At 42.4% G+C, this 72,089-nt stretch overlaps 6 protein-coding genes across 8 annotated transcripts; 5 read left to right on the top strand and 1 right to left on the bottom strand.

The window, feature by feature from the left end:
- Positions 1-10,604: 10,604 nt before the first annotated feature.
- On the top strand, positions 10,605-10,949 carry LOC134210533 (uncharacterized). Its single transcript, XM_062686577.1, has one exon. The coding sequence runs from the start codon at positions 10,605-10,607 to the stop codon at positions 10,947-10,949; it is 345 nt and encodes a 114-aa protein (XP_062542561.1).
- Positions 10,950-16,705: 5,756 nt separating this feature from the next.
- Positions 16,706-17,899, top strand: LOC134210532 (uncharacterized). The gene has a single exon (XM_062686576.1). The coding sequence runs from the start codon at positions 16,706-16,708 to the stop codon at positions 17,897-17,899; it is 1,194 nt and encodes a 397-aa protein (XP_062542560.1).
- A 13,587-nt stretch (positions 17,900-31,486) lies between these two features.
- LOC134210531 (uncharacterized) lies at positions 31,487-32,389 on the top strand. The gene has a single exon (XM_062686575.1). The coding sequence runs from the start codon at positions 31,487-31,489 to the stop codon at positions 32,387-32,389; it is 903 nt and encodes a 300-aa protein (XP_062542559.1).
- An 82-nt stretch (positions 32,390-32,471) lies between these two features.
- On the top strand, positions 32,472-32,858 carry LOC134210530 (uncharacterized). The gene has a single exon (XM_062686574.1). The coding sequence runs from the start codon at positions 32,472-32,474 to the stop codon at positions 32,856-32,858; it is 387 nt and encodes a 128-aa protein (XP_062542558.1).
- A 266-nt stretch (positions 32,859-33,124) lies between these two features.
- Positions 33,125-34,663, top strand: LOC134210529 (uncharacterized). Its single transcript, XM_062686573.1, has one exon. The coding sequence runs from the start codon at positions 33,125-33,127 to the stop codon at positions 34,661-34,663; it is 1,539 nt and encodes a 512-aa protein (XP_062542557.1).
- A 914-nt stretch (positions 34,664-35,577) lies between these two features.
- On the bottom strand, positions 35,578-67,893 carry LOC134218361 (uncharacterized). Of its 3 annotated transcripts, XR_009981321.1 has the most exons (4): positions 36,535-36,637; positions 36,407-36,472; positions 36,279-36,341; positions 35,578-36,176 (listed from the first exon to the last, which is right to left on the bottom strand). XR_009981321.1 is itself a non-coding variant. In XM_062697302.1 (2 exons), the coding sequence occupies exons 1-2, from the start codon at positions 67,806-67,808 to the stop codon at positions 35,765-35,767; spliced, it is 438 nt and encodes a 145-aa protein (XP_062553286.1). In that variant the 5' UTR covers positions 67,809-67,893; the 3' UTR covers positions 35,578-35,764. The 3 variants fall into 3 exon arrangements, 1 of the variants encoding a protein (XP_062553286.1); XR_009981320.1 differs by having other exon boundaries at positions 36,407-36,586; XM_062697302.1 differs by lacking the exons at positions 36,279-36,341; positions 36,407-36,472; positions 36,535-36,637 and adding an exon at positions 67,783-67,893.
- Positions 67,894-72,089: the final 4,196 nt, after the last annotated feature.

Raw genomic sequence — 72,089 nt, 5'->3', positions numbered from 1 at the left:
TTCCTGTACAGTCAGGCAGAGTACAATGTTTTGGTCGTAACTGGTCGCAACTAAAGAAGCTAATAATGGAATATAATATTTTTTTGAAGATATAAACCCTTCTTAATATTACTCTTAATTTAAAAACAAACTATATTTAGTGACTAAATTAGACAATGTATCGTAAAAATAGATTTGCTTGGGGTTCTATAAAGCCATCTTTCATTGGTTTAATTTCAGATGAAAATACACTGAAAATAATTCCGACAAGAAAAATTTTGTTAGAAAAACTTTTTTCCTTAAAGTGCCCAGCTTGCGATGTATGGACGGTTGGTAGGAACATAATCACCTATCTTGAGACAAAATTTCATTTAAATAAAAAGGCGTTTTTCGCAAATCGACTTTAAAATTCTTAAACTGATTTTTTTCAGTGTAGGGCTCAATTTGGATTGTTTCCGATATTTTCACTAGAAAGTTTGACTGATTTTGCGATGGTCACCCATACAACACTTTTTTGTGGGATGCGTCGTTTTTCTATTATATCGATTTGAAAATATTAGCAAAAAAATTTCAGCTCTTTTCAAAGGATAGTCCAGATTAAATTTGGAAAAACATTTTTGTTTTCATTTCGGATCATCTGGTGATTTTTCATTTCTCATTTTTCATTTCTTACTTCTTACTTTTCACTCTTCACTTCGCACTTCTCACGTCTCACTTTTCACTTCTCACTGCTCACATCGGCCCATAGGGGAAAGAAATAGCAGAAATGACGCTTAACTTTTAAAAAGAACATATGTCACCTTTTATTCATGAATTAATTTGTGTACTGCAATCAAAAGCTATCATATTGGTCTGTTGATCGCAATATTAAAATTCATTCATGAAAATATGTTTCTTAGGTCATTTGAAAAATAAACGAGAATTTTCAGTGTATACATGAAATCTTAAAATAGGTACTTTTTAACTCATTAATGGGTTTCTATGTTTCTTTGTGAAGTTTTTTCTTCCGTGTAAGCTGTGTATTCTATGCTGTCAGTGTGCCGGTTTCGAATAAATTGTGTCTTGGGAGAACATAACCTAGAAAATCGATAGCTTATTTGTTACGAAATAATGATGTCTCATAACTCTTTGAATATTTACTATTTTTTGAGAAGTGCCATCATTGAAACTCAATAGTGAACAAGAAGAAAACATTCCCCATCGAATGCAACTTGTTGTAGCAAAATCGATTCAGGTTTAGTACTAGAAAAATTGGCTAATGTTTCAATGTGCACACACATACGCACACACACACACACACACGGACACACACACGGACAGACAGACATTTGCTCAGTTTGTCGAGCTGAATCGAATGGTATATAATACTATGGGTCTACAAGCGCTCTATAAAAAGTACGTTTTGGGAGTGAAATGAAAGCCTTTCTGGTACAACTTTGTTGTACGAGAAAGGCAAAAAATCATTAGAATACAATTTTGGGTTAGACAAAAAGCACGGAAATTGATCTAGAGTGCGGTGCTGCAAATAGTTCATTGTGACATTTGCAACACCCGGGCAAAGCTGGGTTTCTTTAGCTAGTACTTATATAAACTATTGTAACAGTTTATGATTTCTATACATTTTGATGAAACATATAGTTTTGGAAAGCGGTAGAAACAGTTTCAAAACAAACTGACAAAAAGATACAACGGTGCTGGAAAGAAAAGATGTGTGTCATCTTGTCACTGTACGCGTACAGCGTGATACGAAAATCATTGTGCGGAAATCATATGTCTGTCGATAGTATTAACTGTTGGTTCGTACGCTCGTGGCCATGGTGGTGTTTGCGTTTGTTTTGTGTCATACATTGGAAGGGGAAAAGAGGGGTTTCATTGATGCTCCAACATGCTGTTTGGTTTGGGTGGTGTGTGGTATGATGGGTGGTGTGGAGTTATGGTGAAGGTTGGGTGATTTCAAGTAAAGGGCAAATTTGAATGTAGTTTTCGTTTTATACATCTCCTTATTTCTATATTATATTATGTATGTGGTTTTGTTAGTCTTCTATTTATATTTAGGAATCGTCTAAAAATGGCATCGGGCCTTGGCGATGGGGGGTGGGGGTGTCGTTGGTTGAATAATCTTAAATGTATTTGACGTCATATTTAAGTCGGCCTTGAGAATTATTGGCTTAATTTTCAAAATGTTCGTGTACATTTCACTCCGAAATCGAACCTTTTATAGAAGTCTTGGAGACCCATGATGTTATATACCAACCCGACCAGCTAGTCATAACAATTATATCAATATGTGTTACAAATAACAATTCATGAAATAATTTTGTTATAAATTCTCTGTCAAAAATGGATGAAAGAAAATTTCATAATCGTCATAAATTGATTATGACATAATGTATTATGCTTATTTTACAGAAAAACAAAATTGCCAACATTTTTGGTAGATAGGAATTGGAAAAAAACGAAATTACCACTTTCAGTATATCTTGATTTAATCGAGAAAGGCATCGTCACCGCTAGGTGGCTTAATTTGGGTTTTTCCCATATAATCGGGACTACGAGCATTGAGCAGCTACCATGCTATAGACCAGTGCAAGATGACGTAGGTTGACAGTTCACAGAGCTTGTTAACAGGGACATAGTCTCTGGAGCAGTTTCCGGAAAAACTGCTTTGCGATTAATTAAGAATATTGACGTCTTTCGTGATTAATTTATAGTAGGAATATAAGCATATCACTAGAATATTCGGATCAAAATGATTTTGAGGGAAATTTACGGATTTTTATTTCCCGCTGATCGATTTTAATTCTAACACCCTGTAAACAAGCTCTGTGAACTGTCAAATAAGTGAGGTTAAGTCAAGATCTTGCATTGGTCTATAATATAAATTACGTTTGCTCGATGGGTTAGAATCCTCGCTACGGCAATATCGATAACGCTAACGCAACCAGCAAAGCTTTTCAAAGCTGGAACGTGTTGAATGTGGAACGTGTTGAACACGAAAACTAATCGACGAACAACGCACGCGCTTTTAAGTCTAGAGCCGACTCGATGAAGATTATTGCCATTATACTTTATCGGATCATTCGCACCAACACAGTTGTAAGTTTCATCGTTGGAAACAGGGTTGCCACTACTTTTTAAGAAAAGTCTGGCATGATGCATTCTAAAAATCTGGCAAAATCTGGCGAAGAAATTTGTCTTTATATTGTTTTTTAAATTGAGTGATTCTAACTAAAAATATGATCTAAATATGTTTACACATATAAAAAATTTCACTGTTTGACCATATGTTTGCTTTTGCTCTGTGTTTATCAAAAATGATTCTTCTAAAAGAAGTTCTGCTTCCGCCTAATATATTCCTCGAAACAATTTTATATCCGTTATTATTGAAGTTTTTAACATTTCAAATATTTCAGGAAATTCAGATTGAATTGAATGAAATCTAAGCTCTGAATTTTCAAAAAAATCATAAATAAAATATAAATAATTATTGGTGTAACTTAAGTCTAGTCCAGTAACTTGACTTAATTCGAATCAGGGTTCGTTTGAAATTTGAATTTCTAAGTAATTCTAAATGACAACCTGTTCTGCAACCTATATATATATATATAACTGAATTTGGTTACATTTGAGTTGCAGCAACCACATCAGTCCGACTTGTGTTGCTAGGGAAGAAATGTGATAAGCCATGAAAATAGACTTTGTCTCCATATTATTGGGATTATTATTATTACAGAACGATGTAAGCATTTTCAGAACTCCAAACGTAAGAAATTATGCGACTCATATACTACCGATTCTTGTCACAAAAATCTGTCTGAAATTTAAAAAGTCTGGCATTGTGGATGGTTTCTCTTTTTCTCTTTTTGGTATCATAAAGTCTGGTACTGCCAGATATATCTGGCATAATGGCAACCCTGGTTGGAAACAGAAATCGCGCACGATACGACGCGATAACTGCTGGTTCGTACGCTCGTTCAATTAGGCTTTCTGCGAGCGTGTACGCACACGCACATTTCACTCAACTTTTTCTCAGTTTGTTTGCAACCACGAGCAGCTGTCACGGCACAATCAAATGGGATTGTTTGCTACCACGAACCGTGCGTTCGTGTTGGTGAGAAATGTTGTCAAGACCCTAAAATACACTGGCCATGGTGGTGTTTGCGTTTGTTTTGTGCAGGCTTGCCAAAACTCCTCACACTCGCTAGAGTCAAATAAAATCATCATCAGCAAAATGCTGCCTTCCCATCCTCACAATTGAGTGGAAGCGTAAAAAAGCAGAAGTACAAAAAAACAGAGTGAAGAAAAGCAAAATAAAAACACATGTGAGTGAGGCGTCGGGCGAAAGAGTTCTCATTGAGCCTCCGGAAGCGACGCTTTGTATGTGAAAAAATCTTGGAGGCTGTTTTGAGTGTGAGTGTAAGTGAGTGACGCATCACAAGAAAAAGATGAACAGATAGACTCGCTCTTGTTTTGCGACGCACAAGCTCGGGTTAAATGATGCACAGTGTTGTGAGTTTTGATGCTTATTTCTGCTCCTCAAAAAAACTCTTGCTCTTGCTCATTTTCTACTCGGCGAGGAGTTTTTGGCAAGCCTGGTTTTGTGTCATAGATTGGAAGGGAAAAAGAGGGGTTTTCATTGATGCTTCAACACATGCTGTTTGGTTGGGATGGTGTGGTGTTATGGTGTAGTTTGGGTGATTTCAAGGGCAAATTTGAATATAGCTTTCGTTTTATACATCTCCTTATTTCCATATTATATTATATTATGTGCGGTAAGACGCGCGGCTACAAAGCAAGACCATGCTGAGAGTGGCTGGGTTCGATTCCCGGTGCCGGTCTAGACAATTTTCGGATTGGAAATTGTCTCGACTTCCCTGGGCATAAAAGTATCATCGTGTTAGCCTCATGATATACGAATGCAAAAATGGTAACTTGGCTTAGAAAACCTCGCAGTTTATAACTGTGGAAGTGCTTAATGAACACTAAGCTGCGAGGCGGCTCTGTCCCAGTGTGGGGATGTAATGCCAATAAGAAGAAGATTATATTATGTATATATTATTACACGGATTTTTTTTTACACGGCCGTGCAAACAAAATCTCATGCAAAATTTTTGCAAAGTTGTTCCATTTTGCATGATTCGTCGAGAAATCAAAAAACTTTTTTTACACGAATTTTCAGGGAATAAATTTTTTTCGAATGCGCCTGCGAAACAAGCGACAAAAGAGAACCAACGACAAAGCTTTGTTTTTGTCGGAGATAATAATGACAAAGATCCGAAAAATTTTGTCAGCAACAAAAAAGAAGAGAATCTTGTTGCTAACTTTTCATCCCGTTATTTTGCATTATTTCTAGTGAAAATTTCGGTTTTATGTTATCATACACGCAAAAAAATGTTGCGGTCGAAACTACCATTCCGAGGGTTAATTTAAGAATACGCACCGACGATTTTCAGCAGACAACAAACCCGTTTGATTTTACCATGCGCGCAGTAAAAATCAACTGTAGTCCTGGTGGAATGTTGTTGCATGAACTGAATCAGTGGTGAATTTGTCCGAATGCGTGGTTAATGTAACTGAAAATTTGTGGTTGTTTTAAAAACATGGTGTATTCTACAAAATAGTAACCATTACCATGGAATTTTTCTCAGTGTAGTTTCTGCTTTTATGGAAATATTCGAGAATCTAACAATGATTACAAAATTAGCAGCGTATTGTTGGAGATATCAGAGCATGCAAGGCAAATGATTCTTGTCATATTGTGTTCGGGTTCTGATAAAGGTTTGTCGCTAGGTGCGTTTGTCAGTAACAAACTCTGTTGATGACAAAGAGTATATTGTTAGGCGTTGCTCGAATATTCACCCCTATTCTGCGTCTCGTATGAGGTTAGGCGTTTCGAATGAGGCGATAATTGTCGATTCCTCCCATTTGAATTACACGGTCGTCTCACGTGAGACGTGTCGGAATCGACAATTCTCGAGTCATTCAAGACGCAGAATAAGCACAATTGATTCCCTGCGGATTTTCGAATTTTGAACTGAAAACTTTTTTTACACGGATCGCATCCCCCGTGTAAAAAAAAGAATCGGGTGTAAGGTTTTATTTGTCCTCTATTTATATTTAGGAGTCGTTCAAAACTGGCATCCGTAGTCGTTCAAAAATGGCATCGTGGCCTTGACAAAGGGCGGGGGGGATGGCGGAGATGTTGTGTCGCCGGTGCTTTACGGATTTTTCGGATGTAGAAAACATACACTGTAGAACTGTGGTCTAGAACTAACTTTATTACTAATGCTAAGCCTTATATATATGAATGAATGTACAATACATTCTACCTGATTTTGACTCATTATGTTTTGGGTCCCTTTCTTATTATCTCTACTTTTGTTATCGCCGCCACTATCGGTGCGTCACTATTTTTTGTTACAATTTATGGGTTTCTTTCTTGGTCCTTCGTAGAAGATTAGTTTATGACATAATTGTCTTGGGTAGCAGAGAATTATCAACTATGCGCATATTGCAACTAACAATATGCCATGCGGTGCGCTGTATAACTTAACGAAAATGACAACTTGAGTTTGAAATGCAAATTGATTGATTCGCGTTCGTTACATTCCAGACCCCGTGAATCTACTAGATTTACAATAATAATTGTCGATAAGCGATTTATTACTTATTATGAAATGATATTAATATTGTCTTTTTACTTAGGACTAGACATTTGTGTTGATTTTTGGATACACATTTCCTCTATACAGGTTCATTTCTGTTTCTTCTGTTTCATTGTTTGGTTGTTGATTCTCTTCTGAACATCTATTATTTTTCCATTTTGTTTACCGTCTCCCTTCTAATGTTTTTATGCGACAAAAAATTAGTTAATGAGTCCCAGAATGATGCTATTAGTTTCCAACTGAAACCATAGATGTCATATAATATCTGACTATGTATGATTGTATCAACAATAAATTTTAAACCTCGAGCGAATAGGTAAATACCGATGAATGTTGACGTAGTGTTTCCCAACCATGTGCTCCAAGACAACACTTTGTTCCAGTACTTATGTATTGAACCATCAATTATTTTCTCAGATAATAAAGCTACAGATAACTACAGAAGATGCTACACGTCTTTCGCCTTGTTCATATATCATGTTCCTCATTTTGACCAAACTGTTGGAATCATAAACCCCACTCTCCATTAAGTTTGCAAATGGCGTGTATGACCAGCTGGTAACAATATCAGTTGATAGTTTACTTGGTGCAGTGGTTTCTCGTAATCTTCCATCTGTGGTATACCATCTGTTCCCAAATTTAAATTTGGCAGGAAGTAGAGGAGTACACTCTATTTCTGTTCCTAATGTCTGTAAAACGCGTGTAACTGGAGCTAAAAACATTGACACATTATTGTAAAGAACGGGAATTTCTTGATAACATTGCTCAGTAAATCTTGGTGTAATGTAAACAGGTTTACACTCCGAAACGTGCAAAACTTCGCCAGCGACTACTGCTGTGTAACCATTTCTCTTCGTTATGCTGCTGACGAATTCATTCAGGTTAAGCCTAGCCAGTGTAAACTTAGTTTCTAAAGAACTTTATCTAATTTACACATTTCAGCCATAACCATATTGTAAATATCATTTAAAGATTGACCAATGTAACTTTCTACGAGAGTAATTTTGGAATTAAAATAAGTAAACAAATCCAAATTTTTTCCACTGTTTGCTTTTCTTGTAAATGGAGATCTAATACTCTGTGTTTCAATTATTAAAATTCTAGGATGATGTATAATAGATTCATTCTTCTATGAGTCGCTTATGAAAGAACCATTGACTGAAGCATATTCGAGATATGGAATAGAAGTTCCTTGGGAAATTATTCGAAAGACATCAGAGTGGCCGAGAAAATATGTTTAGTATGGCATCATTGGATTCCACGAGTCAATATCAAAATAAAATTTCAATGAAGAATTAGAAATTTTGAGAGAAAGCAAAAATTGCAATTATGTATTTAAAAAAATCAAAAATAAAGAAATTAAAAAATATAGGGATATTTTGGAAAATTTCTAAACCTAGATAACCTAATACCTGATACACATTACAACATGATAACATCATAAAAATCTTCGAAATAATGAAAATTTATAATTTCCATGCTGGGTTTTAGTTTGATTTCGAATCAGTTGAAATTGTCCATCTTCAAAATTGATCGGATTAACCATATGTTTTAGTTACATAGGTTTTTTTTATTTTGTACTTGAAAAAAACCACGTGGTCAAAGGGGAGGGGTCTGCCAAATGACCACGATAGACCACATGGGGGGAGGGGGGGTTGAAAATCTTCAAAAATATGACCACGTGGTTTCTGGATGGCCCCCTACAAGCACCTTGTCGAATTCCTACAGCGTCGTATGCGGGTCCTCGAATCGATTTCCGTCAATCAGCACCATCATCCAGAGCCAGCGCAGCCCCCAGCCTCTTTCTCCAAAAGGTCATTCCCAATGAAAGTTTCTTCCCATGCTGCCGTCGAAAGTCCTTCCCTGAAATGCTATGCTTGCGATCAACGTCATCCGTTAATCCAAGTGCTACAAATTCGAAAAGTTGCCGATCTCCGAGAAAATGAGTCTCATTAATTCCAAACGCCTTTGCCTCAATTGCTTCCCGCAACGATCACCTCGCGCGAAACTGCAATTCCAAGGACAGTTGTAAAGTTTGTCAGAAACGTCATCATTCGCTCATCCACGCCGCCTATGTAGACCATTCCAACAGATCCAATGCTGCTACTCCGTCTTCGTCGAGCGCTTCCATATCTTCTGTGCAAACCAACGTAGCTACCACCGAATCAGTTCCTCTAGTATCAGCTTCCACGATAGCAGAACCCGAAAATCAAGTGTGCAGTGTGCCGATGCAAGGTTGTGGAAGAAACGTCTTCATGCTGACAGTAGTTCTGAAAGTCGTCGATTGTTATGGTCAGGAACATCTGGCATTGTTGGATTTGTTGGCATTGTTGGATTGTGCATCGCAGCCGAACATCATCTCCGAAAACATGGCGCAGATATTAGTGCTGTCCAATGAGCAGCTCGAAGTAGCTCGAAGTTGTTCCTGTCACGCTCATGCCCATTTGTTGACAAAAAAGAACGAGCAGGACGGGAACAACTTCGAGCTACTTCAACTGCTCATTGGACAACATTATTACGTTTGCCAAGAAGTAAGGTGAATGTTTTGATCCATGGGGTGGGTGAAAAACCGCAACAAGCTCGGAATTCGGTTCGAACTCAGATTCGCTCCCGAAAAGAAGAATTCGCCATCAACGTCGATTTTCTGGTCCTCAAAAGAGTCATTCCAAAACTTCCCACACACGATGTATCAGTTGACGATTGGAATTTGCCTCAAGATTTGTTCTATGCCGATCCAAACTTCAACAAAAGCGCCGGAATCGACATGATAATAGGCAACGAACATTTCTTCTCTTGCTTCAAGTCGGCTGCTAGGATCCACCTGTCTGATTCATTACCACTGCTAGTTGATAGCGCCTTCGGTTGTATAGTCTCTGGCGCCACCAACATTCCCAAAAACTCCCGTGAAGCTACAGCCTGTTCCATTACAGTGATGTCCTTGGTATCCCTCGAAGAAAGTCTGGAACGTTTTTGGGAAATAGAAGAGCTCCAACTAGGTTCTCCTACTCTTTGGACGAGAAGAAATGTGAGGAAATATACGCATCGACGGTCCACCGGAACTCCGAAGGCCGTTATGTCGTTCGCCTTCCAAGGAAAACCAACTTCCAAGAACTTGTAGGAGAATCATAAACAGCCGCACTACGGCGATTTGAGCTGCTCGAGCGTAGGCTCGACCGCGATTCCCACCTGAAAGAAGAGTACCATAAGTTCATGCAAGAATACTTGGACTTGAACCATATGCGGTTGGTCTCCGATGAAGAAGAAAGTTCGAGACAATGTTTCCTACCTCATCACCCTGTGCTGAAAGAGTCCAGTTCGACGACAAAAGTACGTGTCGTCTTCGACGCATCCGCCAAAACATCTACTGGCTACTCCCTAAATGAGGAACTTCTTGTCGGACCTGTAGTGCAGGACGATATCCACACCATATGCCGGTTCCGTACATTTCCAGTGGCTTTGGTAGCTGATGTGGCGAAAATGTATCGCCAGGTTTTACATCATTCCGACGACACCATTCCAGCAAATCCTTTTTCAGCTTCAATAAATCTGATCCTGTGCAAATGTATCGTCTTCTTACCGTAACCTACGGCATGGGGCCGTCTTCATTCCTAGCAACTCGTACCCTCTTGCAACTGGCTGATGATGAAGGAGAAGCATACCCGCTGGGAGAACCAGCACTCCGAAAAGGATTTTACGTCGACGATTTCTTCGGCAGAGCTCATTCCTCAAACGAAGCAATCCAGCTGAAAACCGAATTGGGAGAATTGATGGCAATATGCGGATTCTGTTTACGAAAATGGACCTTGAACAAGCTGGAAGTGCAACAAGATTCAGTCTACAATCAAGCTCGATAAGGATGAAACTGGGAGCCCGAAGCCGATGTGTTCCGTTTTGAGACAACGTTACGACCAACGCAAAGACCGATCAGGAATAGTGTCACCAATAGTGGTTCGAGCGAAAATGCTAATGCAGCTCCTGTGGTTGCAACCTTGCGGCTGGGACGATGAAGTATCCAGCACAATCGCCGACAAATGGGAAAACTACATCCAACAACTGCCAATGCTGAACGACTTCCGTGTGCCACGTTACGCTTTACTACCACATGCTGTGATTCAACTGCACACATTCTCCGATGCATCCGAGTCGGCTTATGGTGCATGCACGTACGCTCGGTCCACCGATTCCTATGGGCACATTGTTGTTAATCTCTTGGCATCGAAATCCCGCGTTGCGCCGTTGAAACGCATTACACTTCCACGACTGGAACTTTGTGCTGCTGATCTCGCAACGAAAACTCCACACTAAGATCGTCGACGCACTCCAAATCAAATATCCGCTTCCCTATTTTTGGTGCGATTCCACCGTAACTCTCCAATGGATTTGTGCGCCACCCAACACCTGTAAGACATTTGTTGCCAATCGTGTCTCCTCAATTCAATCTGCTTCCCAAGGAGCATTCTGGAACCATGTTGCTGGCAAGCAGAATCCGGCAAACCTAGTCTCCACGCGGCATGGACGTCAACGATTTCATCAATTGCGAGGAATGGAAACACGGACCGAATTGGCTTTCCCTACCAGTGTTGAGAATCTTTCTTTCCAAATAATACTCGGATTGTTCTCAGGTTTGAAGATAATTTATTGAGCTTTCAATACGTCAAGTGGTTTATATATCAAACATGGTTGTTATCGATACAATCATTCTAGTTTCATATTCTGTATAAAGCTTGTCTATGTAATCTACAGTGTCTATATTGTATACAACTAATTCTAACTTCTAAGTTCCATGCAGCGCGTAAAGCTTCTTGTTTGCCACAAGAAGCTCTTCGTACATTATTACATATTTACAATGTCTGATTGGATAAATACAAGTTCTTCCTCCCATAGTCGACATTGGATTGACAGTAGACATTTCGTTTGCCAGTAGTGAGATGTCAGAATGACATCTTGTTTATCAATGATGATAGAATGAATGGCAAATTGTTATTGTTTATGTTTCATAGTGCAATCAATCGGATCTGAAACATTTTTCTCAACACTTCCCACAATTTGCACATTCAACATACTAAACAGTTTTCTATGCGTGTTTTTAGGTAACCCTTTGTAAACGCGTCCGCTGGTTGGTCTACGCTTGGGATGAATTGCAGCTTGGTTTCCCTCCTTTGATAAGTTCCCGAATGAAAAGGTATTTGATGTCCAAGTGCTTCATTCGCTGGTGTGATCTCGGCTCCTCCATATACTGATGCACGGGATGCTGTCTTCCATGATGATGAATGGTGTTGTGATGATATTCAATTCATTGAGAAGTGATATTGTACCCTTCTTTTGCAGCAGCGCACAGTGCAATCAATTCCGCTATACTCGTTGATAAACTGATGGTTGTTTGCCGTTTCGTTGACCAAAAGATTCCCATATAATAGATATGCATATCTGATAATGATTTTCTATCATCTGGATCGTTTGCAAAATCTGCATCACCAAATCCTACTAATGGGGCTTATCTTATTTTTTGAGTATACAATTTTTGTGAGTCGTTCCCGTAGGTATCCCAATATTCGTTTAATCTAATGATCCATGCTTTGGAATTCGTATATTGCTCAAATACTGACTGCAGTACAAATATCTGGTCTTGATGTTATCGAAGGTATTGTAGGCATCCAAGCAATTCTCTGTAAGGCTGTTCGGTGTTTTCCTCAGACTTCGACCATTTGGTGTTGTAATCCAATAGTTAGCCACTGGTTTGCACTCAGCCATTCAAATCTTTTGAAGCTTCTCTATGTTTGTGGTTGAGAAATTTCTATCGTCTGATTTTCAAAATCAGTACGATTTCCATTCCCAGAAAATGCTTTCCTCCAACATATCTTTCATTTGGAATAACCTTCCTAACTTTTCCTTAACCCAGGATATATCTTCGTTTTCTTTCCAATTCAGAATGTATCTACATAAGATGATGTTTATTCCTTTGGATTTTGACTTGTATATACACAGTCATTTTCAATGGAATGAAACCAAATTTCGTATATCATCAAAGCGTTTATTCCATGATCGCTGGCTTGCTTCAAGCCGTATAAACACTTATGAAGTTGAACAATGTGACTTGATCATTTCCATTTCTTGGGAGTTTCATATGTTCCTCATCTAATTCTCCATTTAGAAATGCAGTCTTGACATCCATTTGATGTACATGCAAATTATGTTCGTTGGCCAGTGCTGGGGCTAACCGAACGCTCTCTGGTTAGCAACTGGTCATAGGTTTCAGCGAAATCAAACCCAGGACGCTGAGAACACCCTTTACACCAATCTACTTTATACCTTCCATCTTCTTTCATCAGAAAAACCCATTTCGATTGAATTGGTTTACACCTTTTGGTAGACAGTTAACAACTGTCCAAGTGTCATTTTGATGTAATGCGTCGAGTTCGTCTTGAATTGCCGTTTCCATTCTTCCAGTCTTCAGTTCTCTTTGGTTCTTCTATGTTTTTGGAATAACTTCGTTACATATCCGCGACATGTGCTTTATAATTGAATACCGTTGGTATTTTTCTTTCTCGTTACTTCGCCGTAACCTTGTTGTTCGTCGTCTTCATCTTCTTCTGTCTGACTTTCGTATTACTTTCTAGTCAGTTTCTTCAACTGATTCTTCGAGTGATTGTTGATCTTCTTGATCTATCTCGACTATAGTACGATCACCGTCTATCAAGATCTTCCGCTGACAACTGTTTCCGTTCCATTTTCTGTGCCTTCTGACAACATGCTTTGATCAAATCGTGCGTTTAAGGTGAGTTACGGCGTCAAAATGGCAGGCTTAATGGCATGCTATCCCTCACCTCGCGTTTTTGCTCGCACAAATGTAAATTTGGGCGTTAGCACATCTGGAACCATTTTTTCGTGTATGCAAGTGAGCAAAGTGAAAAACTACTTTCCGCTTTTGCCTCGTTTACTTTTCGAGTTATTTGCCCTTTAAAGCGCTAGGTCGATTTTAATTGGACTTTAACGCGATTCACCTTAAAATCGTCTTGATCCGACGAGAAATTATGTTCTTTTGATTCGGTTGACCTAAATCATCATTGATGATATTAGACTCGTTAGATATCACTTTACCATCTCGACAGATCGTGTATTTTTTCCACAGTCTATATCCATTGTTTGTATCCACAAATATCAATGATATCGTTCTTGGATCTAATTTTCGTCGTTTTCTTTCAGAACTTGTTTGTTTATTGCAAAAACACTCTTAATCTAAATTTGGTCGTCTTCAAACCAATCTCATTGGTGTTTTGTTTCATCTACCCCATTTATTTGGGATCTATTTATCAGATATGTTGCTCATATAATGCTTCTCCCCCATATCCTTGGATAGCTGACTATCATACAGCATTGCTCTAACCTTTTCCATCAAGTTCGATTCATGCGTTCACTAACGCCATTTTGTTAATATGAGTGTGGAACTGTAAATATCATTTGAATTCATTTTTCTTGCAATAGTTTGAAATTCGGTATTGGCATATTCCTCCCTTATCCTTAGCATAGAATTCGTGTCCAAAATACGACATGGCTTCACTCCTTGAATTTCTCAAAACTTCGATTTATTTTTCAGAGTAAACCACAGAAAGTGTGTGTGAGTCATCTATAAAGGTCGGTAGCGGTATCCGTCATACGTTTCCTTTTCCATGCTCCCGCATACGTCTGAATGAATTAATTCAAGCGCGTTTCGATCTTGGGTGTTTCATATGTATGACTTGTTGGCTGTTTCCTGCTAAACATCCTTCACACATTCTGCTTTACTCAGTCTTCGAATGTATATGATACCTCAACCATTCCTTTCTTTATAGCTTTTCTATCCCGAAATACTCAAGTGTCCATTCAGCTTATGCACAGTCTCTAAACTCAATTGATTTCAATATGCAAGACCTTCAGCATATTCAATGACTTTCTTCCCAAACGAAATCAAGGTGGAACAACCTTCAATGAAGCTTCCCGAAGCAATCACTTCGCCTCATTTTCCAAAAATGACCTCTTCATCAATGAAAGTAACCCTATTTCGCTTTACTGGCTTTTCTTACAGAAAGGAGATTTTCTTCAAGTTCAGGGATGAAAAGGGATTGTACAATTCAACATTCTTTTTAAATTTTTCCCGACAATGCTTTTCAACAATCTTCCTATCTTCGTGCCCGAAGCTTTTCTCAGACTTTGCTGGAGAAATCACACAGGTTCTCAAATCTTGGATATCCTCCAGAAGATTTCTGTCGTTAAGCCATGGTCGCTCGCCCGAATCTACAACGAATCTTACACGCTTCCTCTCAAACTTTCTGGCTTTCTCCGCGTTGGTTTTAGTCATCATGGCGATTTTCTTTTGGGTTCTTCTTCTTTCTTTCAGGTACTTCTCCTTCTGGCAATGAACTTCTTCATTAAGGACATTTTGTTCTTAGTGACCGATCTCGTTGCATCAAAGCATCAGGTTGTCCTTCTTCTTCGATGCTAGCGCTATGTTTAGGTTCCTTCTGAAAGTCTTCCCATTCGGCGTCGAAAAACATCCTTGATGTCAGTCACGGACTTCTGAAACTCTTCATTGGACAGAACAAGCAATGCTCCTTTCACATGTTTGTAATGGTCTGGAATGTGCGCTGAGTAGGGCATGGACCTTCTCTTCCTAGATTATTCCAGAACGCATTCTCTCCAATTCTCGATTATCAGATCGTATTCGTCGAAGGTTTCCCTCAACGAGTTATGTTTGCGGTATTTGATGGAGAATAACCTCTCTCTCATGCTGACCATGGTTTTACAAAACATCCATGGCGTCTTCGCGTATTCCAGTCCGATGAGTTTGTTGAGGATGTCGTTATTCACGAGCTGACGATCTCGTCCAGACCTCAACGTCTTCTTCTTTCGTTTGTTCAAACGCTCATCCTCTCCCTTCTTCCTCTTCCGATTCGCGGAACTGGGGCGCAGTATTCTCAATCGTGTCTGACAGCGTATGAGGCTAATTTAAGTTTAGCCAACCTGTCTCAATACGCCACTTCCAGGCTGGAAAATTGCCTCCGTGCCATCAAAAACATTAGCGCGGTCCCGTGAGCAGGCGCCGGTGATCGGCATGGTGCGCTCGAGGTTCCCCTCTGTAGCCACTGCTCTGCGTCCACTGCTGCTCGCTGAAGTCATTCTTCTGGTTGCTCTCCAGATCTCACCAGTCAGAATCGTCCACCAGTCCAGAATCGTCCACCGAGTTCAGAATCGTCCACCGGTTCAAGTCTTCCCACCAGTCAGTCCACCAGTCCAGAATCGTCCCAGTCCAGTCGTCCACCAGTTCAGAATCGTCCACCAGTCCAAAGGAAGTCTGTGTCCAACGGTATGTATCGACGTTACTGCAGTTAACCACTGGGCCATAACCATTTGTTGGGAATCTTTCTTCCAAATAATACTCAGATTGTTCTCAGGTTTGAAGATAATTTATTGAGCTTTCATACGTCAAGTGGTTTATATCAAACATGTTATTTATCGATACAATCATTCTAGTTTCATATTCTGTATAAGCTTGTCTATGTAATCTACAGTGTCTATATTGTATACAACTAATTCTAACTTCTAAGTTCCATGCAACTCGTAAAGCTTCTTGTTTGCACAAAGCTCTTCATCTATATTGCATACAATTCTGATTGGATACAAGTTCTTCCTTCCATAGTCGACATTGGATTGACAGTCGACATTTCGTTTGTCAGTAGTGAGAGATGTCAGAATGACATCTTGTTTATCAATTAGAATGAATGGCAAATTTTTATTGTTTATGTTTCATAGTGCAATCAATCGGATCAAACATTTTCTCAACAACCAGAACGAAACTGGCCTAGCGAAAAAGTAGCAGAGTATCCAAATGATGGGAAAGAACGCCGAAAACTCATTGTAGCTGCAACAAGAAGTGAATCAATCGTCAACCCCTACTTCGCCAGATTTTCGTCGTACACTGGAATGATCCAGATCACCGCATATTGTCTGCGGTTTTTCCGCAGTGTCCGCAGTGTCGTGAAAAAGCTCGCACACAATCCACCAACGTAAGCCTGCAGCCCAACCGAATGCTTTCATCAGCCGAACTCAACGCTACGCAAGCTGTACTCATCAAGCTAGCTCAGGCGGATGGATTCAAGGACGAACTAAAAGAGCTTCACAGTGGTAACGCAATTTCGAAAAAGTCGCCGCTTCGTCGTCTAAGCCCCATACTTGACCCTGAAGGCATAATTAGAGTGGGAGGGAGATTGAATTTGTTAGAGCAACCGTATATAATGAAACATCCTATCCTCCTTCCAAATCCTCACCCCTATACACGCCTTCTCGCTACGTTACATCACCTACGGTTAATCCATGGTGGCGGCCGAGTCACATTGGCCTCCATGCGCGAATATTTCTGGCCCATCCGAGGACGACGATTAGTGCGCAGCATCATACATGCCTGTTTCCGCTGCACCCGAGCAAGTCCCGTTCCCGCAACGCAGCAGCTAGGACAACTTCCGATTCATCGCATACGACCCAGCCGTCCCTTCTGCATCACCGGCATGGACTTTGCCGGCCCAGTGTACCTGAAAGCAATCCACAAACGAGCATCTCCAGCGAAGGCCTATATTTGCATCTTCGTGTGTTTTAGCACCAAAGCCGTCCATATCGAGCTGGTGGGAGACCTCTCCACATCAGCATTCCTGGCAGCATTCCGCAGATTTGTGTCTCGTCGGGGACGACCTACCGATGTCTACTCCGATAACGGGAAAAATTTCGAGGGGGCAAAAACGAGTTGGAGCACATTCAACGTTTCTTCTTGGATAGCAACCAAAATATTCACTCCTTCTGCGCGAATGAATCCATCACCTGGCATCTGTGTCCACCAAAAGCGCCGCACTTTGGTGGACTATGGAAAAGGCCGTAAAGTCGCCAAAACGCACCTGTACCGACAGCTGGGAAATTCTCGGTTGACGTTCGAAGAGATGACGACACTGCTAACCCAAATCGAAGCGGCAATGAACAGTCGACCACTGGTGCCTCTATCTGAAGACCCGAACGATTTATCGTGCCTCACTCCTGCTCACTTCCTAATCGGATCAACGATGCAAGCAATTCCAGAGCAAGATCTCACCAGAGTTTCCATCTGCCTGCTCGACCGCCTTCAAGCTACCCAGCGAACGTACCAACAATTTTGGCATCAATGGCGTCGTGAATATTTGCAAGAGCTGCTGCCGTCCCAAGCATATCTGTCCCATGTCGATTTTTATCATTTTTGAGTTTTATGCACCAAACGTTCTAAATTAATGTATATTTTATTGTGAACAAATAAATACATATAGTTTGTTCGAAAACTTGGCGAAAAAATATATTATGAAAATTGAAAAGTAATAATTGAAGCATATTAAGATGAATTATATTAAAATTTGAGTGAGAATAGTCTCTCATTTTTATTCGCATTCTATGTATTCATTTAGACTTTTTCTTCTTTCCTTGTTGGCATTATCATTTTTGCATTCGTATATGATGAGGCTAACACGATAATACTTTTATGCCTAATTGCACCCGAAAATTCCTTTGACCGTGAGTCCAACCAAGCCACCTAAGCATCATCGCTTTGTAGTTGTGCTTCTAATCGCATGGCTATATTTATTTATTTATCATCAGACTAAGGCCGGAGTGGCCTGTGCTGCACATAAAAGACTTCTCCATTCAGCTCGGTTCAAGGCTGCACTTCGCCAACCACGCAGTCTGCGGAGGGTCCGCAAGTCGTCCTCCACCTGATCGATCCACCTTGCCCGCTGTGCACCTCGCCTTCTTGTTCCCGTCGGATCGTTGTCGAGAACCATTTTCACCGGATTACTGTCCGACATTCTGGCTACGTGCATGGCCCACCGCAGTCTTCCGATTTGTGCGGTGTGAACGATGGATGGTTCTCCCAACAGCTGATGCAACACGTGGTTCATTCGCCTCCTCCACGTATCGTCCGCCATCTGCACCCCACCATAGATGGTACGCAACACTTTCCTTTCAAAAACTCCCAGTGCGCGTTGGTCCTCCACGAGCATCGTCCAGGTCTCGTGTCCGTAGAGAACTACCGGTCTTATAAGCGTTTTGTAGATAGTCAGTTTGGTACGGCGGCGAACTCTATTCGATCGGAGCGTCTTGCGGAGTCCAAAGTACGTACGATTTCCAGCCACTATGCGTCTCCGAATTTCTCTGCTGGTATCGTTATCGGCGGTCACCAGTGAGTTCAAATACACGAATTCTTCAACTACCTCGATTTAGTCACCACCGATAGAAACTCGTGGTGGGTGGTCCTCTCTTTAGCCTCTTCCTATCATTTACTTCGTCTTCGACGTGTTGATGACTAGTCCAATCCGTTTAGCTTCGCTTTTCAGTCTGATGTAGGCTTCCTCCATCCTCTCAAAGTTACGTGCCATGATATCAATGTCGTCGGCGAAGCCAAATAACTGGACGGACTTCGTGAAAATCGTACCACTCGTGTCAATCCCTGCCCTTCGTATTACTTCCTCCAAAGCGATGTTGAATAGCAGACACGAAAGACCATCACCTTGCCGTAACCCTCTACGGGTTTCGAAGGGACTCGAGAATGCCCCTGAAACTCGAACTACGCACATCACCCGATCCATCGTCGCCTTGATCAACCGTATCAGTTTATCCGGAAATCCGTTTTCGTGCATTAGCTGCCATAGCTGGTCCCGATCGATTGTATCATATGCGGCTTTGAAGTCGATAAATAGATGATGTGTGGGCACGTTGTATTCGCGGCATTTCTGCAATACCTGACGTATGGCGAACACCTGGTCTGTGGTAGAGCGTTCACCCATAAATCCCGCCTGGTACTGCCCCACGAACTCTCTTGCAATTGGTGTTAGTCGACGGCATAAAATTTGGGAGAGTACCTTGTAGGCGGCGTTCAGCAATGTGATTGCGCGGTAGTTGCTACAATCCAGCTTATCGCCCTTTTGTAGATGGGGACACACGACACCTTCCATCCACTCCTGCGGCAGAACCTCATCCTCCCAAACCTTGGTAATCACCCAGTGCAGCGCTCTAGCCAGTGCTTCACCACCGTGTTTAAACAGCTCTCCTGGTAGTTGGTCAACTCCAGGGCTTTGTTGTTTTTCAGCCGGCCGATCTCCTCCTGGATTTCCTGGAGATTCGGAGCCGGAAGTCGCATGTCCTGCGCGCGTAGTCTAGGTTCGTTACCATACCGCCACCGTTGTCTGGCATATCGCCATTCAGGTGCTCTTCGTAGTGCTGCCGCCACCTTTGGATCACCTCACGCTCGTTCGTAAGAGGGTTACGTTTATGTCCTTACACATATCGGGCTGTGGCACGTGGCCCTTACGTGAACGGTTCAACTTCTCATAAAACTTTCGTGCGTTATTAGCGCGGTACAGTTCCTCCGTCTCTTCACGGTCTCGATCTTCCTGCTGGCGCTTTTTCCTCCGGAAAATCGAGTTTTGTCTGTTCCGCGCCCGTTTGTATCGTGCCTCGTTCGCCCTCGTGCGGTGTTGCAGCAATCTCGCCCATGCTGCATTCTTCTCCTCAACTAACTGCTCACATTCGCCGTCATACCAGTCGTTTCTCTGATCCGGAGCCACCGTGCCTAGTGCAGCGGTTGCGGTGCTTAGAAATGGCGGATCGAATATCTCTCCAGCCATCTTCAAGAGATGCTGCGCCTAGCTGCTCTTCCGTTGGGAGTGCCACTTCCAGCTGCTGCGCGTAGTCTTGGGCTAGTCTACCGTCTTGTAGCCGCCCAATGTTTAGCCGCGGCGGACGACTCCGACGCGTGTTGATCACCGTCGAGAGTTTTGAGCGCAGACATACTGCGACGAGGTAGTGGTCGGATTCAATATTCGCACTGCGGTAAGTGCGTACGTTCGTGATGTCGGAGAAGAATTTACCGTCGATTAGAACGTGGTCGATTTGGTTTTCCGTTACTTGATTAGGTGATTTCCATGTGGCCTTGTGGATATTCTTACGGGGAAGAAAGTGCTTCGGACTACCATTCCGCGGGAGGCTGCAAAGTTTATGCATCGTTGGCCGTTGTCGTTCGATACGGTATGCAGACTATCCGGTCCGATGACCGGTCTATACATTTCCTCCCTTCCTACCTGAGCGTTCATGTCACCGATAACAATTTTGACGTCCCGCAGTGGGCATCCATCGTATGTCTGCTCCAGCTGCGCATAGAACGCTTCTTTCTCGTCGTCGGATCTCCCTTCGTGTGGGCAGTGCACGTTGATGATGCTATAGTTGAAGAAACGGCCTTTATCCTCAGCTTGCACATCCTTGCGTTGATTGGCTGCCACCCAATCACGCGTTGGCGCATCTTTCCCAGCACTATGAAGCCGGTTCCCAGCTCGTTGGTGGTGCCACAGCTTTGGTAGAAGGTAGCCGCTCGATGCCCGCTTTTCCACACTTTCTGTCCTGTCCAGCAGATTTCCTGCAGCGCTACGACATCGAAGTTGCGGGGATGTAATTCATCGTAGATTATCCTGTCGCAACCTGCGAAGCCAAGCGACTTGCAGTTCCATGTTCCAAGCTTCCAATCGTGATCCTTTAGGCCCGATGCCCACGTAGCGTATTTTCAACGCTGCGTGCACACGGCGTTAAAAGGACGCATGTGTGCATCGGGAAAAAGCGGTAACGCAGCGTCACCGCACCGATGCACACCTGCGTTTTTTCAACGCCACGTGCACGCAGCGTTGAAAAAACGCTACGTGGGCATCGGCACTTATTCGTCGCCTAGGTCGTTGCCGATTGTATCGAGTCGTATTATCTTCTATGTTGTTCGTAATGGTTGTTTTTAAAGGCGGCTTATTGGGCCTGCGCAAACCTCCTGTCTCGTCGGAGGGCCGTCGTGTCGGGGCTGTTTAGCGTCCCACCTAACACCAGGACTTGGGCTTGTGCGCTTTGAGCGGCACACGGTCGCTTTGGCGGAGCCTACTTGCGGATTCATGCAGCTTTTTATAGAGGTTTAACAGGGCCCACTGTCAAACCCCACCACATCCTAGGCAGGCGCCACAACTCGCAGATGGCCTGGGGAGGGATCGTCAAGCCCTTGGACATAGTCCCTGCTGCCCCTATATGGCATGGCTATAAGGTAGGCCCAATTAATTTGCATATATACAAGATTTTTGCAATAGCTTCGGAAGTGACTAATCGATTTTCAATAGCAAACAATGGGGCCGAATTTCCCGTCGAGTGCAACTTATTACGAATAAATGGTCCTTATCATGTGTTTACAAATGTTCACACACACAGGTGGAAGTTTCCACTCGACACATCAGATGCTAATCTGAAATAAATTTTATAGGAATCATCAAACACCTTCGCAGTATGGCGGTATTGAGTTACCACGTAATCTGATTTTGATGCTTCTTCCAAAAATCCATCTGCGCTGAAACATAATTCACCTGAACCAGTGGCGTAGCCAGAAAATTGGTCTGGGGGGAGTTTTCCGAACATTTTTTCTTCGAAAAAAAAAATCTGATGGGTTATGTACAAGACAAGACCGCCCAACGTAAACTACGTAGAACAGTTTGGTGAATTGAGGAATGTAATCATATTTTAAGATAATTAATTTGATTACTTATGTCACTGGTTTAGAACAAAATTACCATAAATTAAAATATAAAAAAAATTGTTGGATACCGTAGTCAGGGGTGACGTCACCGACAGTCTGGAGGTCGGATAACAAAATTGTTCAAAAAGGTCACTTATAATTCAGTTTTATTGTTCTCAGATACATTAAATCTATTCTACAAGCATTCTATGTAGTTGAAACAGTGACCCATTCTCACCCCCATTTGACTCGTTGTCTTTCCGACGACGGTACGATAACTTAAAATTTTAACCTTAAAACCCCAAGTGGTAATAATGCTTTTTGCAATTCCAACTGTTGCATTCGACTTAGAGTAAAATGAGTAGGGATTCAGTTTCATTCCAAATTTTCGACCACTATAGTGGAGTATGATTATTAAATAATACTATTCTGAAATAAAAATAACTCACTAGCGTTACATGGTTATGATATCCCAAGCAGCACACGTTGAGCCAATCTTGTTGCAGTAACCATATTGTGAGAGAATTCGGGCATATATAAGTTACTGTGATCGATGTGCAATATGTTTGTTGCTGGGGGTGAATACTGGTGAGTGCGTGTACCACGATTTAGCGATTTTACGACAGAATTTTGAAAATAAAAGAAACAGAATTTTACGCAAAATACTATGAACGTCTTTACAATTTTGAGGTAACGGAAAATTTGAAACTGTTTCTATGTGACAACTATTTGGTTTTCGACCTTTGTTATTAACTGTATATCCAAGATAATCTATTTCACTGAACAAAAATTTACATTTGTCTAAATTAACCTCCAATAGATTTTGACTTAATATTTCAAATACTTCCTTCAAAATCTCAAAATGTTCCTCTATTGTTTCTGTAGCTAAAAGTATATCATCTAAATAAACGCATAATTTACCTTTCTTAATTAGCTTATCAAAAATTTTATTTATAAAACGTTGAAATACAGCAGGTGCATTGCATAATCCAAAAGGCACACGAAGATATTCGTATTGACCACTAGGTGTTACAAAAGAAGTGTATTGAGTACTCTCTGGATGTATTTTAATCTGATGGAAACCAGATTTTAAATCAAGTATTGAGAAATAAGATTTATTTTTCAGATTATCAAATAAATCTTCAATAACTGGCAGTGGAAAATTGTCACGCACAGTATCTTTATTTAATTTCCTGTAATCAACACAAAGTCTAAAATCATCATTCTTTTTAGGAATTAGCACTATTGGACTAGCAAAAGGTGAATTACTTTCTTTGATTATGCCTTCATCTAAAAGCTCTTTGATTTTTGCATCAACTTTGCGTTTTTGATCGAAAGACAACCTTCGAGGTTTGTAATGAAACGGATCCCCTTTTTTCAATTTAATTTCCATTTCATAATCAGTTTTTGCTTTAGTGGGTTTTGAATAATCAAGATACATAGATTTAAAAATTTCAGAAAAAGTTGCCAAATGATTATTTGATATATTACCTATTTTTACATTATCAAGTAAATTAGAATTGACATTGAACAAATTAGTATTAAATAAATTTGATTTTGGAACTTCAGATTTCAAATTGTGTGAATCGACCGAAAACATTTTAATATTATTTTGTATTATCGTCCGTATACCAGGTTGCATGATGATGTCTCGACCAATAATAGCATCAACGAGGTGTAGTACATGATCAGGAACAACATAAAAATCAATACTGAAAGTGATATTTTGTATCAAAATTTTGTTAGAGAATAATCCTAAAAGTTTAAGCCGTTTCCCACCGATACCACGAAAGTTTTTTTGTTCATCAATCCTTTTAATATCTTTTCCATTGATCAAACCGCGGCGTATCAGTGAGACTGGGCTACCTGTGTCAAAAAGGGCCTTCAAATTGGTAATACTATCAATGAATTTAAACTGTACTAAGCCGTCGCATGTTACCTGTCCGTCATTTAGGTTTCCATGATGGTCGTCCAAGTTGTTTATAGTCCTGTCGGTTCGTAATTGTCTTGGTGTTTCAAATTTATTTCTTGGATTTTCGAATTTCTTCTGGTTGACATTAGCTCCTCGGTAACTCCGCAATGTGCAGCTAAATGTCCTGGTTGATTGCACGAAAACAAAGCTTCACCCTTCTGCTAGACGGTGCCGAATCGAAACGTATCATCCGGAACGCTTGAAGCACATCGTTGACGGAAGCAAAATTCTGAATTCTGGCTTGATTCCGCAGTACTTGATCCTCTATTCCTTCCACAAGATATTCGACGAGTTCTTTTTCTGGTAGGTTCAATCTCTGCGCCAAAAGTCGTTTTGTTTGATAATAATCTTCAAACGATTCTCGTCCAGACCAAGTTCGCTTTGCCAGTTGTGTTCTTAATTGGTAAACGTTAATCTGTACTGCAAACATGGCTTGTAATCCTGCAGCGAGTTCATTGTAGCTTTTCATTATAAAATCGGCATTGGAGTGTAACCAGCTCTGGGCTTTTCCCTTCAACTGCTTGATTAAAACCATCTTCATGACTTGTTCGTCGACATTGAGCGCTTGTTTCGTATTTGATAGAGTTTTCAAAAAATGGTTAACGTCTTCTTGATAATGACCGGTAAACGTTGGCAATATGGAGCAAAGTTCATCTTGACGCACACTGTTATTCGGAAAAGTATTCAATTGCAACGGCTGCCAAGAAGAATTGATTGCATTTCCGGCTTGATTAATATGAGGTCGTTGATTTGATAAAACAGGAGCCTCTGTTGATGGATGCATTGATCTACTTGAACCTTCTGAAGATGGAAAATATGTTACAGTTTGTGGTTCTTTTCTCCTTTCCTGCCTTCCAGTTTGGACGAAATTTTCATCCTCTATAATGGATTCCACATATCTGGATCCTGAAGCATCTTCCAGTTGGACGAGATTACCATCCCCAAGAATGGATTCCGCTGACCTGATTTCGCTTCGCTCCAATTCTTCAGAAGTTTTTTGACTACGTAGTAGCATTTTGATAGTAATCCCACTTCTGATGTTGTAGCAATGAAAGACGTGTACTCGTTTCAAAGCTTTATTGAAGAATGTCCAAGTTCTGTCGTTTGTCAAAGTCATGGCTTGCTAGTTTTATTCACCATAGCTTACTACAAAATTTTGTCTCTGAGGGGGGGGGGGGGGTTTCATGTCCAAAACCACCCCCATGGCTACGCCACTGACCAGAACTTATTTCAGGATTAAATTATGTATAGGAACCAATTCTCACTGTCCTTATACTTATGTAAGATATAATATCTCTGGGGTTTTCAGACACACTCGTCCCCATGTCAGCTTTTTAATACATATTTTTTTCTATGGAGCGTAAGCCCCCTCCCCCAAAAGCTTACGTTATTAGTGTACGGCCCTTTACTACAATACGCTTTGAAAAGATTTAATGCATCTAATTTGAAACAGGTTGTTATCCAGACCCAACTAAACTTTTGCTAAGCGCAAAGTAATCTGATGATACTTTAGCACTGGGACAAATATGCTTGGAATTATCAATTCTCGCTTAACTTTTCAAAAGGTCCTAAGTAACATTTTTTTCATGAATTAATTTGAATAGCGCAATCAATAGAAAAACATGAAAGCTTTTGATTGCAGTATTCAAATTAAATCATGGAAAAAATGTTACTTAGGTCCTTTTGAAAAGTTAAGCGAGAATTCTGCCTTCAATTTCGCAGCATAAATGTCCCACTGAATAAATTCCACTAAAAAACAGTGTTTATCTTTTGAAACATACTAAGCCATTAGAAATACACTATTTTCATCGATATACGTTTATTAATCAAAATTTCATGGGGCAATTTAGCTACAAACTAAAAAATATGTTTCCAACTTCAATCGCATTTTTCTCAGTTGCATATTTTTTGACATGGGACAGATATGCTTGACACGGCAGCAGCTGTGTGTGAAAAATCACAAGCCGAATGACGCTTTTCTGCCCGGTCGAATGGTGATTCTTGTCGACGAACAGCAACATCCAGTGAAATTCCCACTAGCTCGCATCGTAAGTATCCATCCTGGCCACGATCAGCTGACGCGAGTGGTGACCTTGAAGACTTCCCGTGGTATCATCAAGCGGCCAATTACAAAAATTTGTCTGCTTCCTTCCTACAACGATGGCGACGACGAAACCGTTCCGGGAGACAACAGCGAACGAAATAATCCTGATGCCGAACGAGATGACAGCGACACCAACAACGGAAAGCAGTAGAAGAAACGTCAAGAAGAAAGGGAAATTAGTTGACAGCTTGTTTTGCATATAGGGCACTGCACGGACTACTTTGTCTCTTTCTCGCTGCAAAGAAGTTAGAAAACAACAAGGCCAGTAAACGTCAAAATTTATTAGGGACGAAAGAGAAAGAGATGTTTTCGTGCAGTGCCCTATGGGGCATCGTTTGATATATTTACTCATATTGCTCACCAACACACGAACCTACTTCTACTCTGCTGTTAAAATAAAATAAAGTCAGTTGATAATCGTTGCCCAAATAAAACAGTCGCTTTAAGATTAACAATATGGTAGTGCCAATAAAGTAGACTTGTTCTTTGCTCGCCGTATTTAATTGGGTGTAACTCGGTGTCCGGAAGTGCTAGTGAGCCAGGGTCATTCCAGTAGGGTCCTCTGAGGCCACATCCTGCCACTCCCGAGCCGTTGGTGCAACACATAGTTATCGATCAACTCAGTGTACCTTCTAAACTAGGATCTTCTAAATCCCTTGGCCGATTTCAACCAAATTTGAAACACACATTCTTTATCTTTAGGAGATGACGATAGGAGACTTAGGGATGCTTTTTGAAAAAGAGAGAGGGTGTGGGGGGGAGGGGTATTGCTTAGTTATTGATCAACTCAGTGTACCTTTTGAACCTCTTGGCCGATTTCAACCAAATTTGGAACACACATTCTTTATCTTAAGGAGACGATGATAGGGGGTTAAAGATGTTGTTAAATAGATAGCTAGGTTTATATTAAATATATTAAATCAAATTCATGCTACCGAAATCCTATTTTTAGTGAACTATCTTTTCTGATTTACTGCTGTGTGAATATGCTAACTGACCACGGTCAGTCTAAAACAAAAGCTCTCTCTGAATCTATAAAAACACACAGAGAGAAGCATCAGAACCAACAATCGGTGTACTTTAGCGCAGATTAGACAAACAGTTGTTATCCACCCGGTCACCGATCTGGACCTTGTCGTCGCTATCGGTCGAATACATTTGTTCGGTTTTTTGTTAATCTACATTTTGTTTTATTCGGTGGAAGAAAGTGCCTTCTTCTCGTTTTGCCCGCAATATTGTCGTCTCGGCGGAGTCGCGATTATCCGCGAGTGTCCGTTTCTGTGATACAAGTGTCGTCTCGAACATGGTCCTTCGAGCTGCGGATGAGGCTGGACCTAGTGCTAGTGCAGAAGTGACGCCAAGCGTAGGCCATTTTGCGCCTGGACATTGACCAGTGATCCGAACAATACAAACGTTCGACAATAGTGGGCAAAGAGAAGCCAAGCGAGCTTCCCGCCGAAATTGTGTGCCACAAACGGCAATTGATTAGCCATCGAATATCGCGCTGGTGAAAATCAACCGCGAGTTACTGTGAGACTATATTATTCGCTCCAACGTACTTTCGTGAACAAACTCCGAACCATTGGAATTAATTGTGTGAATTGATACGAGCCATATTATCGTGATTAATTACGATCGCGTTGGTGACGTAAGAAACGGATAGATCTCGTGTCCGAGAAGAAGTGCAGTGAAAAGGGAAAATTGCCGAAGAAAGCAAGTGGAGTTGCCGTTCTGAAACCGTCGCTGGTGGTGAAGCTGGTTTTTTGTCTACAGAAGCTGGTTTCCTGATTAGGCGAAAAGAGAGCTCCGAATTGTTCCGGCGGCATTTCGTAGAACAAAATCATCGCACTCAAATACCAGGTGGGTTCGTTCTGTTGTATTGGTGGATTTTCCTGTGGTTTGGGGTGTCGATCGCGGTTGTGAATCATGGCATTGTCTGAGGAAACAATTAAGGTCAAGCGGACGGAGCATGAAATCCGGAGAAATTATTACCTTATTACCCGGTCACCGATCTGGACCTTGTCGTCGCTATCGGTCGAATACATTTGTTCGGTTTTTTGTTAATCTACATTTTGTTTTATTCGGTGGAAGAAAGTGCCTTCTTCTCGTTTTGCCCGCAATATTGTCGTCTCGGCGGAGTCGCGATTATCCGCGAGTGTCCGTTTCTGTGATACAAGTGTCGTCTCGAACATGGTCCTTCGAGCTGCGGATGAGGCTGGACCTAGTGCTAGTGCAGAAGTGACGCCAAGCGTAGGCCATTTTGCGCCTGGACATTGACCAGTGATCCGAACAATACAAACGTTCGACAATAGTGGGCAAAAAGAGAAGCCAAGCGAGCTTCCCGCCGAAATTGTGTGCCACAAACGGCAATTGATTAGCCATCGAATATCGCGCTGGTGAAAATCAACCGCGAGTTACTGTGAGACTATATTATTCGCTCCAACGTACTTTCGTGAACAAACTCCGAACCATTGGAATTAATTGTGTGAATTGATACGAGCCATATTATCGTGATTAATTACGATCGCGTTGGTGACGTAAGAAACGGATAGATCTCGTGTCCGAGAAGAAGTGCAGTGAAAAGGAAAATTGCCGAAGAAAGCAGGTGCAGTTGCCGTTCTGAAACCGTCGCTGGTGGTGAAGCTGGCGTTTTGTTTACAGAAGCTGGTTTCCTGATTAGGCGAAAAGAGAGCTCGAATTGTTCCGGCGGCATTTCGTAGAACAAAATCATCGCACTCAAATACCAGGTGGGTTCGTTCTGTTGTATTGGTGGATTTTCCTGTGGTTTGGGGTGTCGATCGCGGTTGTGAATCATGGCATTGTCTGAGGAAACAATTAAGGTCAAGCGGACGGAGCATGAAATCCGGAGAAATTATTTAATCTCGTCTGTGGCTGCGATCGAAACTTTTCTCGAAACGTATGACGCCGAGGAACAAGCGGATCAGGTGCCGGTCAGGTTGGAGAAATTGGAAGTCTTCTACAACCAATACGTCGAGGTGATAATTCAACTGCAACTATTCCCTTCTTCTACGCCTGAGGTAGAATACGAGACTCAGCTTTTGAATCCTCAGCTCAGGTTTGAATCCCAGTACTATGAGATCGAAGCAAAGTTATCCCGTTTGTTGGAACACAAGCCGATGGTTATTGCATCGTCTTTGCGATTGCATGTTCTTTCCCCTAAGCATTGAGTACACTGAACTGAAGTTGCCGGAATTTTCGAGAAATCCTTTTAGATGGCGTTCATTTCACGATTTATATAATGCTGCAGTACATTCGTCAATGGAACTGAGTGCGGCCATGTCAATACCTGAATAGCTTATTGCGTGGTGAAGCAGCGGGGCTGATTTCTGAAATTCCCATTAGTGATGCAAATTATCCAGAAGCATGGCAGCGACTGGTGAATCGTTTCGACAATAAGCGGGTGCTTATTAAATGCCATCTCGCGGAGCTGTTCGAAACGCCTACAATGAAGCAAGAATCATCGGAGGGACTTCTAAACCTGGTTAATCGTTTTGATCGGAACATTGCTATCTTGAAAAAGCTTGAGAACGAAAAACTGGAGTACGATTTTAGTCTATCAACTCAGCCTCCGTTTAGACCAAAACACACTTCGTGAATGGGAAAATTATATCGCTCGAAACGCTTTCGACAAAAAGGTTTCTCGAGACAACAAAATGCCCAAATATGATGACATGGTCACCTTCTTGCAAGGCCATGCTCGAGTCCTTCAAGCCATTGCTCCGAATCCTATTCGTGGTCGGGAAACTAAGATGAAGTTTTCTCCCAAAGTTTCAACTTTGCATGTTGTCGAACCCTCGTCGTTCGTAGAATCGTCCACGAACCGAAAATGTCTACAATGCAGCGGTGACCATTTTTTGTATCAGTGCTTCAAATTTCGGAAACTTTCTCCCAAACAGCGTTTCGAATTTGTAAAGCAACACCATCTCTGCTTGAACTGTATGAAGACTGCAGCACACGGCTGCAAGGATTGCACATCTGAAGGATGTCGAAAGTGTAGAAAGCGACACCACACTCTTATTCATCTACCTCCAGTAGAGTCCAGTGCAACATCGTTCTCGTCGTCAAATACTAACAGCAACCAGCAGCTAAAGCATCCTTCCTCCTGCCCACCTGACTGCACCTCGCTTCCCAGTTCCAGTGGAACAAGCACAAACTCCACTCTCGTCTCCGTTATTCAATCCGACTTCGCACCCCCACCAGTTTCAACTCATCCACAATCGAACCCACCTACTGCGCTGGTGGCACATTCGGCGAAGCTCCCCAACGAGACTGTTCTGCTGTGTACCGCCTTGGTCTTTTTTGAGGATTTCAACGGAGCTTGCGTCGTTGCTAGGGTTCTCTTGGACAGTTGTTCGCAGTTCAATCTTATGACAGAGGCATTATTCCAACGTCTCAAGTTACCGGCTGTATCGGAGTACACTAGTCTTGGAGGTGTAGGGCAAACTACAACAACAGTTACAAGATCGGTTGAGACAACAGTCTCGTCAAGAATTTCCGCATTCGGAAAACGGATGAAGTTTCATGTGTTGAAGACCATATCAAGCGACCAACCAGGACAACCAATTTCAACGGTGGATTGGGAAATTCCTAGCTGGATCACCTTGGCCGATCCAACATTCAGTATTCCAGGACCGGTAGATGCGCTCCTGGGCGCTGGAACCTTCTTTGAGCTTCTGCGATATGGCAGAATATCTCTCGGTGAAAACTTACCTCTCCTTCAAAGCACTGTTCTCGGCTGGATTGTCTCTGGTGAGTGCTCGAAAAGAACTTCACCACCAAGTCAAAACTGTTTGCTGACACAAACCCAAAAACTAGAACAGTTAGTGGCACGTTTTTGGGACTTGGAACAATGTTCATTGTCTACATGCTGGTCGCCAACGGAGAAGGAGTGCGAGCGACACTTTGTTTCCAGCTTTTCTCGCACTGAAAATGGCCGCTATGAAGTACGCCTTCCTATCAAGCAAGAGTTGCTTCCTCGTCTTGGAAATAACAAACACAACGCCCGCCGCCGTTTTCTTGCTCTTGAACGCAAACTAGACGCCAATCCACCGCTGCGAATTCAATACGAAGCCTTTAGTGATGAACTTATTGTTACATAAAAAATCACTTTAATAAAGACTTAAAAAAAAAAATACGAAGCCTTCATTAATGAATACCAACGATTGGGGCATATGCGAGAAATCTCAGCCGCAGAGCTAGCAGCAGAAGACGACAGTGTTCCACAATTTTTCCTCCCACATCACGCCATTCTACGCCCTGATAGCACGACCACGAAGCTCCGCATTGTCTTCGACGCATCCTGCAAGAGTGGTTCTGGCTTATCGTTAAACGACATTCTAATGACAGGTCCGACTATTCAGAATACTCTGAACGACATCGTTCTTCGCTTTCGGATGCCAGCCTTTGTTCTCATGGGTGATCTCTGCAAAATGTACCGTCAAATTCTTCATCATCCTCTCGATCAACGGCTGCTGCGAATCTACTGGCGGCAAAACACTTCGGAAACGCTGAAAATTTTCCAGCTCCTCACCGTAACCTACGGTACAAGCTCTGCTCCATTCCTCGCTACACGAGTGCTGCAGCAGCTCGCGGAGGATGAACAGGAACGATACCCACTAGCGGCGACAGTAATTCGCAAAGATATGTACATGGATGATCTGCTTACCGGATGCAATGATGTAGGGAAACTCAAGCAACTCTGCTCCCAGCTTCTCGGAATTTTTGAGAGTGCTGGGATGCAACTCCGAAAGATATCCTCGAATCACCAAGAAATTCTTAACGAAATTCCCGAAGAGTGTCGAGAGACCAAATCGCTCATTGAGTTTGATTCCGATGCTCCTGTGAAGGCCCTTGGTCTTCTGTGGGAGCCAGCAACTGATTCGCTTCTCTACAAAATGCCAAAGTTCGCAAAGTGTGAGCAGTATACGAAAAGGATCATACTGTCACAAACATCCAGTTGCTTTGATCCACTAGGGCTTCTTGGTTCAGCTGTCGTGAAGGCTAAAATCTTGCTACAGACACTGGAAGCTCGACTACGACTGGGATCACCTGCTGTCGAAAGCATTCGCCAATGAATGGGAAGACTACCAACTTCGCTTCAACCGTTTGAAAACTTTTCGCTTCCCTAGACACGTGCAGTCTCTGCGGCGTCCGGCCATGGTACAAATTCATGGGTTTAGCGATGCGTCGGAGCACGCATATGGAGCGTGTTTGTACCTTCGATCTATCGCTCCTGACGGGTTTGTCACTATTCGTCTCCTAGCAGCTAAGTCGCGAGTAGCTCCGTTGAACAACAAATCTATTGCACGCTTGGAGCTCTGCGCAGCATTGCTCCTAGCTCGATTGCTCCTGTCCGTCTGTACCAGTATCAACGTCACGGAAAATATTCACTTGTGGACCGATTCAACGATTGTACTTCATTGGTTGTCTGCAAATCCGTCCACGTGGCAAACCTTTGTGGCCAACCGGGTCGCAGAGATCCAAGAACTTACAACCAACTGCACTTGGAACCACGTTCCAGGAGACCAAAACCCGCGGATATGATCTCACGTGGCGTGAATGTTGACCAGCTACTAGACGAGTCGTTATGGTGGAATGGACCGGCATGGCTCGGAACATGCAGTGCGGCATGGCCGCAACCTCCTGAAGAATTCGGTCGTTGGAAGGAGAAAGATTTGGAAACAAGAAAAGGCATAGCACTTCCGATAACGCATTCTGATGTTGTCAACCTTATCACTCGATTCTCATCGTTCACAATTTTTCTGCGAATCGGTACTCTGTGCAGACGTTTCGCTAACAATTGTCGTAGGATGGCAAACAACCGTCGGCATGGTCCGATATCTGTTGAAGAGCTCAATACAACACTGTATGGAATACTGCGATTAGTACAAGCCGAATACTTCGGATCGGAGCTCAGTGCACTTCAAGGGGGAAGGCCAATCCCACCTCGATCTAAACTCCGATACCTCTGTCCAGCTTTTCAAGACGGTCTAATTCGCGTTGGTGGCCGGCTCGAGCACGCTGCCGTCGTCAATGATACCAGAAAACCTTTCGTACTCCCGAGAAAGCACCCCCTCACGTGGCTGATCGCCACCTCGATCCATCGTCAACAGCTACACTGTGGTCCGCAGTTGTTGCTGTCCATTATTCGCCAACAGTTCTGGCCATTAGGCGGCCGAGACCTTACACGCGAAGTAGTACACAAGTGCGTTATCTGCGTGAAGACGCGTCCTCGAAATCTCGTACAGCTAATGGGGTCGCTGCCAGCGGTTCGCGTGACTCAATCATACACCTTTGAAAATGTTGGCATCGACTTTGCTGGACCGTTCTATCTGCAGCGACCAAGTCCCCGCTCTTCACCTAAGAAAAGCTATGTGGCCGTTTTTGTATGCATGGCCACAAAGGCATCACATCTCGAGCTTGTCTGCGAGCTCACGACAGCAGCATTCATTGCAAGCCTTCGACGCTTCATAGCGAGGCGCGGTCGTCCACAACACATCTATTGTGATAACGCCACGAATTTTGTGGGCGCCGGACGAGAAATACGCAACCTATTTCGCTCTCAGCAGCATCGTCACTCAGTGTCCAACGAGACTTCCTCCCAGTCGATACAATTCCACTTTATACCGGCCAAATCTCCCAACTTTGGTGGTCTGTGGGAGGCTTGCGTAAAGTCAATGAAGCATCATCTTCGTCGAGTCATCGGAAGCGCAAACTTGCCACGTGACGCTTTTTGTACCGTTCTCGCTCAGGTGGAAGCATGCCTGAATTCACGGCCCATCACTCCACTGTCCAGTGACCCAAACGACTTGCAAGCCCTAACGCCTGGGCATTTCCTAATCGGGCGGGCCTTGAATGACCTCCCGAATCCCAACTACACTGTTATTCCCGAAAATCGACTTCGTCTTTGGGAACGTGTTCAACGCCACACTCAACAATTCTGGAAAAGGTGGCACCAAGAGTATCTCACAACCCTTCAGCAACGATACAAGTGGTCAACTGTTAACCGCAATTTAATTGTCGGGGCTATGGTCATGATCCAGGAAGAATCCCTCCCAGTCCTTAAATGGTCTCTGGGGCGAGTGGTCGATATTCATCCGGGCGCAGATGGGATGGTGCGTGTAGCCACGGTGAAGTTGCCATCCGGAACTTTCACAAAGCGCTCCATTTCCAGGCTGTGTATCCTACCAGTCGAGATAGATCCAGCGATTCTTCAAGGTTCAAGTCAAAGTCCCAGGGCTGGTACCTCGACACATTCCACAGGGTCATCTGGCGATCCTGGTCACCTCAGTGCCTCTGCTGGTGCAGCTGGCCCAACCCATGAAGACGTTTCAAGTGAAGATGATTAAGTGTTGAAATGTAGTTCAAGGTGGCCGGTGTGTTAAATAGATAGCTAGGTTTATATTAAATATATTAAATCAAATTCATGCTACCGAAATCCTATTTTTAGTGAACTATCTTTTCTGATTTACTGCTGTGTGAATATGCTAACTGACCACGGTCAGTCTAAAACAAAAGCTCTCTCTGAATCTATAAAAACACACAGAGAGAAGCATCAGAACCAACAATCGGTGTACTTTAGCGCAGATTAGACAAACAGTTGTTATCCACCCGGTCACCGATCTGGACCTTGTCGTCGCTATCGGTCGAATACATTTGTTCGGTTTTTTGTTAATCTACGTTTTGTTTTATTCGGTGGAAGAAAGTGCCTTCTTCTCGTTTTGCCCGCAATATTGTCGTCTCGGCGGAGTCGCGATTATCCGCGAGTGTCCGTTTCTGTGATACAAGTGTCGTCTCGAACAGATGTATTTGGGTAAAAGGGGGAGGGTGGTGGGGGGAGGGGTATTGCTTAGTTATTTATTAACTCAGTGTACCTTCTGAACCCCTCGGCCGATTTCAACCAAATTTGGAACACACATTCTTTATCTTAAGGAGACGATGATAGGGGGTTTGGGATGCTTTTTGGTAAAAGGGGGAGGGGTATTGCTTAGTTATCGATCAACTCAGTATACCTCCTATAGCCTAGCCGCAACTCACGGTAGGAATTTATCACGGGGATAATTATGCTGAGACTGGGTCGCTTATGTTGTCAGTCGGTTACACTCTCACAGTCATACAAATTCATCCGAGAGGGAACAGAAAGGGAAAATCACCAGAAACTACGTTACGCTGGAAAAGGGAAACCACAGTTCTCAAATGCTGAGTGCTCAAAAGCCACACGTGTCGACCCTTCAGAAAGTGTCCAACCAGGATGAGGCCTGGAACTCCTTTCTGAGCACGGCAAACGGAAACAAATTGAAATTAGGTGTAAACTACTCAACTGTTAGGGAACACTGCATAAAAAACTTAACCACCAACTATAATCGATTTACAACTATTTATTCACCTAAACTGGCCTATTAGTGACGTCACTCTAAATTAGGTTTGTGGTACTTGCGGTTTACAAATTTTCAGGATGTTTTGTGCGCTTGTTGGTTGGTAGAAGTGGTACGGGAACTGGTGGTGTGCGGTTTTTGGTGGCAGATTTCAAGGGCGGTTGAGGGGTGACCGAATTCACGCCGGAACATGAACCGGTCTGGGATGCTCGGTTTCGTTGGCGTCAAGCAATGGCGGTTCGTAGCTGGGTTCGGATTGACTAGACCGAATTTACGCCGTAACATAAACCGGTCGGTCTCCTCGATGAACCTTGGTGGAACGTTGGGGCTGGATGGGGTTTCTGTCCGTTTTGGGGATATTCCCGATCGGAATGTGTTGACGGATTCCAATCCTTCAGCCTTTATGACGTTGTTCCGGGGGTTCTGGGGAAGATCGGCTTGCCAGGCAAGCACTCGCAAAAAACACAAAAAGGCCCGTTGGACGGACCTGCCAAAGCAGATTAGCACATAATCACACATAATTTTGCCCATCCCGCCAGTACCACACTACATCCATAAACTTCCTTAAAACTAACATATTGGCATTTACCTTTTTGTGAGGCTAATTGAGTTTGAACAATGCTTCTTCACTCTTCTTGTGGCTTATTATATTCTATTATAATAGAAACAATGAAACAATTAGAACAATATAACATACACTTTTGTTCAACAACTAACCGTACTACTTCGAACTGTGATAATAGTTTTTAAGATTTACTACTATCGTAACTTTTAAGTTTTAACCTACAATGACACCAAAAAGTTTAATAATTTACACCATTTAATTTTTAACATTTAACACTAACTTTAATTTTAGGATCACGTCGCGCACTTCTATTTCCTTTGATGGACACGGACAGAAAGAACGACATCAATTTAGGCCAAGCATATAAAACCTATGAATTTGAGAAACGGACACGAACAATTACTAATTTATGGTTTAACGGTCCTCTCTGGGTTACCTTTTTAATTTGCTTTGCGTACTTTCTTGCAAACAAGTACACGTTCAAACCGCTGCAAACAAACAATATGACAGTTGGATGACAGACATAACAGCATAAACGTGTGAGTTCTTTTGGCAAGGACAGGGTCGGACTACTAAACAGAAAAAACTCACGAAGGATTAACAGGAAAACAAGGAATATTTGCTTGTGGTGGAGCTACAAGCTGTATTTTGTGACCAACGGTTACACTCCAGAATGTTGAAATGAAGTAGTGGTAGCCCCCTGGTAATGACAATGACAGTTGGATGTTTAATTATGTGTGTGTAACTTTTTGACGAAGCATAACTTCTTATGTGTATTGTATGTTTGTTATGATTATCCAGTCCGTACTAGCTTGTGAACGAATAAAGACGTTGAGTAAAAGAGTATCCGAGGCATTGAATCGTTCCGTAATAATCACACTATTTCCCCGGCAAGAGTTGTCCGAGTTCGGTTCCGGTTATAACCGCGTCTCGGTTATAACCGCGACTGGTTGTACGAAGCACATGACAGATTATGTTGGAAGCTTTACCAACAGAAACCCCTGTAAAGAAAAGGTGTCGTTAGCAGATGGAAGAACGTTAACAGCCAAAGGAAGAGGACAAGGAAGGATTCGCGGTTGTGGACTGGACGGTGGAAACGTTGACATAAAACTAAAGGACGTATTATATGTACCTGGATTGTCTGGCAATGTTTTGTCTGTCAGTCAGATCACTGAGGAGGGCTATGTGGTACTGTTTGGTTCGAAGGATTGTCGAATATTGGATGGCAGCAAAGTTGTAGCTCTTGGTTAGAAGATTGGTGGACTATACTACTTGAAGCAGTAAATAAAAAAATAGCTCGAAGACAGGAGGAGCAGAGTATTGATAACAGCTATGTGACACAAGAAAGAGGGCTACACTAAGGAGGAGTGTTGAAATGAAGTAGTGGTAGCCCCTGGTAATGACAATGACAGTTGGATGTTTAAGTATGTGTGTAACTTTTTGACGAAGCATAACTTCTTATGTGTATTGTATGTTTGTTATGATTATCCAGTCCGTACTAGCTTGTGAACGAATAAAGACGTTGAGTAAAAAGAGTATCCGAGGCATTGAATCGTTCCGTAATAATCACACTATTTCCCCGGCAAGAGTTGTCCGAGTTCGGTTCCGGTTATAACCGCGTCTCGTACACTGAGTAATCCATCAAGTTATGGGCTCAGAAATCCAGTAGAAAGTATAATGAAAGTGTCTGGAGACATTCTGCGTTTCGTGAACGTGTCGAAAGATTATACTTGTTCTCCGTCGGAAGGTGAAAGTGTAGCTTTGTTGTAGAAGAGATAATTGCCGGGAAAAGTGCCGTTGGTGATGATTTCGCCAATAATAAAAAAAAAAAAAGGAACGATAAATAGCAAACGAGTAATCAGTTTTGATCGAGGAGGTGGTCGTCATTTGCTATGTTTGATGCGTAAGAACTTGCCCGTGTTTTGTTTGTTTACCTCGTTTTTTTGTTTGCCGGATACTAAGCCAAGCTGGTGGCCTGTGTTGAACTTAGTTTAAAATTAAAAAAACACACTAATAAAGTTTAAAAAAACCAAAAACGCACAGTGGCTCGAAAGTGTATTTTGTTAAAATAAATCAATATATTGTTAAATACCAAGTAAAAATGGCAGAGGCTAAAATAACGTTTGATCGTTTGAATGATTGCAACTGGGCGACGTGGAGGTTTCGGATGGAACTGATGCTGATGAAAGAAGATCTTTGGTCAACGGTGAAGGAATCAAAGCCGGAAGTGATGACATCAGCTTGGACGAGAAAAGATGAGAAGGCCCGTGTGATAATTGGTTTGGCACTAGAAGATGGTCAGCTGAGTCATATTATGTCGGCAGCTACTGCGAAAGAGATGTGGGACATGCTTAAAGGATACCATGAGAGAGGATCTTTGTCCAATAAGATTCATGTCCTGCGAAAACTGTGTTCGATGCGCCTGGATGAAGGAGGGAGGATGTCTAGTCATCTCGTGGAAGCTTCGGAATTGGTTCATCGTTTGGCCAGGATGGGTGAAGCACTTAAAGAACATTTGGTTGTCGCGATTTTGTTGTCCAGCTTACCAGAATCCTACAATCCACTTGTTACTGCATTGGAAGGTCCTTGGAAGAGGATTTGAAGTTGGACTATGTAAAGGGTAAGCTTCTGGACGAGTGGCGAAGAAGGAATGAAAACAGGATGAGTGAGAATACGAAAGAGAAAGCAATGAGATCAACAGCGGAAGGAAATCGAGAAAGAGTTCGAGTATGCTATCGCTGTGGCAAAGAAGGCCATATCCAGTGGTACTGTCCTGATCTATTTGATGAACGGCAAACTAGGCGTCAAGCAAGGTCAGCGGTGCATAATCCAGCTTCGGGAAGTGGTGGAAATGGCCGAAGTGTGTGTTTCACAATGCAGACAGGGAATGTGTCAAATGGAGGAGATTGGATCATTGATACTGGTTGTACGAAGCACATGACAGATTATGTTGGAAGCTTTACCAACAGAAACCCCTGTAAAGAAAAGGTGTCGTTAGCAGATGGAAGAACGTTAACAGCCAAAGGAAGAGGACAAGGAAGGATTCGCGGTTGTGGACTGGACGGTGGAAACGTTGACATAAAACTAAATGACGTATTATATGTACCTGGATTGTCTGGCAATGTTTTGTCTGTCAGTCAGATCACTGAGGAGGGCTATGTGGTACTGTTTGGTTCGAAGGATTGTCGAATATTGGATGGCAGCAAAGTTGTAGCTCTTGGTTAGAAGATTGGTGGACTATACTACTTGAAGCAGTAAATAAAAAAATAGCTCGAAGACAGGAGGAGCAGAGTATTGATAACAGCTATGTGACACAAGAAAGAGGGCTACACTAAGGAGGAGTGTTGAAATGAAGTAGTGGTAGCCCCCTGGTAATGACAATGACAGTTGGATGTTTAAGTATGTGTGTGTAACTTTTTGACGAAGCATAACTTCTTATGTGTATTGTATGTTTGTTATGATTATCCAGTCCGTACTAGCTTGTGAACGAATAAAGACGTTGAGTAAAAGAGTATCCGAGGCATTGAATCGTTCCGTAATAATCACACTATTTCCCCGGCAAGAGTTGTCCGAGTTCGGTTCCGGTTATAACCGCGTCTCGTACACTGAGTAATCCATCAAGTTATGGGCTCAGAAATCCAGTAGAAAGTATAATGAAAGTGTCTGGAGACATTCTGCGTTTCGTGAACGTGTCGAAAGATTATACTTGTTCTCCGTCGGAAGGTGAAAGTGTAGCTTTGTTGTAGAAGAGAGATAATTGCCGGGAAAAGTGCCGTTGGTGATGATTTCGCCAATAATAAAAAAAAAGGAACGATAAATAGCAAACGAGTAATCAGTTTTGATCGAGGAGGAGTGGTCGTCATTTGCTATGTTTGATGCGTAAGAACTTGCCCGTGTTTTTGTTTGTTTACCTCGTTTGTTGTTTGCCGGATACTAAGCCAAGCTGGTGGCCTGTGTTGAACTTAGTTTAAAATTAAAAAAAAACACACTAATAAAGTTTAAAAAAAAAAAAACCAAAAACGCACAGTGGCTCGAAAGTGTATTTTTGTTAAAATAAATCAATATATTGTTAAATACCAAGTAAAAATGGCAGAGGCTAAAATAACGTTTGATCGTTTGAATGATTGCAACTGGGCGACGTGGAGGTTTCGGATGGAACTGATGCTGATGAAAGAAGATCTTTGGTCAACGGTGAAGGAATCAAAGCCGGAAGTGATGACATCAGCTTGGACGAGAAAAGATGAGAAGGCCCGTGTGATAATTGGTTTGGCACTAGAAGATGGTCAGCTGAGTCATATTATGTCGGCAGCTACTGCGAAAGAGATGTGGGACTATCAGTTGTGATCGAACATCGGTCGTGAGCGCACGCTTTTTTGCTACAGCGAGCGACTTTTTTCGATTATTTTTTTCTGATAGTAAGCTGTGAATCAGCACCCCGCGGCGCGTGTGTAGGTGATTAAAGTGCATATTTTCGAGTCGAGTGCGGTCTGATCCGGCCACGGTTACCGGAGTGACAGTCTTTTTTCCTTTCCGATCCCAAAAGTGTGACGTCATTCGGCGGGTGACGCGCACTTTCGGCGGGTGGGACGCCGTATTTTCGAGTGAGTGAAAAAGTGACTTTCAGTGGCCCCCGGCTCACAAAAATTGGACAGGGCATTTCTGGCGGTGCGATAAACATTTTAAGGTCGGAACCGGTCCGATCGGTCAGCGGCAACCGGAGATCCGGGTTTGTGTGACGTCACTGAGTGACTTGCTCGGTAGTGCGAGAAACTTTTTTCCTCCATTCGGTGGAGACGCACGGTAGTTTTTCAGTTCGCGTTCGCGCCTCGTTTACAGTCGTCGCGTACTCGTTGCGAGTGTTTAAGACCAGCGTGGTCTATCCGCCCGTGCCGGTTGGCGGCGCGAGTGGAATAAGATGGAGTTGGCCACTGGCCCTCCCATCGCCTAGGGGACCCAGGGGGCCCCGAGAATGGCAACAAAAAAGTGTCAAACTGTCGTGACGGGGAGTACACCGGCAGGAGACTGCCGGATTTTATGGACCCCACCGGTACCTCCGGCCCGCTCCAAATCCTTCGCCTGTCGGGCGTTGGTAAACCGTTACCACCCAACCCATTCCTGATCCGCCGCTCGGTCGAGTCCTATCTCGGCGGGCCTATCGATGGTGCAACGAAGGAGAACCGCGGAGCGTCTTACGCTTTGAAGGTTCGTAGCACAGCTCAGTTCAATCGCCTACTGAAAATGACTGTCTTGTGCGACGAGACCCCCGTCACAGTCACCGAACACCCAACACTCAATGTGTCGAAGTGCGTCGTTTCCTGCATCGATGCGGTAGACCTGCCCGACGACTACCTTCTGTCGGAACTCCAGGACCAGGGAGTAAGGAAATCTACCGAATCAAGCGGCGAAACCCAGAAGGTAAGCTGATAAACACACCCGCTATTGTCCTTACTCTTTCCGGAACCCAAATTCCGGAATACATCCATTTCGGATGGTCGCGATGCGCAACCCGCAACTATTATCCGAACCCGATGCGCTGCTTCCGCTGCTGGGACTTCGGCCACACGGGCAAGAGGTGCCCCAGCGAGGAGCAAATCTGTGGCAACTGCTCAAAGCACCACCCGACAAGCACCGCCATGGCTATTGACGACGTTGAAGCAAGAATCAACCGCTCCCCGTGTACGGAACCGCAGTTCTGTAAATTTTGCAAAAACAATTCCCACCCCACGTCAAGCCGGAAATGCCCAGTGTACCTGAAGGAGGTAGAGGTCCAACGAGTGAAGGTTGACCAAGGCATCTCGTACCCGCAAGCCCGCAGGGAGATCGAACTGCGTTGCGCTTCCGGTCAAACGGGATCTTTTGCCAAGGTCGTAAGCTCCAGCAAGGACAAGGAAATCGAGGAGCTCAAGGCAAAAATCAACCAACTGCAACTGGCCAGCAAAGCTAAACAAGTCGGAGTCGGTAACAGATTGGAGACTGTGCAGAACAGCGGTACCATCGAGGACCTCGTGAGCAAGGTAGCGGCCCTCACCGGAGAAATAACCAAGCTCCAGGAATCGCTGACCGTAAAGGACAGCATCATTGAAAAGCTAAAGTCAATGGTCAAGCAACCAAGTGTGGAACCAAACAAGAACAAGGCCAAAAAGAACATCGACAAGAAGAACAAGGCGGACAAAGAGAAGATACAAATCGTAGACAACCCGTACGACATCTTCTCGGAAGACGACAGCATGGATACGACACCGAAGCAAACGCCCAAACGCGAACGATCGTTAAGGAACACAGAGGACAGTAGCGATTCCTCCCTGTGTGGTCCCAAGACGAAACGTGGTGCAGTACCGAAAAATTCAAAGTAAGTGGTTTAAAGGCTCAGATTCGCCGCCCGATTTCTATAGTTAAACCCACAAGACCCTTCCCCTTTCCTCTTCAATCCTTACCCTACAATTAATCCCAACCATGGAAATGTGCAAGCTGAGCCTTACACAAGAGTACCTGTTACTCAAATCACTAATGCGAACACAAATCCACCACCTACCATCGTCACTTCACGATCGCTAACACCCACCACCAACACAATGGCCGCAGTTGAGCGTCCGAGTAGCCGAGGCCCCGTCAGTGCGGAAGCTACACCCCAACCGGAACTGGCGGACAACCCCCGGCGCTCGGGCGCTGACCCTGCCAGCCAGGATCATCCAAGTTCAGCGAGGGACACCGAGGGAGTGAAGCGAATAGCTGTTGGCGTTCTCGGGACGCAGTTCATTTCCCCGACGGACGACGCGGGATGCAAGACACCTTCCTTCAACCAAATGCAAGATCCAAGTGCCGCAGCCGCGGACGAAGCACAGTCCTTCCCCCCTCTAGGGCCGGAAGCAACATCGGCCGACCTGTACGACATCCTTCATAAACAAAGGTATGGTATTCGTGCAACCATCCTCCCTGGTTCCTCGAAACAAGCCCGCCCGCTTTCAAAAACTCCAGCCACCGACCACAGCGAGGGACCTGCCTCCGGTGGAGCTCTGGGGGGGAGCACACCCCCGTCAAATTCATGGTCCTTTACCACATTTTTCCCGTCGCCTTCCCCATCTCTGCCGGATGTGGGTCCCACGCCGAACAGTAACACCCCAGCAACCCAGACACGACCAAGCAGACCAAGCAACCAGAGTACCACAATCGCACTGCAGTGGAACATCAACGGCTTCCACAACAACCTATGCGACTTGGAATTGCTCGCAGCCGACCTCCAGCCCGTGGTTATTGCCCTTCAAGAGATCCACCGCGCCTCACCAACAGCAATGAATCGCTCCCTAGGTGGCAGGTACAAGTGGTACTCCGACGTGAATAGCAACATCTACCAGTCCGCCGCAATCGGAATCCTCGAAGAAGTTCCCGCATCCGAGATCCCCGTGGATGTGGACTTTCCCATGGTGGCGGTGAGAATTCAATGGCCCCTCCCGCTGTCCATCGGATCCATCTACATTCCCAACGGAAAAATCCCTAACCTGCAAGACAAGCTCCTCAAGGCCTTCGAGCAGTTGCCATCGCCAGCCATCATACTGGGAGATGTAAACGGGCACCATCGCGCTTGGGGCAGCCGTTCAAGCAATGCAAGAGGCAGAATGATACTTAACGCGGCATCCGATGCCGGCCTGACTGTGCTGAACGACGGCTCCCCGACCTTCCGACGTGGAAGGGTCGAGTCAGCCATCGATGTTACACTAGCCTCGAACTCGGTGGTTGGCCGACTACTCTGGTCCACGGATGGTGACCCACGAGGGAGCGACCATTCGCCGATCGTCGTGGCGCTGGACAGCAGACCTACCGAAATTTCCCGCAGACCACGTTGGCTGTACGATAAAGCGGACTGGGACAGTTTTCAGCGGGAGATCGAACGCGAGCTGTCCCAGTTTCCGACTTCTTCCATCTCCGACCTCACCAACACCATCCTACAAGCCGCAGGTAAAGCCATCCCAAAGACGAGTCCCAACCCGGGAAGAAAAGCTGTACACTGGTGGAATGAAACCACCAAGGCAGCCGTCAAGAAAAGACGCAAAAATCTCCGCGCGTACAAGAAGGCCCAGAAGCGTTACCCACCGGATAGTCCTCTGCTAGAGCGCATCCACACCGATTACCAGGAAGCAAGGAATGACTGCAGGCAGACCATAAGAGAGGCGAAAGAAAAATCCTGAATAGAATTCCTCGACGGGATTAACGACGAGCAATCGACCACCGAACTCTGGAGGCGCATTAACTGCTTCAACGGTAAGCGCAGATCGAAAGGCATCTCACTATCTGTAAACGGATCGATCCAGCGGGATCCAGCAATAGTAGCGGACGCCTTAGCGGATCACTTCGGCCGACAATCCTCATACGGTGAGTACCCGGAAGCCTTCAGAAAGAAGCACACAGATCCTTCCTCAAAGATCCTGGCGTTTCAGGTCCCACCGATAAAAACGACTGCTTCAACAAACCATTTTCGATGGCGGAACTGGAGTTTGCACTGAGAAAGGGCAAAGGCAAATCTGCTGGTCCTGACGATATGGGCTACCCCATGATCAAAAACCTCCCTCCAAGCGGGAAAATCGCCCTCCTGGCGGCGATCAATAAGGAGTTTGCTGACGGTACTTTCCCTACCGAATGGCGATCCAGCCTGGTGGTTCCCATTCCCAATCACAACGGTCAAGCAAACGATGCAAGTGGCTATCGCCCAATCGCATTAACCAACGTCGGGTCGAAGGTGATGGAGCGACTGGTCAACAGGCGGCTGGTTGAGTACCTGGAAAGCACCGGCTGCTTAGACAGCAGACAGCACGCTTTCCGTCCGGGTCGTGGAACCAACACCTACCTGGCGTCGCTCACCCAAATTCTGGAGGACGCAAAGGGTAAGCATACAGAACTAATCTCCCTCGATATCTCCAAAGCTTACAGCCGCACGTGGACCCCCGGCGTACTCGAAAGGCTGGCGCACCGGGGCCTATCCGGAAACCTGCTGAGTTTCATCAAAACTTTCTGCTCGAGCGAACATTCCAAGTCCAGCTAGGTGCCACTACTTCGAAAACCACCAGAGAAGAAACCGGAGTCCCTCAGGGCTCGGTGATTGCCGTTACCCTCTTCCTTGTCGCCATGGAGGAGGTTTTCGCTGATCTGCCAAAGGACATCTTTATTCTCGTTTACGCCGACGATATCCTGCTTGTCGCCGTCGGTAAGCACCCGAAAATGGTGAGAAGAAAGGCCCAGGCGGCGGTCAACCGCGTGGCAAAGTGGGCACAATCCGTCGGCTTCCAGATGGCAGCTGGGAAATGCATCCGCATGCACGCATGCCAAAGCAACCACCGACTACCCAAACAACCAGTTACCCTCGACGGCAGCATCATCCCGACAAAAAATTGCGTCAAACTATTGGGTATCACCTTCGACCGGAAGCTCACCTTCAAGCATCATTTCGCCGCTGTCCGGAAGGCCTGCCAAGCCAGGACCAACATGGTGAAGTTAATTTCCAAAAAACGAACCCGCAGTGACCGTCCCACCCGTCTCCGCGTCGCCGACGCCGTTATCACCAGCAGGCTTCTGTACGGAATAGAAGCCACTTCAGGTAACTTTGATGACCTTATTTCCAACCTTGCCCCGGTCTATAACCGTTCAATTCGTTTGGTTTCCGGTCTCCTGCCCTCAACACCCGCGGACATGGCGTGCGCCGAAGCTGGCGTACTCCCTTTCCGTCACAAGGCTACGGTGGCGCTATGTACGAGGACAATTGGTTACCTGGAAAGGACCACCAACGACAACCGAACCTGCTGCCTTCTCGACCGGGCCAACGAAGTACTCCATCGCTCCACCCAGCAACGACTGCCGAAAATTGCAGGCCTGCACCGCCTAGGAGCAGCAAGCTGGAATAAGGCAAAGCCAAAAATCGAACTGTCACTGAAGTCCAAACTGCGAAAAAATCCAAACGCGAGACTAGCGCAGGGTCTCTTCCAAGAACTATTGGACAACAAGCATTCGACATCGACAATCCGATACACCGACGGCTCGAAAGCGGCCGGAACAGTTGGGGTAGGTATCCACTCTTTTGATGGTCCCTGCTCTTCCCACCGCCTTCCCGATCTGTGTTCCGTCTTTTCAGCTGAAGCGGCGGCGATCTTCCAGGCCGTAATACAGCCAAGCACCGGCCCCGTCCTGGTAGTGACGGACTCCGCCAGCGTTCTGTCGGCACTGTCCTCGGACAGCAACCGCCATCCCTTCGTTCAGGCGATCCAGGCAGCACTGGACACCAACACTACCCTAACCTGGGTCCCCGGACACGCAGGAATCAGAAACGAGGAAGCAGACATCCTAGCCAACACTGGACGTTTCAGCCCTTCCTTAACCGGGTGGTTCCGGCGGACGATGCCAAGCTCTGGGTGAAGCAATCCATCTCGCTTACCTGGGCAAATGAATGGAGGGGACAAAGAAACATTTGTAGCATGATCAAGAACTCCATTCTTCCTGGCGAAGACTTGCCCAATCGGCGGGAACAGGTGGTACTCTCTCGCCTGCGCACCGGCCACACCATGTTGACCCACAACTTCGGCTCCGGAGATTTTCACCATACATGCGACACCTGCCACACCCGCATGACCGTCAACCACGTGTTCAACACCTGCCCGCTGTTCCAAGAACCACGCACCACAAACGATATACCCAACACGATCACGGCCCTGCAAAACGATGGAGTCAGGGAAAGACAAACCATCAACTTTCTGAAAGACTGCGGACTCTTCAACCGAATTTGACGAACCCTGCCATGAACACGGACAACCCCAACGGAATACGAACTACCCACAAAACCCCCCTGCAATTAACCTTCTGTCTGTGCTCAAAAAAACTTACGTTGTCTGTGCTCTGGGGTCAAATTGACCCCAAATTGAAATTGCTATAACTTTTTTAATGCTTGGCCAATTTTGGATTTTTGGGGCTGCTTCGAAAGATAATTTAATCATCTTTCAGGTCGTTACAAAATATTAACTATTGGTGGGCGGGAACATCGCGGGGAGGGGTTTTAGTGAACAAGGGTATAAAACCAGTGATTTTTCATGATTATTTTACTTATATCCGAAAATCCTACCCATTTTGAACTGCACCTTTTTTAAAAAGGTTATGCAGGAAGGCATGTGCTCTGGCATGAGGCGTTGATAAGTTTAGAACTCGGCCGCCAGGTGGTGGTATATTTGAATTCATTATTTTGGACTACTTAAGATATTCCGATATATAGAATTCTCCTCAGTGTAAATATTCTTATCGCACAAATTCAAAAATTGGAAGACGTACTCATTATATTGAGCACCGCTTTGTAGTTCTAGACATCCTGAACAATGTTGCCGAATACAACTTGAGTGTAGGTATGAGGGATCTCAAGCTAAAGCAATATTTCATATATGTCCGCTAGCGCCGCCTATTTGTAAATTTCCTAATTATTCATTTCGTCACATGACAGTCCATTCCCACCAGACGAACTTTATTAAAGACGTCATCTTTACAAATTTCAAATTTGTGCGATAAGAATATTTACAATGAGGAAAATTCCATATATCGGAATTACTTGAGTAGTCTAAAGTAATGAATTCAAATATACCGCCACCTAGCGACCAAGCTCTAAACTAATCAATGCCTCATATCAAAGCACACGCCTTCCTGCATAACCTTTTTGAAAAGGTGCAGTTCAAAATAGGTAGGATTCTCAGATATAAGTAAAATAAGCATGAGAAATCACTATTTTTGTACCTTTTTACGAAAACCCCTCCCCGCGATGTACCCGCCCACCTATAGTCAATCTTTGGTAACGACCTGAAAGATGATTAAATTATCTTTCGAAACAGCCCCAAAAATCCAAAATTGGCCAAGCATTAAAAAAGTTATAGCAATTTCAATTTGGGGTCAATTTGACCCCAGAGCACAGACAACGTAAGTTTTTTGAAAAAAGTACACTGTAGCGCATATTTTCAAGATTTTTGCAGTGAATTTGCACCTAGGAGACAGATCTCGGCGAGTTTTACCAAACTACCAAAAATTAGGAGAATCGGTTGAAAATTTAAAAAATGGCAGCCACTCAAAGTGGCCTGGGGTCATATTGACCCCAGAGCACAGACAAAAGGTTAATGATGACACCTGCAATGTAAATGGACATCCCACGGACTTCGCACCTGTTAAGAGAATATATTCCCCACCGGGTTTAATAGCAACTAGAATAACAAATTTTTGTCGGAACCCTTCCGGTCCGAACTATCAATTAATTAGAATATCAAATTGTTAAATGAAATGTAATTTATTCCCTTTCTGCTACACGAGAGGAGCCGGCCAAGGGCCGAAAATCTCGTTAATAAAGATAAATAATAATAGATGTGGGACATGCTTAAAGGATACCATGAGAGAGGATCTTTGTCCAATAAGATTCATGTCCTGCGAAAACTGTGTTCGATGCGCCTGGATGAAGGAGGGAGGATGTCTAGTCATCTCGTGGAAGCTTCGGAATTGGTTCATCGTTTGGCCAGGATGGGTGAAGCACTTAAAGAACATTTGGTTGTCGCGATTTTGTTGTCCAGCTTACCAGAATCCTACAATCCACTTGTTACTGCATTGGAAGGTCGCCCGGAAGAGGATTTGAAGTTGGACTATGTAAAGGGTAAGCTTCTGGACGAGTGGCGAAGAAGGAATGAAAACAGGATGAGTGAGGATACGAAAGAGAAAGCAATGAGATCAACAGCGGAAGGAAATCGAGAAAGAGTTCGAGTATGCTATCGCTGTGGCAAAGAAGGCCATATCCAGTGGTACTGTCCTGATCTATTTGATGAACGGCAAACTAGGCGTCAAGCAAGGTCAGCGGTGCATAATCCAGCTTCGGGAAGTGGTGGAAATGGCCGAAGTGTGTGTTTCACAATGCAGACAGGGAATGTGTCAAATGGAGGAGATTGGATCATTGATACTGGTTGTACGAAGCACATGACAGATTATGTTGGAAGCTTTACCAACAGAAACCCCTGTAAAGAAAAGGTGTCGTTAGCAGATGGAAGAACGTTAACAGCCAGTCAGTCAGATCACTGAGGTCTGTCTGTCAGTCAGATCACTGAGGAGGGCTATGTGGTACTGTTTGGTTCGAAGGATTGTCGAATATTGGATGGCAGCAAAGTTGTAGCTCTTGGTTAGAAGATTGGTGGACTATACTACTTGAAGCAGTAAATAAAAAAATAGCTCGAAGACAGGAGGAGCAGAGTATTGATAACAGCTATGTGACACAAGAAAGAGGGCTACACTAAGGTGGAGTGTTGAAATGAAGTAGTGGTAGCCCCCTGGTAATGACAATGACAGTTGGATGTTTAAGTATGTGTGTGTAACTTTTTGACGAAGCATAACTTCTTATGTGTATTGTATGTTTGTTATGATTATCCAGTCCGTACTAGCTTGTGAACGAATAAAGACGATGAGTAAAAGAGTATCCGAGGCATTGAATCGTTCCGTAATAATCACACTATTTCCCCGGCAAGAGTTGTCCGAGTTCGGTTCCGGTTATAACCGCGTCTCGTACACTGAGTAATCCATCAAGTTATGGGCTCAGAAATCCAGTAGAAAGTATAATGAAAGTGTCTGGAGACATTCTGCGTTTCGTGAACGTGTCGAAAGATTATAGTTGTTCTCCGTCGGAAGGTGAAAGTGTAGCTTTGTTGTAGAAGAGAGATAATTGCCGGGAAAAGTGCCGTTGGTGATGATTTCGCCAATAATAAAAAAAAAGGAACGATAAATAGCAAACGAGTAATCAGTTTTGATCGAGGAGGAGTGGTCGTCATTTGCTATGTTTGATGCGTAAGAACTTGCCCGTGTTTTTGTTTGTTTACCTCGTTTGTTGTTTGCCGGATACTAAGCCAAGCTGGTGGCCTGTGTTGAACTTAGTTTAAAATTAAAAAAAAACACACTAATAAAGTTTAAAAAAAAAAAACCAAAAACGCACAGTGGCTCGAAAGTGTATTTTTGTTAAAATAAATCAATATATTGTTAAATACCAAGTAAAAATGGCAGAGGCTAAAATAACGTTTGATCGTTTGAATGATTGCAACTGGGCGACGTGGAGGTTTCGGATGGAACTGATGCTGATGAAAGAAGATCTTTGGTCAACGGTGAAGGAATCAAAGCCGGAAGTGATGACATCAGCTTGGACGAGAAAAGATGAGAAGGCCCGTGTGATAATTGGTTTGGCACTAGAAGATGGTCAGCTGAGTCATATTATGTCGGCAGCTACTGCGAAAGAGATGTGGGACATGCTTAAAGGATACCATGAGAGAGGATCTTTGTCCAATAAGATTCATGTCCTGCGAAAACTGTGTTCGATGCGCCTGGATGAAGGAGGGAGGATGTCTAGCCATCTCGTGGAAGCTTCGGAATTGGTTCATCGTTTGGCCAGGATGGGTGAAGCACTTAAAGAACATTTGGTTGTCGCGATTTTGTTGTCCAGCTTACCAGAATCCTACAATCCACTTGTTACTGCATTGGAAGGTCGCCCGGAAGAGGATTTGAAGTTGGACTATGTAAAGGGTAAGCTTCTGGACGAGTGGCGAAGAAGGAATGAAAACAGGATGAGTGAGGATACGAAAGAGAAAGCAATGAGATCAACAGCGGAAGGAAATCGAGAAAGAGTTCGAGTATGCTATCGCTGTGGCAAAGAAGGCCATATCCAGTGGTACTGTCCTGATCTATTTGATGAACGGCAAACTAGGCGTCAAGCAAGGTCAGCGGTGCATAATCCAGCTTCGGGAAGTGGTGGAAATGGCCGAAGTGTGTGTTTCACAATGCAGACAGGGAATGTGTCAAATGGAGGAGATTGGATCATTGATACTGGTTGTACGAAGCACATGACAGATTATGTTGGAAGCTTTACCAACAGAAACCCCTGTAAAGAAAAGGTGTCGTTAGCAGATGGAAGAACGTTAACAGCCAAAGGAAGAGGACAAGGAAGGATTCGCGGTTGTGGACTGGACGGTGGAAACGTTGACATAAAACTAAAGGACGTATTATATGTACCTGGATTGTCTGGCAATGTTTTGTCTGTCAGTCAGATCACTGAGGAGGGCTATGTGGTACTGTTTGGTTCGAAGGATTGTCGAATATTGGATGGCAGCAAAGTTGTAGCTCTTGGTTAGAAGATTGGTGGACTATACTACCTGAAGCAGTAAATAAAAAATAGCTCGAAGACAGGAGGAGCAGAATATTGATAACAGCTATGTGACACAAGAAAGAGGGCTACACTAAGGAGGAGTGTTGAAATGAAGTAGTGGTAGCCCCCTGGTAATGACAATGACAGTTGGATGTTTAAGTATGTGTGTGTAACTTTTTGACGAAGCATAACTTCTTATGTGTATTGTATGTTTGTTATGATTATCCAGTCCGTACTAGCTTGTGAACGAATAAAGACGTTGAGTAAAAGAGTATCCGAGGCATTGAATCGTTCCGTAATAATCACACTATTTCCCCGGCAAGAGTTGTCCGAGTTCGGTTCCGGTTATAACCGCGTCTCGTACACTGAGTAATCCATCACAGAACCCCTTGGCCGATTGCAACCAAATTTGGAACACACTTTCTTTATCTTTAGGAGACGACGATAGAGTAGTTAAGCATACTCTTTGGAAACGGGGGAGGGTGATGGTGGAGAGGTATTGCATAGTTATTGATCAACTCAGTGTAGCTTTTGAACCCCTTGGCCGTTTTCAACCAAGTTTGGAACACACATTCTTGATATTAAGGAGACAACGATAATTAGGTTAGGGATGCTCTTTCAAAAAGGGAGGGTATGGGGGGAGGAGTATTGGTCAGCAATCGATCAACTCAATTGAAGTCTTGATGACCGATTTGAATCGTATCAAATATTGTCTGTCCTAAGGAAACAATTTTAGTGAATGTGGGTAGGTCATTTGAGAAGCATAACTTTTGAACCCATTTACCGATGTCCACAAAATTTGGAACCCGTATTCTCTGTTTAAGGAAGACTATATCAGACTGGGTAGGAGTGTCATAGCTGAATGAGAGAGAGGATATCTATTAAACGAACAGTTTAATATACCTTTTTATCGTATGGGTCAATTCAAACCAAATTTGTAAACACGTATTCTCTACCCAAAGGAAACTATTATAGAGAGGCTAGGAGGGACTTTAAACTTTGCTTAGAAAACGACTTAAATTAAAATCCCTCTGGCGGTGGACGACGGAGGTCCTTCGTAGCTTAGTAGGGAAAGCACCTGTCATGCGAACTGGGGTCGTGGGATCAAACCCCACCGAAGGGGCGGTTACCCTCCAATACCTTTTCCGAACTAAATCTATCACATGTTGTACATATGCATAATCAAGTTTCAGACATAGTAATTAATTTCCACTCCGGGTGGCTTAATACCCGGCATATAGGCAATTAACTTTGAATGTACTGATCTCGAGTGGCGATCTCTCTTCGCTTGTGTGGTCGTGTTGGGATCTGACGACCAAACTGGCACAACCTCACACAACCCTACTTCATTGAGCGCCGTTGCTGATGAAGCAAGTGTGTAGGAGCCGGACAATATTAAATACTCATCCCTACTTGGTTGACATTGTGTACAAAAATACATTTGAGAGAGTTAGTTCTGAAAATGTATTGCGAGAGATCGGCTGGTACCTGGTGCTGGGAATTTGGTTTCATCAGTACCCGCTAAGCTGCGGTGGACGACGGAGGTCCTTCGTAGCTTAGTAGGAAAGCACCTGTCATGCGAACTGGGGTCGTGGGATCAAACCCCACCGAAGGGGCGGTTACCCTCCAATACCTTTTCCGAACTAAATCTATCACATGTTGTACATATGCATAATCAAGTTTCAGACATAGTAATTAATTTCCACTCCGGGTGGCTTAATACCCGGCATATAGGCAATTAACTTTGAATGTACCCTCTTATTTAGTTCATTCGAGGTTTCAAATTTCCCGAATTCCTCAAAAATATCAAATCCTTGATAATAACATTTTCCTGGTAATAACATTTCCTCAAAAATTACGAAAATGATATTTTCCAAAAGTGATTCTTACCGATACACATATCCCAGAATATGACATTTCTCTGAAAATGACATATCCCTGAATGAAGCAGTCCATTAACATAACACTATTTGGCCTAAGGTCATTCGACATGAATTATGAACAGCATCAGCAAAATCTTTCATAGAAAGCATGCATTTGCTGGGTATAAAGCAATGAAAATTGTTACCCTTCATCGGAATCATGGTTTGGCCATGGAAAAGCAATGATTAATGTTTTTCCTTCTGGATAGTGGATGTGATTGCTTCTTTAAAAGTAGGCATTTGCCCGGAATAAGGCAATGGTGGGTGTGATCCCTTCTTTAAAAATATAAATAATGAATGAATAAAGTATCGGTTATTTTTTTTTCCTTTTTTAGCAATTGACGTTTGCCCGGAATAAGGCTACTCAAAACAACGATCCCTTCTTCAAGATCAGTCAAGTATCAATAAGTTAACACAATTACCCTGTTGACCAATTGGTTTTATTTTTTTCTGATTGTGAAAAAAAACTGAAAACCAAACTGGCAATTCCGAGCAAGGCCGGGTTCATAAAGCTAGTATGTAAATACCCAAAAACCACGTAAAAATAGACTTCAACGAAAATCGGGTTTTCACGATTTTCATATACCCAGGACCATTTAAAAATCAGCAGATGAAAAAGTTGGGGAACTGTTCCGTTTTCCATCTAACTGAACATATATTCATCTCATCGCAAAACAAAGATATACAGTAGGGTGGCTCAAAAAACACTTTTTCAAATTTTTTGATGGGCCGCCCTCTTATTCGGTTCTATTTGATGCCCTGATGCTCTGGACAAAATTTCAGTCAAATCGGTCAACGTTTGGGCAGTGCTAAACTCGTTGGAAGTTTATATGGAAAAATGTATGCAGAAACATCCAATAACAGTGATTTGCAGTTGGACGGCACAATTTACGATCAAGAACCATGATACTCATTCAGTTCTTGTAAAATAAAGTACAGAATGTTATGCTGAAAACCGCGAGAAGATTAGAGTTTATTACGCAAAGATATTAGCATTTTACTGGAGTGTTGTAGGGTGAATTTATTTCTTTTCAAAGGTAAAAGAAACGAAATTTGCTCAAACCCCACTGCAGAGAAATCCTAATAACTTAGCTGGGCAAATTCGAATCTTCTCGCGGTTTTCTATAACATTCTGTATTAAATTCTCCAAGTTCTTAACGAGTATCATAGTTCTTCATCGTAAGTTGTGTAGTCCAGCTGCAATTTACTGTTTTGGATGTTTCATACATTTTTCCATATAAACTTCCAACGAGTTTAGCACCGCCCAAACGTTGACCGATTTGGCTGGAATTTTGTCCAGAGCATCAGGGCATCAAATAGAACCGAAAAAGAGGGCGGCCCATCAAAAAAATTGAACAAAGGTTTTCCCATACTATTTTGAGCCACCCTAATATACAGCACCAAACTCATCACTTCTTTTTGCTATCACGCGTGTTCACACAATGAACAAGGCTTACAGTTGAGGTAGAAATACGTATATGTAAAAGTAATATGACGTGGTGGAATTAAATGGACTTGTACTAAACTCATATTATGACAGTGAAAATATTCCACAAAAAAAGGTTAAATAATTTTCTTTTAATTTTATTTTGAGCAAACTTTGCGTCGGTAGCACCCATGTGACAAATGGGGGAGGTTCCCTCAGCAGTGCTGCCACCTGGAAAAGTTTAAAGAAAAAGTAGAACCATGGAAATTTGACATGGCATGATATAGAAAATGAGAATTTAAATGTCTCTAGAAAGTTATAGAATTTTTTTGACAAACAATTTTTAGTTTCTAACCCCAGAAATGCAACAATCTTAAGAATTAACTGCTTATTCAAAAAAATATATAAAAATCGAGATATCATCCCAAGTAACATTTTAAGTTTTATAACGCTCTTGAAGACCATAATTTAGTGTTATAAAACCAGAATAAAACCAAAATGCTACTAGGGATGTCTATTTTGTGTGCTTTTAAAATTCTAACCCCGTAAACCAAGATTTTTCTGAGAAATGTCCTTAATTTTTGTTTTATAACAAAAATATACTTCATTTCCTATACCACACCGTGTGAAATTTCAATGATTCTACTTTTTCTCTCGATAACAGCTGGTGGTCTTCTCCTCCCCTATGGGTGGGAAATATGAATTTACAATGAGTATTCCCATTGAAAATTTGTACACTGCAGTCGGTTTTAAAGCGAGAATACATAGCATAAGTCCAAAAATCTGTATAAGAAAATCACGTAAATTCCAAAATCCGTATGAAAACGAGTCGCATAAAAAGCGACTACACTATATTCTTATTAAGTCATATGCTAAGTTTAGGCAAGGCAAGTGCATTGAACAAGACGCTTGAATTCAATGCGGATTGAAGACTTTTGAGTCAATTGAATGACAAGAAACATGAACAACTTTTGGCAAGTAAATAAGGTACCAGTCAAAACGATCAATGCAAGAGATGGCGTTTTTTCAATGGTAGTAAAATCGAAATTTCATTACTATTAGACTACTAATCAGTGCAACCAAAGTGTAGGAGATAATCTTTTCACTTCATATTTCGTTCCTTATCACTACTTTCTTCTAAAACCACCCCATTTTCCATATATTTACAAAATACCTGATTTTCCCATACATTTCATCGATTTCCAACTACCATTCTTCCATGAGCTCATGGCGAAAATTTTGAAAATCTCAAAACATAGAGTAGCAGGTTTAACAACATAGATAGAAACGTCAGTATCGCCACTCAGTGACGAGTACCGTAAACATAGTGCACGGAAGGTTGTTGTCTACACTTTTTACGGCTGCTGCACCCTGGAAGTAAATGTCATCGAAGTAAACAGGCAGTCCCTCATTGAATTCAACTGTGTTGTTTAACTAACTTGACCTGTCAAAACGTAACAATTGGGTGCGTCATAATTTGAACAAAATTAAAAGCTATATGCAATTCGCTTAAATAATTATAATTGAATGATAAAAATTATTTGCTTGTGCAATAAACAATACTAATTCCAGAGTATATATTAGGGTGCTTAAAGGGGGAGGAGAGAGGGTGTTGGAAAAGTGTGACGGTCCATACAAAATTCTCAGCTGATTTATACAAAATTATTTAAACCATAATTAATGGATCTTCTCTTAGTAGAAATAACAAATAGTTTTTTTTGTCTTTCTCGTAAAACAAAGTTGTACCGAAAGGCTATCATTTCACTCCAAAATCGAACCTTTTATGGAAGTCTCGGAGACCCATGGTGTTATATAACAACCCGACCAGTCAGTCATAACAATTATATCAATATGTATTACAAATAACAATACGTTACAATACAATAAGTTACCACCTTCAGTATAACTTGATCTTACATTCAAATTTATTTACCTACATTGTGGATAATCATAATCTTTTCAATAACATAATTTGTATAAGCTATTTTCATCAGTACTGTGTTACACCTCGAGTTATATTTTTTTTGTTCAAATAATAAGATATTTAGTAATATTTTTGTTAAAACTAGAAGAGATTTTGTTACAATTTTTGTTATTTTAACTACTTATGGTACATGTTTTATAACAACTGCTGTTATAAAAAAAAACTGCTGTAACAGAATCACAAGTTCTGATACAAATCTGTTACTATGTACTGGTTGGGAATCGATTCAGCTCCTTGAGCTGAACATATATCTATCTGTCCGTATATATTCATTCATTTATTTAGTTAACATCTAAACAGATAACACTGAATAAACAATTTGACGCCACAATGCACGGTTCGAGGCCGCATCTCTCCATCCTCGGATACGCCCCACGCTCGCCAAGTCGTTTTGCACCTGGTCTGCCCATCTCGCTCGCTGCGCTCCACGCCGTCTCGTACCTGCCGGATCGGAAGCGAACACCATCTTTGCAGGGTTGCTGTCCGGCATTCTTGCAACATGTCTTGCCCATCGTACCCTTCCGGCTTTAGCTACCTTTTGGATACTGGGTTCGCCGTAGAGTTGGGCGAGCTCATGGTTTATTCTTCGCCGCCACACACCGTCTTCTTGCACACCGCCAAAGATGGTCCTAAGCACCCGTCTCTCGAATACTCCGAGTGCTTGCAAGTCCTCCTCGAGCATTGTCCATGTTTCATGTCCGTAGAGGACAACCGGTCTTATAAGCGTCTTGTACATGACACATTTGGTGCGGTGGCGAATCTTTTTCGACCGCAGTTTCTTCTGGAGCCCGTAGTAGGCCCGACTTCCACAGATGATGCGCCTTCGTATTTCACGACTAACGTTGTTGTCAGCCGTTAGCAAGGATCCGAGGTAGACGAATTCCTCGACCACCTCGAAGGTATCCCCGTCTATCGTAACACTGCTTCCCAGGCGGGCCCTGTCGCGCTCGGTTCCGCCCACAAGCATGTACTTTGTCTTTGACGCATTCACCACCAGCCCAACTTTTGTTGCTTCACGTTTCAGGCGGGTGTACAGTTCTGCCACCTTTGCAAATGTTCGGCCGACAATGTCCATGTCATCCGCAAATAAATTGACTGGATCTGTTGAAAATCGTACCCCGGCTGTTACACCCGGCTCTCCGCATGACACCTTCTAGCGCAATGTTGAACAACAGGCACGAAAGTCCATCACCTTGTCTTAGTCCCCGGCGCGATTCGAACGTACTGGAGTGTTCGCCCGAAATCTTCACACAGTTTTGCACACCATCCACCGTTGCTTTGATCAGTCTGGTGAGCTTCCCAGGGAAGCTGTTCTCGTCCATAATTTTCCATAGCTCTACGCGGTCTATACTGTCGTATGCCGCCTTGAAAACAACGAACAGATGGTGCGTTGGGACCTGGTATTCACGGCATTTTTGAAGGATTTGCCGTACAGTAAAGATCTGGTCCGTTGTCGAGCGGCCGTCAACGAAGCCGGCTTGATAACTTCCCACGAACTCATTCACTAATGGTGACAGACGACGGAAGATGATCTGGGATATCACTTTGTAGGCGGCATTAAGGATGGTGATCGCTCGAAAGTTCTCACACTCCAGTTTGTCGCCTTTCTTGTAGATGGGGCATATAACCTCTTCCTTCCACTCCTCCGGTAGCTGTAGCGGTTTCCCAGCGGTTTCCCAGATTCTGACTATCAGTTTGTGCAGGCAAGTGGCCAGCTTTTCCGGGCCCATCTTGATGAGCTCAGCTCCGATACCATCCTTACCAGCTGCTTTATTGGTCTTTAGCTGTTGAATGGCATCCTTAACTTCCCTCAAGGTGGGGGCTGGTTGGCTTCCATCGTCCGCTGCCCGATCTCCTCCGCTGCCTTGACTTTCACTGCCTGTACTCTCCGCGCCATTCAGATGTTCCTCGTAGTGCTGCTTCCACCTTTCGATCACCACACGTTCGTCCGTCAAGATGCTCCCATCCTTATCCCGGCACATTTCGGCTCGCGGCACGAAGCCTTTGCGGGATGCGTTGAGCTTCTGGTAGAACTTGCGTGTTTCTTGAGAACGGCACAGCTGTTCCATCTCCTCGCACTCCGCTTCTTCCAAGCGGCGTTTCTTCTCCTGAAAAAGGCGGGTCTCCGCTTCCGTCTATAACGTTCCACGTTCTGCCGGGTACCTTGCTGCAGCGCGACCGCCCGCGATGCGTCCTTCTCCTCCAGAATCTGTCTGCACTCTTCGTCGAACCAATCGTTCCGTCGACTTCGACCCATATACCCGACGTTGTTCTCCGCTGCGTCGTTAATGGCTGCTTTGACTGTATTCCAGCAGTTCTCAAGAGGGGCCCCATCGAGCTCACCCTCTTCCGGCAACGCTGCCTCGAGATGCTGCGCGTATGCAGTGGCGACATCAGGTTGCTTCAGTCGCTCTAGGTTGTACCGCGGCGGTCGTCGGTACCGAACATTGTTGATGACGGATAGTTTTGGGCGCAGTTTAACCATCACCAGATAGAGGTCAGAGTCGATGTTAGCGCCACGATATGTCCTGACGTCAATAATGTCGGAGAAGTGCCGTCCATCAATCAGAACGTGGTCGATTTGTGATTCTGTCTGCAGTGGTGATCTCCAGGTGTACCGATACGGGAGGCTGTGTTGGAAGTAGGTGCTGCGAATGGCCATATTCTTGGAGGCGGCGAAATCAATTAGTCGTAGGCCGTTTTCGTTCGTCAGCCGGTGAGCGCTGAACTTTCCAATAGTCGGTCTAAACTCCTCCTCTTGGCCAACCTGAGCGTTCAAATCTCCTATGATGATTTTGACGTCGTGGCTTGGGCAGCTGTCGTACTCACGTTCCAGCTGCGCGTAGAATGCGTCCTTATCATCATTAGTGCTTCCGGAGTGTGGGCTATGGACGTTGATTATGCTGAAGTTGAAGAACCGGCCTTTGATCCTCAACCTGCACATTCTTTCATTGATCGGCCACCACCCGATCACGCGCCTTTGCATATCGCCCATCACTATGAAAGCTGTTCCCAGCTCGTGTGTGTTGCCGCAGCTCTGGTAGATGGTATGATTACCTCTAAACGTTCGCACCATTGATCCCTTCCAACAAACCTCCTGCAGCGCTACGATGCCGAATCCACGGTCCTTGAGCACATCGGCGAGTATGCGTGTGCTCCTGATGAAGTTGAGAGATTTGCAGTTCCACGAACCGAGTTTCCAATCGCTAGTCCCTTTTCGTCGCAGTGGTCTTCGCCGATGGTTCCGGTCCGTACTCTCTTGTTGACTGTCTGTCTGTCCATTTATATATATATATATATATATATATATATATATATATATATATATATATATATATATATATATATATATATATATATATATATATATATATATATATATATATATATATATATTAGAGTGGGGCGCAATTGTATGGAAAAACGCAAACTTCGTCCGATCAAGTGAGATCAAGGTTTTTCTGAATCGTTTTGGGACCCCAATCAACTTTGCAAAATATGGGCTCGATTGGTTGAAACCTCGCATGCCGCATCGCGTTTTAAATCTACATGGAGATTAGTATGGGAAAACGTACTTTTTTATATTTTTGCTTTTAGCGGCTTCAATTTATCATCAATCACGTGACTCAATACGTTAGCATATAGTCTGGAAGATGCCGAAAGACTTTACCGAAGAAGGTACGTAGCTGGAAGGTCTACAAAAAATGTTATTACGTTTCGAAAATTGATTGTTCAAACCATATGCAAGAAATCAATGTTTCTGCCAGCACTACCGGACAACCTATGATTGTCCGAGGGCAAAACCCATCTTCCTTCTTGTCGGATTTTTTTCTTTGTGAAATTATTCCAGATAGCTCCCATTATCTCTAAACCCTATAAGATCAATTATTTTGAAATAACATTCAGTTAAATTATTAGTCTACGTAGTACGGCAGTGCTGGCAGAATAAACGATTTTTTGCATATGGTTTGAACACTCAATCTTCGAAGCGTTATAACTTTTTTCGTGGACCTTCCAGCAACGTGCCTTCTTCAGCAAAGTTTTTCGGCATCCTTTGGGTTATACTTTAACGTAATGTGCCACTTGGTTTACGATGAACTGAAACCTCTAGTAGTAGAAATGCAAAAATATACGTTCTTCCATACTAATTTCCATACAAAATTCAAACGCGATGCGGAAAGCGAAGAAGCAACCAATCGGTCCCAAATTCTGCACAGTTTTTCAGGACCCAGAGTGGCTTCGAAAAACCATTGATTTGAAAAAATGACCATGACGCCCCACTCTAATATATATGTATATATATATATATATATATATATATGTATATATATATATGTATATATATATTTATATATATATATATATGTATAATCACCAGTATATCACCAGCAGTGTCCTATTTATGGGTCTGTTCACAAATTACGTAACGCAAACATCCGACTTTTTGACCCCCTCCCTCCCTCTCGTAACAAAAGTTAACAAATTTTGGAGCCCCCTCCCTCCCCCATGTAATGCGTAACTGTGAAAATTTTAATGGCTGATTTTTTTTCTTTCTCTGAAGCATTTGGGTTTTGGTATTTTTTTAACACTGTTAGAAAAGGGACGGCACGTGATCAAAAATCAAGGATATCAAGAATGCAGCTAGTAGGAACGAAAATAGAATTTGCGATCATAACCATTTACATAGTTTTGCGGAACTGCGGTGTAAAGAAATACAATATTCGCTTGGTATTTTTACGCATATCAGTCCTGCTATGTCAGCATGCTTGATTTCGATAATGACTAATAAGATAACGATAAACAGCAATTACTTCAATCAGTGATTAAAAAAAAGAAATTCAAATAAATTTGTACTCGCGTTATGCGTAACATTTGGTAGTACCCACCCCCTCCCCTACCTTTTAGTGTAACAAAGTATAACACAAGTTGAACCCCCCCCCCCTCCCCCCAGAAGCGTTACGTAATTTGTGAACAGACCCTATGCATTAGATATATTAAATAAACAAATTTATTAACTTGTTATAAGATGAGTTTGTACAATCGAGTCAAGTACGAGACACTGAAGACGACCTTACTGTTAAGGTCGAAAAACGTATCTGTCAAGGTACAATTAAGTGGTGGACTTAAATGGAACTGTGCAAACTCGTCTTATGACAAGTGAAGACTTTCCACTAAAAAGCTCAAAATAATTTTCTTAACAAATTTATTAAGTTACTCCTAAGATAGCTACTCTTAATCTAGAATTAAAAAAACACCTAAATAAAGATACAAAAAAAAAAAGAAATAAGATAGGTACCGTAGCCCCTTAAGAGGATTTATATGCAGGAAAAATAACGCATTCTTACACCAAAAACAATTGAAAAACACTTGACTTAATGGAACGTACACACGGTCAAGCAGTATGACTAACATTGACTCCACCTCTCGTTTATTCAAACATCCATCAAGTTTAACCAACAGCGACACGAACAATCAATTTATTCGACCAACAATATCACACACGAACGACCGAAGCGCAAACTTGAGCACCAACCATCAAAAAATATATGGGGGTTAGTGCAACTTCACTACAAATGCTCAAACATGTTCGGCGAACCTTGACAACTCAAACCAAAATCAAACCGTTTTAATTTTTTCCATCCGAGCCGCCAACTGTCAAATGGTTGTTCGAACAACTTCACACACATTCAAACAAAGCAGCAACCGAAGCGTTTTCTTGGGGGCGGAGTCAATGTTCGTCAAACTGCTTGACTGGTGTGTACGTTGCATAAGACGAGTTCGTACAATTCTATTTAATTCCACCAGTTGATTGTAAATACCTTTGACAGATACGTATTTCGACGTCAACAGTGAGGCCGTCTTCAGTGTATCGTACTTTACGTCGGGTAAAGTACGAGACAGTGGAGACGGCCTTATTGTTAAGGTCGAAATACGTATCTGTCAAAAGTACAATCAAGGGGTAGAATTCGAAACGAAATTCCGCGGAATTTGAGCATGGCGAAGTCTGATTTCTTGATGTCGTTTCGTTTCGTAAAATTACAAAAATTTCGCTTGAAAAAACTAGTCTCTAGCGAATTTGACGGAATTCCGCGGAAATTCGAAAAAAAATTAAACTTAACCCCTTTATATTAACAAACATTTTGGCTGCCCTGCTAAACTAAATCATAAAATTGTTTTCAAAACCTATTTTTTTTTATTAACGCTTACTACATAACCCTATTCTGAGTCGACAAATACGTATGTAGTTCTATAAGACATCTTCAGTGTTTCCAAGATTCAAGTTTAAATTTTGTGATATATTTTTTTGACTATGTGAACAATGAGTGCGGCATCGATCGTGTTGCAGCTGGTCATGGGACGGTAACTAGTCCGGGAGAACGCGAAGTGAAAAAAATCTACCTCGGGTAGCAGAAATTTGTTTAATCAGTATCGATCGTGTTGATGCTGATCACGCCAACTAGTGTGGGAGAACGCGAAGTGATCAAACTAATGTCTGCATCGAAAAGCACAACATTACTTAGAGCACCTCCACGGGAGTCCTCATCGCTATTCTCATTATAGCGCTCCTTCCCGAGTGCTATTTTAGGATAGCGCCCCATCTTCCCACCGGTGGTTTTTGTTTTAGGTATAGCGACTTCGTAAACATATTGAGTTTTCACCGGGTGTTGCTAAAAGTAGTCAACATCTTCTTCAATGGCTCTACATTTCAACTGGAACTTGGCTAGCTGCTAAAATAAGTATTCTATTAGCATTTTATCAGTTATTCATTTAAAGCTTTTCTGTGCCCACCATTGCATGCGTATGTATTTTGTGTGACAACTGAAAACTATGCCCCGAATTGGGAATAGAGCTCGCCATCTCCGGAGGACAATCAAGACGACAAGACCCGTCGTAGTAAATTTTTTCACCGTTATTTCTTCTGGAATTCCTTCCTCCTGGAAATTTCTTTCGGGGATTTATACTTGCAGTTGAAGAAATTCCTCCTGAAATTCCCACCAGTTTTCCCACAAGAATCTCTTGACAATTTCCAGCGGGAATGCTGTCACAGTTTTTTTTCTCTGAAGGACGGAGAAAAAAATTTGTAACAACATCCGAAAGAATCCGGAGAGTTTTCAAATGAAACCACAAAAAAAATATAGGGCTTTTCCAATAAAAAAATCCCGAGAGAATCTGGAAGAAATCCTAAAACTATTCTGGGAGAACTGATTAAGAAAAGATTCTTAAAATAACACAAAGATTGCTGGGGAACTCCCGGAGGGATCTAAGATGAGTTTCCAAAACAAATCATTTTGATGAACGACAAAAAAGATAAACTTGCGGGAGCTTTTCTGGAGGAAATACTTGAAGAACATACTGAACAATTACTAAAGGAACCTTCTGAGGCATTCCTGGAAGACCTTCCCTTGGAATAACTATAATAAAAAAATAAAAACAGTGGAATTTTCTTTCGCGAGAAATCCATGAATAAATATTTCGGGCTCTAGCGGGCGCCGGTGCACATCGCTCCTCATTATAGCTGATCCATTACTGTAATTATTTCTTCGCGGAGTTGAACTAGTTAAAAAAATGAATATTCTCCTTTTTTTTTAATTTACGTCGAAATTGTTCTGAAACAGAAGAAAACAGATTTTCTGCAATGTTTTTATCAATACCAAAGTGATGTTTCACAAAATAGCAACCCTGTATGGACATTTAGCAACCCAGTATGGGGCGCTAAATTTGGAGACTCACTGCTAATTTTGAGTTGCGTTATTATTTTACATTCCCGTTTAGATACCACTGGTGTAAAAGTGGGTTCCTATTAGGGGCCCGGAAATAGCGATAGGGACCCAGATGGGGACCAAATCCAAATCCAATCCAAATCCAATCCAAATCCAATCCAAATCCAATCCAAATCCAATCCAAATCCAATCCAAATCCAATCCAAATCCAATCCAAATCCAATCCAAATCCAATCCAAATCCAATCCAAATCCAATCCAAACCATATCCAAATCCAATCCAAATCCAATCCAATCCAAATCCAATCCAAACCAATCCAAACCAATCCAAACCAAACCAATCCAAACCAATCCAAACCAATCCAATCCAAACCAATCCAAACCAATCCAAATCCAAACCAATACAAATCCAAACCAACCAAACCAATACAAACCAATCCAACCAATCCAAACCAAACCAATCCAAACCAATCCAAATTCTATCCAAATCCGATCCAAATCCAATCCAAACCAATCCAAACCAATACAACCAATCCAAGTCCAATCCAAATCTAATCCAAACCAATCCAACCAATCCAAATCCAATCCAAACCAATCCAATCCAAATCCAATCCAAATCAAATCCAATCCAAATCCAATCCAAATCCAATCCAAATCCAATCCAAATCCAATCCAAATCCAATCCCAATCCAAATCCAATCCAAATCCAAATCCAATCCAAATCCAATCCAAATCCAATTCAATCCAATCCAAATCCGATTCAAATTCAATACAAATCCGATCCAAATCCAATCCAAATCTAATCGGAATCCAATCCAAAACTAATCCAAATCCAATCCAAATCCGATCCAAAATCAATCCATATCCGATCCAAATCCAATCCAAATACGATCCAAATCCAATCCAAATCCGTTCCAAATCCAAATCCTATTCATATCCAATCCTTCATAATCGAATCATCGAGGGTTAACTCTAGATCGTGTCCGTAGATGGTTGCCATAATAAACATCAAAAGCACAGTAAAACAATGTTTACCCAAAATCAGATTTCTTGAGCGATTTGCCCGCAATATCAGATATTCGTTAACATTCTAACCTCAGTTCCACCATTCCTCATAAAACGGTTTGAAAATTGTACATGAATAAAAACTACTAAACAAGCGCCTAGAGAACAACTTGACGTATATAATGTAAATAAGCGCTACCAGAACTCTTTTAATCCATTTTTCAATATCTTGAAAATGTTTGAAATATCTTACCCAACAGGTAATTCCTTAAACACAATAACCGCCATACCGGTTCAACTCTGAACTAAACTGAATTCCATAACAATGCTTTTTACTTCTCAAACAACTTTGTAGAAAACCGAAATTCATTCAGATTTCAAGATGTCTAAGGTAATATTTTAAGCACGAGCGCTGCATAGAAACTTTGTAGCAGACGTATGCTTCCTTATATTTCCTGATAACGAGATATCCAACCTAATATGTAATTCGTTGTACACTAGCACCACCCTGAGACGAGACCTGCAAAGACGCTGCTTCTTTTCTCTTGTTTTGACACTTGTTCTTCTTTTCATCACAGTTGACCATCGAGTTTCAACTGTTTACTTGACTGTTTCACCTAAGCCCCAGGTGGACCCTTCTGAGCACAATAAAAGTGTATCTAATTCACGAAATAGTTAATTCATTTTCATAAGGATTTTTATACCGGGAACAAAACACAGGTTTATTACTGATTATTAACAAGCTAAACGGAAGGTTTGGAATACTCGTTAAAGTAAAAAAGTCTTGGATGTGGAATATTTTATTTGGGATACCAATACTTTCACTCAAAAAGCTGCTGGTTGCACCTGACAGTTCGTGACAGCAGTTGACTGGCAGCAGCTGAAGTTACATTTTTTCCTCTTTGCAGGTCTCGTCTCAGGCACCACCCACTGGTTAAAATCCAAACTAAACTGGTCTTTATCAAAATGGTTTTGACAACTTACACTAGGACACGGCAACTTTCTAAATCTCCCTGATTACGAGATATCCAACATAACAGGTAATTTCTTATGCATATGAATATGTATAGTGGTTGAATTCCAAACTTAACTGGCTTTCATCATAATGGTTTCACCGCCCATACATCTTTGCACAAGATGGCAATATCCCAAATCGTGACATCTTACCATACGGGTAATTACTTATACTCTTGCCTAGCGGTCGAATTCCGAATATAGTTGTACCTTCATCATGGAAAAAATCAACTTTCGTAACAGATACAACGAGAATACACTTTAAGCTGATCATTCGCCACCGTGTAAGTTGTAGAATCACATCAAACAGCAATCTGAATTTGTTGCGACCTGAGACGAGACCTGCAAAGAGGAAAAAATGTAACTTCAGCTGCTGCCAGTCAACTGCTGTCACGAACTGTCAGGTGCAACCAGCAGCTTTTTGAGTGAAAGTATTGGTATCCCAAATAAAATATTCCACATCATTTTTGTTTTACCAAGACTTTTTTACTTTAACGAGTATTCCAAACCTTCCGTTTAGCTTGTTAATAATCAGTAATAAACCTGTGTTTTGTTCCCGGTATAAAAATCCTTATGAAAATGAATTAACTATTTCGTGAATTAGATACACTTTTATTGTGCTCAGAAGGGTCCACCTGGGGCTTAGGTGAAACAGTCAAGTAAACAGTTGAAACTCGATGGTCAACTGTGATGAAAAGAAGAACAAGTGTCAAAACAAGAGAAAAGAAGCAGCGTCTTTGCAGGTCTCGTCTCAGGTTGCGACCATTCACGCCTACTTTGTAATCCAACGATTATTTTTCTTTGTCAGGCTGCTCAAAACGTCAAACCTAAGACCAATATTTTTCGGATGCTCATTACTTCTTTCAACGTCGTCCTCATACCACTTGTTTTTGCAAATTCGATAATTTCACAACATTGCCCAAATCTCGAATTACTTCTCATTGTCTTTTACCGAGGAAGTGATTTGGCTTACCTTCTTGTTTTTTGCCAAATTGTCATGCGAGTTTTCATTTTTCTCTATGGCTTACCATTATTTTTTGCCATTTTGTCTTTTCATCTGAGGTTTATCTTTCTCTTTTGCCTATAATGGCTTATCTTTATTTTTTGCCATTCCGTTTCTTGTTTGAGGCTTACTTTTCTCTTCTGATGGTCAAATTTATAGCTTATCTATTTGTTTTGCTATTTTGCTTCTCTGAGGCTTATCATTTTCTTTTGCCTCATATATTATGGCTTACCTTACTTTTTTGCCAATTTTTTCGCATATCCATCTAGTCTAGTTTCTTACCTAGGAGGGAGCAACGACCGCGTCATTGTCGTAACCTTACAAATCCTTCCTCTTCAATCAGCGGAAAATTTGTCTTCAACTTCTAAAATTGGAAAGCGTACTTACGCTCCAAGAAATGAACACTGAATGACCATCGTTTATTTTCATTCCAACAATATAGAATTCCTTGTCAGCCTACTGAGATTGAATTTCAAATGTCTTCTCATTAGCTTCTTAGTATGCTGGCATTTCAAATGCCTACTACGATTGAATTTCAAATACGTTATCATTTTTTTATTATTGTCATTTTAAAATAGTTTTGCTTATTTCATTATTTTTATCGTGAATCCAATGTAACCAAAAATACAAATGCTTTTTTCGGACTCACTTTATTCCCCACAATATTCACCGTCTCTACTCTATCACTGTTTTTTCCGATAAGCAAATTAGTTGGAGTTGTTAATACGGGAACAAGAATTCTTTATTTCATACCGGCTCAGTTGTTTATATATTAATGACAGCTGCGAATTTATTTTTTTGTAGCTCTAAAGCATTGACGCTGTCCTGAAACTGCTCAGATGATTTTGTTTGAAGCCATTGATTTACTAAACCATTAACAAAACCAATCTAATCCAAATCCAATCCATATCCTTAATAAATCCAATTAAAATCCATTCCAAATCCAACCAAATCCAATCCAAATCCACTCCAAATCCAAATCCAATCCAAATCCAATCCAAATCCAATCCAAATCCAATCCAAATCCAATCCAAATCCAATCCAAATCCAATCCAAATCCAATCCAAATCCAATCCAAATCCAATCCAAATCCAATCCAAATCCAATCCAAATCCAATCCAAACCAATCCAAACCAATCCAAACCAATCCAAACCAATCCAAACCAATCCAAACCAATCCAAACCAATCCAAACCAATCCAAACCAATCCAATCCAAACCAATCCAAACCAATCCAAACCAATCCAAACCAATCCAAACCAATCCAAACCAACCAAACCAATCCAACCAATCCAAACCAACCAAACCAATCCAAACCAATCCAAACCAACCAAACCAATCCAAACCAACCAAACCAATCCAAACCAATCCAAACCAACCCAAACCAATCCAAACCAATCCAAATCCAATCCAAACCAACCAAACCAACCAAACCAATCCAAACCAACCAAACCAATCCAAACCAACCAAACCAATCCAAACCAATCCAAACCAATCCAAACCAATCCAAACCAATCCAAACCAATCCAAACCAACCAACCAATCCAAACCAATCCAAACCAATCCAAATCCAACCCCAATCCAAACCAATCCAAACCAATCCAAACCAATCCAAATCCAACCAAACCAATCCAAACCAATCCAAACCAATCCAATCCAACCAATCCAAACCAATCCAAACCAACCAATCCAAACCAATCCAAACCAATCCAAACCAATCCAAACCAATCCAAACCAACCAAACCAACCAAACCAACCAAACCAATCCAAATCCAAACCAACCAAATCCAAACCAATCCAAACCAATCCAGTCCAACCAAACCAATCCAACCAAATCCATCCAAACCGATCCAAACCAATCCAAATCCAATCCAAATCCAAACCAAATCCGAACCAAACCAATCCAAATCTAATCCAAACCAATCCAAACCAATCCCAACCCCAACCCAATCCAATCCCAATCCAATCCCAATCCAAATCCAATCCAAATCCAATCCAAATCCAATCCCAATCCAAATCCAATCCAAATCCAAATCCAATCCAAATCCAATCCAAATCCAATTCAATCCAATCCAAATCCGATTCAAATTCAATACAAATCCGATCCAAATCCAATCCAAATCTAATCGGAATCCAATCCAAAACTAATCCAAATCCAATCCAAATCCGATCCAAAATCAATCCATATCCGATCCAAATCCAATCCAAATACGATCCAAATCCAATCCAAATCCGTTCCAAATCCAAATCCTATTCATATCCAATCCTACCGACTGCGTCATTGTCGTAACCTTACAAATCCTTCCTCTTCAATCAGCGGAAAATTTGTCTTCAACTTCTAAAATTGGAAAGCGTACTTACGCTCCAAGAAATGAACACTGAATGACCATCGTTTATTTTCATTCCAACAATATAGAATTCCTTGTCAGCCTACTGAGATTGAATTTCAAATGTCTTCTCATTAGCTTCTTAGTATGCTGGCATTTCAAATGCCTACTACGATTGAATTTCAAATACGTTATCATTTTTTTATTATTGTCATTTTAAAATAGTTTTGCTTATTTCATTATTTTTATCGTGAATCCAATGTAACCAAAAATACAAATGCTTTTTTCAGACTCACTTTATTCCCCACAGTGCTCTTAGTGCGGAATCGATCGTGTTGTAGATTTTATTAAACCAAGCACATTGATCATGAGTTGGATTGATTTGAAACACAGTTTTCATTTTCTTGTTTTCAAAATAACTTCGTTTACAATAAATATCTAGTCGCTTACCAAGGGGCTTCACATGAATTACCTTCTCAACTAATCAACGATTCCTTTCCCGTAGCGCTCACAGAGATGCAGAGCATTCCTCAGTCTCTTAGGGAAGATCCATAAAGTACGTCACGCAAAAAATGGCGATTTTCAACCCCCCCTCCCCCCTTCGTCACGTTTTTTGTAAGAAACCCCTAAAATTTTTGTATGGATCGTCACGCTGCTCAGAACCCCCCCTCCCCCCTAAAGGCGTGACGTACTTTGTGGACGGCCCCTTATAACAATGTATGTTAAACTAATTTTCATCTCCTAATCCTAAAATGACTGTGAGGACGTGAACAGCATCGTTATTGGTCATTAATTGGAAACTCCGAAGCAAGTATACAATAAGAATAACTTTTTTGTATCCCAAGAAGATTATTTAATTGGTGAGTTGTGCATACTTGCAGTTTCTCGGCCAATCTTAACTAGCAACTACGATGTTTAAAGTTAACCAAGCTTAGCTCTTCTTTAACTATTTGCACAATATGTGAGGAACATTGCAAAGTAACTATGTCTGAAACTCGATTATGCATATAAATAACATGTGATAGATTTAGTTCGGAAAAGGTATTGGAGGGTAACCGCTCCTTCGGTGGGCTTTGATCCCACGACCCCAGTACGCTAGACAGGTACTTTCCCTACTAAGCTACGAAGGACCTCCGTCGTCCTCCGCAGTTTAGCGGGTACTGATGAAACCAAATTCCCAGTTCTGAAAATGTATTGCGAGAGTTCGGCTGGTACCTGGTGCTGGGAATTTGGCTGGCCCAAGCAACACAAGTCAAGTGAAACTGGTTGCAGCAACTTATTTGTGAATCTGGTCATATATAAGTTACTGTGATCTATATGAAACATGTGTGCTACTCGGGTGGTGCTGGAATTAACTAAAAAGATATTCATCGGTCGTGGTATTGGTAGCAGTCTGGCGACCGCGATGCATCACAGACCTTTTTTGTTGGTTCCGAAATAGGCACTCTGGGATATTTACCATTGGCCATGGGTTTTGAAGAGCGGCTGAAACAGGATGAAACTGAAACTGAAACTGGATAATTAGATTAAAAAACAACAAAGATATATTTAATATTTATGTATCGATCATCCGGTATGATAACTGCATCAGCCACACAAAGAGGAAACATCATGGTTGTCGTAATATGACCTCTGCCTTTCAGTGGAGTGGATCGATTGCATAAAATTTATATATATTTAATATTCATCAGCCCAATTTTGTTGATAATTGTGACTGTTACTCTATTCGAGAACCAAAATACTTGCCTTACTTAATACCAACAATATTTAATTTTTGCACGACTGTTTTGACGTTAGACTATAAAGAATTGTTAGGATTTGAAAATAAACCAATTTGGTCTTTCATCAGACTTGAAAGAACCTAAATATGTTCAGCTCATAAAGGGATCAATTCCCCCCGATAGGGGGATCAAGTCTCCCGCAAGTTTTGAAAATGACAAATTTTCCAACTTTTAGAAAAATCGATTTTTTGATAACCTTCATGAAAAAATAATTTCTTCTAATGATATTTTTAAATAGCTAATTAAATTGTTCATCAAGTCCATCTTAAATCGTTTAAATCTAAGCATTTTACATCGAGAAACATCCGAAACAAAAAGTGGGGATCATCCAGTTTCCCCTACAGGCATGAAACGGCTTGTGTTAATTCGCTATTCATTAAAATACTTTTACACTTCAGTTTTTCTATATGAAAGGAAGACGTTCAAATTATAGTCAACATTAAACAATGCTTCCCTTTGGAACATGGGTCAATTCTCGTACA

This window comes from Armigeres subalbatus, chromosome 2 (assembly GCF_024139115.2).
Source record: "Armigeres subalbatus isolate Guangzhou_Male chromosome 2, GZ_Asu_2, whole genome shotgun sequence".
Classification (NCBI taxonomy): Eukaryota; Metazoa; Arthropoda; class Insecta; order Diptera; family Culicidae; genus Armigeres; species Armigeres subalbatus.
The sequence above is the reverse complement of the archived record's forward strand: the minus strand, read 5'-3'. Positions and strand labels throughout refer to the sequence as shown.

What these genes read in the sequence shown, in the direction of transcription:
- LOC134210533 (XM_062686577.1), top strand. Translation starts at nt 10,605, where the DNA reads ATGCTAATGCAGCTCCTGTGGTTGCAACCTTGCGGCTGGGACGATGAA.
- LOC134210532 (XM_062686576.1), top strand. Translation starts at nt 16,706, where the DNA reads ATGCTTTCATCAGCCGAACTCAACGCTACGCAAGCTGTACTCATCAAG.
- LOC134210531 (XM_062686575.1), top strand. Translation starts at nt 31,487, where the DNA reads ATGCGAGAAATCTCAGCCGCAGAGCTAGCAGCAGAAGACGACAGTGTT.
- LOC134210530 (XM_062686574.1), top strand. Translation starts at nt 32,472, where the DNA reads ATGGTACAAATTCATGGGTTTAGCGATGCGTCGGAGCACGCATATGGA.
- LOC134210529 (XM_062686573.1), top strand. Translation starts at nt 33,125, where the DNA reads ATGGCAAACAACCGTCGGCATGGTCCGATATCTGTTGAAGAGCTCAAT.
- LOC134218361 (XM_062697302.1), bottom strand. Translation starts at nt 67,808, where the DNA reads ATGACGCGGTCGTTGCTCCCTCCTAG. An exon ending in CGGTCGTTGCTCCCTCCTAG is followed by an intron (nt 36,177 to 67,782) that starts GTAAGAAACTAG and finishes CTGCTTTGGCAG; the next exon opens with GTCCGTCCAACGGGCCTTTT.